Raw genomic sequence first — 71,026 nt, forward strand, 5'->3', positions numbered from 1 at the left:
CTCTGATCCGACCCTCAACTAAACTTCGCCTGTGGGTTGCGATTTCAAGGGACACTCTCACGAATAGTGGTTGCACCAGTTTTCCCTCAAAGGGTTGACTTTGATCTGAGCACAATCCGAACGATTGTCACTATGATCGTGTTTGCTGTACAGAACGATCTCGCCACCGGGAATAGTAATGCTTGGCACTCTTCCCCACGTCTGTATTGCAATACTGCGAGCACCAGCCATGGCTGGCAGCCTCAATGACGCAACAACAAAAAACTCTCCGTGATGCGTGGCTTCTGACGATGCAGAGCTCCCTATCAATTTGCCAGTCACGAGGGCAATCCCCGGAGCCGACCACTCGCAGTACTTCTTCTTCATTCATATGGCATTGTGAAATTGAACAGTTTTTATTTCAAATGATCGTCATGAATGAATGCAAAGGTTTCTTATCCAGTCCAATGATGTGGTTGATGCAGTGTGAATTTTAGCGATACCGCCAGGATGTGCATGGATGGAGCATTCATCGGTGATGTGCTTGATGGTTTGGACTTCTCCAGTCGCAGTTGGGTGTTTCGTTGAGCAGTGCTGATTTCTATTCTTGCATTCTTGCTTATATATGATATTTTCCACCTGTTGTATATATTCGGTAAAAAATGAAATGAATTTTTTGAAAAAACTGTTCCCGAAATTATGCTAATTTATGTAATCATGAAAATGTTGCGTATATGCTAATTAGGTAGGTGTAATTGTATTCAGTTATGCAAATGTATGTAATTATGCTAATGAATTCAAATATTATCATTAGCTTCTGCTTCGTTGTCTAGGGTTGTATTATCACTGGTCAACAAAAAACACGTTTTTTTCTGGCCTGGACTTTTGCAGCTGTTCTAGACTAATTTCAGGGTGCTGATTCCAAATCTGATCTCAGATTTGCTCTATCACATCTCATTTTATGCTATCGGCATACCCCATTTTCATTGATTTTACCCGAAATTAACTCTGTCACATATGATTGCAAGTTGTTGCGAGTCAATGACTGCTTTAGTGTTAAAATATGGTGCTGTATTTTTAGGATAGTGTGTTTATAATAAATTTATGTAGATATCCACATTTATTTAATATTTTTATTCTGCAGTTTTTATTGAAAATGCAATATTTGATATCTCAAAAACCTGATGTGATATACACAAACTGAAGCCAGGTTTGGAATCAGCACCCCAAAATTACCTTAAGACCATTGAATACCTTATGCCAGAAAAAGTGTTGACCAGTGAATTATCAATCAGGATAATACAATGATTCTCACTTTAACTTTTACTGATTATGTCTTAGTGTGTTATATCAGGTCTCAAAATTCAGATCTCTCCGCAGGATATAGTTCTTATAATTAATATTATTATGCATGGACTTAGGAAGGCACCACTCAGACTCTTCTGTGTTAAGCAACTTTAATCTCTAAAAAACACGTAACATTCTAATATGCGAACTCTTATGCAAGGAATGCCAACACAGTACTCCTGGAGATGTCCTCATTGAACCGTACATTTAACCCTCAATAATTATGTTTGTCAAACTGGGTAACAGAACAATTGGCTCATTCTTCAGAATAAGGTGATCATACACAGCGACAGGAAATTAATGTGACAATATTCATACGAACAGTAATAAAGAAACATGTGCCTAAGCAAAGGTAGACCTCAATGAATTCATTTTTTAGATTATGCAATTAACGTAATGCCTTGGAACAATGGTGTGCGGTAGTGTGCTTGCTTGTCTAACAAATGTGCATCAATTGGCTAAGGGCTTTAATACATTCGCCGGCAAGATTATGTGATGAAAAGAAAGCTTTTAACACAATTGTATCCCTGTTTGTGTGTATTCGTTTTGGGCAGCGTTCCCCACAATTCCATCACGGGTTGGAAGTGTTTAACATTTTTTGCATCAGACTTGCAGTCGCTGTCAAAAAGGGGCGCTGTGGCCTTTGAAGTCGTTAAGTCGTGACCTATTGTGCAAGGGTGTGCTTGCTGTGACCATGTATTCCGTCCTCTCATCACGGGTTGGAAGTAAAAAAAAATATATTATTTACAGTGAGGGAAAAACGTATTTGATCCCCTGCTGATTTTGTACGTTTGCCCACTGACAAAGAAATGATCAGTCTATAATTGTAATGGTAGGTTAATTTGGAGAGACAGAATAGCAACAAAATCCAGAAAAACGCATGTAAAAAATGTTATAAATTGATATAGATACAGTAATCCCTCGCCACTTCGTGGTTCAAGTTTCGCGGCCTCAGTGCATCGCGGATTTTTCAAAAATATTCATCGAAAAAAATTCAAAAATACCGTCATATTGGCAGCCGTATTGCGGAAAGCAGCGTTGTTTCATCGTGATGCGCGAGAGAAACGGTTTCCCAGGATGCCAGACAAAGAGAGAAACTCTCTCAGAGGCTTTGTACATACCCACGGGCACTCAGACAAGGCACGTGATTGGTTCCCGGCGCGAGATCGACGAATGAGAGCACGGGTGGATGTATCCCGTGAGCTGGTTGGCTGCGCATCATCGTTGTCATTGTCGTCGTCGTCATTACTGGAGTCAAGTCTCAAGATACTACTGTCATTGGTGAGTGTAGAACACCATAATACGTATCGTATGAGAGAGAGTGAATGTATAATATTAGGGTTTTATAATTAAATAGATTTAAGTAAAATATATATATAAAGTATAAATATACATATTTTAAACATTCTGGTACCCACACACACATATACGGAAATTCCTAGGGGGCCAATCCTACTTCGCGGATTTTCACCTATCGTGAGGGGTTCCGGTCCCCATTAACCGCGATAAACGAGGGATCACTGTATACCCAACCCACAGGTCTGCAAATACTGCCCCCTCTTACTCTGCAGGTTGAACCTAAGAATTGAGTGTTCAACTTCACATTCTTTCATTAAAGGCCTGTGACAAATGTGAATCTAATGGGGCTGCATTGTCTCAAGCTTACACATCTACCGGGTCTCTATTTGACTTTGTTTTGTCTAAGAAGTCCACCCACACCTCCACTTCCACAAACTCCTGGGAGTTGCCTCGCTCTGCCTCACAGTCAGAATTCTCCTCCTGCTTCACGTTGCCTCCATCGATGTGAAGGTCCCATTTTGGAGTTGAATCTTCATCTTCACATTTTACCTTCACATCTTCGCTATTCACCATCACATCTTCACATTTTACCTTCACTATCGCCTCTTCACATTTCACCTTGATACATTTTATAGTGTCCAAGCTGGAATGTACTTCTGGTTCTTTTTTCAGGAGGGATGGGCTCATTGCAGCACTTTGACTTTCACAAGTCGATTTCAGACTACACTCCTTGGGGATCTTCTGATGCCTGTGTGTTCTCTGGTGTCGATGAAGAACTGATGACTGTGCAAATGCCTTCTCACAGACAGTGCACTTGAAGGGTTTCTCTCCTGTGTGTGTTCTCTGGTGTTTTTTAAGAATCGGTGAATCTGCAAATGCCTTCCCACAGATAGTGCACCTGAAGGGTTTCTCTTCTGTGTGTGTTCTCTGGTGTTTTTTAAGATGTGAGGACTGTAAAAATTCCTTCTCACACACACTGCACTTGAAGGGGTTATCTCCTTTGTGTATTCTCTGGTGTCTTTTAAAATAAAATGAGCTTGAAAATGCCTTCCCACACACACTGCACTTGAAGGGTTTCTCTCCTGTGTGTGTTCTCTGGTGGATCTGAAGATCTGCTGCCCGTGCAAATGCCTTCTCACAGACAGTGCATTTGAAAGGTTTCCTTCTTGTGTGTGTTCTCTGGTGTTCTTTAAGAGTCGATGAATCTGAAAATCCCTTCCCACACACACTACACCTGAAGGGTTTCTCTCCTGTGTGAGTTCTCTGGTGCTGTGTCAAACTTCCAGTACGATCCGTGCTGTTTGGATACTGGTCGCATTGTTTCCTTCTTGTACCGAGCTGCGCTGAGTGCCTTTGCTCCATCAGACCAATTCTGCAGAGGAAGCGTCAGAGGAAACATCAGCTGCAGACAGAAAAACGTATTCCATACCATCTACGTCAGTATCGAGACAAAGAGGAATGAATACAATCTTTGATTTCAAGATTTTGTGACTGCAGGAATTACTCTTTGGTTTTTTCAGTAAAGTCACGTAGAAAGTATAAATAAATAAATAAATACATATTGCACAGCATTTCGATTGCAACATAAGCAACCGTCATCAGGTGAGAACTGTATGTAAATGCAAGCTCGGAGAGAGACATATACAGAGAGAGAGACAAACAGACACGGAGAGAGACAAACAGACAGAGACAACCAGAGAGAGACACACAGGAGAGACACACATAGAGACACACGCAGAGAGACAGAGAAGCAACGCCTCTGTGACGAGGTATTATATAGTGAGAGGGGGGGTTGGGGCAGATAAATTAGCATGTCAATGAGAGACAAGGAGGGGGAATGGGATCTGCAGCAGCGGGCATGTAGAGCCAAGGGGGGATGGGATCTGCGGCAGAGGGAGAGAAATTGGAAGCTTGAGAGATCAAACATCGTGAACTTAGAAATGTAATGCAATACAACACAGAGTCGGCTAACACAACAGTTAACACTTTACTTGGTTGATTACGTTCTTCCAAAGAATGCAAAATTTGAAGTTAAGTATGAGTTGTGTGGCTCAGATTTGCTTGAATCCTTCGATGAACAGATCTTACTTCAACTGCATATGTGCCGAGATATTTTCCTGACCGGTTTCCATTCTTATAAAAAGTTCCAGAGATAAACTATTTTTTTATTTAACCTCATTGTTCAATAGTTAATATACTTTACTGCAAATACAAACTTGACACTGTCACACACTGGCATGATAAAAAGGTGGTGGGGTTTCCAGAACCATGCCTGGCCACATTCATCTGCTCAGTTTTAATCTTGATTTAAAGCTTTCATAACAGCAGGAATCCATACTCTTTGGTTCTTTCGGTAAAGTCACGTAGGTATAAAATAAATAATGACGTTTCGGGCGCAACACAAGCATCCGTCATCAGGTGGGAAAGCATGGTCTGCTGCTGAGGCAGACTGTGTTGCACCCAAAACGTCGTGATTTATTTTATTTTATTAGAGTTTGTTCATAATACAGTGAAATAACTGGACCACCGCTCTCCACATAGATAAACTCTTACATGCACATACATTTCACATGGATCATTAACATATATAAACAAAACATCCACCATTCATGACGAATTGGAAGTGACCTTATCACAGTGCTAATGCCATGATAGGTGCAATTTAAGGCCATGTGAGTGACCTTAAATTGGTCTCATATGGACTAGACCTTGGCGATTGACACTCACAGCTTTGTAAGGAGCAAAAGTCCAGGCAGCTTCCAGTGTTACACAGTCTAATAAAAGAATGCTGCTCGACTAATGTTAAGTGAGACTTTGGCTGAAAAACCAAAGCTAGTTGTGAACACATCAACCCGGTATGGGAGCTCCTCCAACACTTGTAGAACTGCCTGATTATTCATGGAGAGTTGAGCAGGTGCAGTGTTGTATGACATGACATTCCTAGGCAGGTGATTCTTTTTGTGGAACATTTGAAAGGCCCCATTTCACGATGGAATTATCCCTAATTCCATCTCATTGAGTAGCCATTACCAAATCATCAGCAGATGTAACATGGTTGACCAGCAGGGAACGATCCTTTAACTATAACCAGGCATCGATTAGCGTATCATTGTAACGTAATAAATGCTACGGCTTTTATATGACCATTGGGAGCTTCTCAAACTACATAATTATTGAAGCTGCTATGTGTAGTGACATCGTTGGATGTCACTGTGTGAAGCTGGCCTGGGAGAGGCACGCCATGTATTGAAATCGCAGACACCACTGAAGGTGGATGCATTACCGGCCCTAACGGGACTCGGGGTGCACTGAGAGCAATGGATGGCACCACGCTCTGCGTGCAGTGCCAGCCCCTACAGGATAAAGTGCAAGGGTGCCGGCCATGGAACAGAGTTGCAAGGGGCCATGGCACTCTGGGTGACCCCGGAGGACGTGACCGGAGATGACGATTGCTTGTTTCGATCAAAACGTCTTGATATTTTTTTATTACCTTTATTTTCATTTTTTTTTTATTATAAAATTTTCTATCCATGTAAGCTTTAACTGCTGTTGACATTTATGTCAAAATTGAAGCTTCATTCGGTAAAACCCACGAGATGGCAAAACATCCAACACTGTCTATCCTGAAGCTCTCCAAGGGAAACGAATTAAAAGCTGTCATTATGAAACAAACAAGCCCTGAGATTGTATAACACAACCGAAGAACCGTTACAAAAAACACATTTACCGACTTCATTGTCAGAAATCAATTATTCTAACAAAGCCAGCATGACAAGACATTTACTCATGTTTGATCAATATACTTTCAATGTTTGTGCGTGAGTGGGGAGCGGTAGTGCAACGCTTAGCATGCTGAGCTATAATCCCAGTGAGCCGATTTATATTTCCACACAGCCAAGCCACAGCATTTGGTTGTCGCCTGCTGAAGCTGGTTGTAATTACTGGCGAAACGTCGTACTCAGATTGTAAATGTTGTGGCTTGGCTCTCCAACACACAACCGGTGTAGTGCTGCACTAGTGACGAATTGGCCACGTGCTGTTTATGTGACAACCCCTTCCTAATTGGCTGTCGGGTTTACCGACATTTCTATTTTGACGCGATCTAACCCAAACAAACCTGTATTAAGGATGTATATTTGGAGTTTGCGTGTCTCTCTCTCTCTCCCCGTGGTCGCGTGGATTTTCCTCCGGATCCTCAGGAGTTTTCCCTCCACATTAAAAGTCAACATCACCACGCGTTTAGAGTATTTGACCGACAGACATTTCCACACGTTGATAAGCCACTTTGTTCTGGGCTGGTCGCTTCTGAAAACAAGAGCGGTATAGCAGCTGAAGTGGGCTTGGCCTGGTAAGAGAAAAAAAACTGTCAAAATAAATTTAAAAAACAAAGTTTAAAAGTAGTGAGCCCGATGAAGACAAATTAAACTTAAGCAGAGAATTCAAGCAAATGCAATCAGGCTAGGCCCCGCGTTGTAATGTTCCAACCTGGACATCGATTCCATACTCGCTGCTACTCAATTTATATCCCTACGAGAGAGACGGAGCGAGGCTCTACCTGGGTAAACAACAACAACCACCACAACAACAACAACCACGATGTGAACTTCTCACCTCGGATCTCAGTAAGCGCGCGCACGGTGCAGCAGCTTACTGGTGTCTCGTGACGTCACGCGGCAGCAAGCGGTGACATGACGTCACGAGCGGGGTCCAGAACAATCCCCTCCCCCAACAAGCAGCGGTGTAATTGAATAAATTATGTTAATAAGCCGGGCCCATATGGGGTGATTGGGCTTGGCTGCTAAACCCGTTCCAATAAACTCGCGACGGTTTTCATGAATAAATTATGTTAATATACCGCCAATGACTGGGCGTTGCTTTTGCCAAAAAAGGATTTTTACTGGAACGGAAATCGACAGTGACCAACTAAACGTGACGTCACGCTCAAAAGCGCGGTAGAGGGGGGGGGGGTTGAATACCTTGGTGACATGACGTCACTAGCGGGGTCCAGCTCTCCCTGGCGTCTCACGCCGACAAGTTAATGAGTGGTGACGTCAGAGAGCGAGATCAGGGTTAGAGTTTAAGTTTATTTAGATTACATTTATATTGTTGCCTCTCTTGAACAGAGACCCCTTGGGTGCGTGAGCTCAACAACAACGTGAACATTATTGTGTGTGTACACTGTGTGCGTGTACACTGTGTGTGTACAAACTGTGTGTGTGTACATTGTGTGTGTACAAACTGTGTGTGTGTGTACATTGTGTGTGTACACTGTGTGTGTACAAACTGTGTGTGCGTGTACACTGTGTGTGTGTACACTGTGTGTGTACAAACTGTGTGTGTGTACACTGTGTGTACAAACTGTGTGTGTGTGTACACTGTGTGTACACTGTGTGTACAAACTGTGTGTGCGTGTACACTGTATGTGTGTACACTGTGTGTGTACAAACTGTGTGTGTGCGTGTACACTGTGTGTTGGCACAGTCGGGGGTACAGGTGGTGCATTGGCCAGTCAACGGAGTCAGTCGACCCATGGCACCTGGGTCTATCCCGTGCACATGGCCTGGCACAAACGCCATGGTGACGTCACCGCCACTTAGTAGCGAATGGCGGTTGTTGTTCTTGTTACTGTGGACAGTGCTGTGGGGGGAGGGCCAATTCCGATTAACCTTTCCCCTCGTGGCATTCGTAGCTACCACATCAGTTAAATGGGGGCTCTGGATGGGTGTGAGGGGCTGGTAACCCCTCCACCTTCAATAAATTACAACTAAACCAAGTCTAAGATTGCACTTGAAGGGTTTCTCTTCTGTGTGTGTTCTCTGGTGTTTATTAAGAGCAGATGAAACTGAAAATGCTTTGCCACACACCACTGCATTTGAAGGGCAATTTTCCAGTGTGTTCTCTGGTGGCTCTGAAGAACTGATAACCATGCACATTTCTTCTCACACACAGTGCACTTGAAGGGTTTCTCTCCTGTGTGAGTTCCCTGGTGCTGTGTCAAATTTCCAGTACGATCCGTGCTGCTTCCTTCTTGTACCGAGCTGCGCTGAGTGCCTTTCCTCCATCAGACCAATTCTGCAGAGGAAGCGCAATATACACAGTCACACATGACTTACACGGCTATACTTTTTCATATATTCATGATATAGTAAAAAAGTTTCCCCAATTCATCACAGGGGCTGTTAAGGCACACACTGATAGGGCTAATGGTCATACATATGCCTGGAAACCCTAGTATCATCAAAATTAATGTCAAACCAAAACTCCAAGCACACAATTTTGTCTGTCTGGCTACAAAAAGAATATTTATAAAAATTCAGCAAACATAGCAAAGGATGTTGAACATAATACTATTTGTATTAATGTTAAATCGCAACTTAGAGGCGTGAAGCCAAGTTCAGACTTGTTTGAATGCTTTGATGAACAGATGTAACTTCAGCTGGAAATGTGCTGTGTTAATTTCTTGACTTTATCCATTCTTAGAAAAAGTTCCCGAAGAAAACAGAAATAAACAATTGTTTTGATTTAACCTGCGTGTTCAATGGAGTTAATATATTTTACAACAGATACAAACTTGACACTGTCACACACTGGCATGGTAAAAATGTGATGGTGTGTCCAGAACCATGCCTGGCCGCCTTCATCTGCTCAGTATTAATGTTTCCTCACTTCACCATGTAATTAATTGAGGATAAATCAACATAGAAGTCCATAATAAGTTCAACTTTCACTTATTAATGATGTTTGCTGTCGACGACTATCAAACTCTAATTGTTGAATTCATAATGCAGTGATATAACTGCGCCACAGCTCCTCACATAGATAAAGTATTATTAACATGTGCTATAAAAAAAAATCAGCCACCATTCCAATCAGATGCTTACCCTGGTTTCCCGCCGTTAGTGGCTCCGCCCCCTACCTGCCTGCTAACCCGTCTGTGTTGTGTGTGTCTTAACCGCGGTGGCTGAGTAGCCTCGTCATGACCGTGTAATTTCACATTAGTTCACGGCGCTGCAGTGCCATTTAACCTCGGGGAAGCCTCGGTCAATTCCCTGGCCTCAGGAAACCGTGGAGAAGGTTCCCCACGAGGAGGGCTCCTGGGTGAAAACCTGTAGGCCAGGTGACTTTCCCGCGAGGCTCTAGGTGGGGGTACGTGCGTGTGTTCATGTGGGGGGTGGTGAGGGAAGAACAGCGTCAGCCAGGCCGCTCCGTGGTGTGGGCATCGCGGATGCGGCGCCGGCAGAGCGGCTTCGCCGCTGTGGCATCACAATATCATCCCTGGGGCCCGGCCCAGGGGTTGTGTTGGCCAACAAGCACCTTGTGGCCGGGTGACCCACGTATCCCCGTCTGGCCCAGCCTGAAATGGCTACGTGGCACCCTCCAGTGCGCCCGCCATCTGCAGAACGAAGGGTGAGGGGCGGGTGTGATGCCAGTATGGCAAGGAGGAGGATGGTGTCAGATGGACTTGATCTTGGTGATGGACACTCACAGCTCTGTATGCAGCAAAAGTCCAGGCAGCTTCCACAGTGTTACACAGTCTAATAAAAGAATGCTGCTCGACACATGAACCAGGTATGGGAACTTATCCGCCACTTGTAGAACTGCTTGACTATTAATGGAGAGTTGAGCAGGTGCAGTGTTGTATGACATGGATTCCCAAGCAGGTGATTTATTTTTGTGGAACATATGCAAGGCCCCATTTCATGATGGAATTATCCAGGCATCAGAACAAGATTCCCTAACTCCATCTCATTGAGTAGCCATTACCAGATCAGCAGATGCAATAGGGCTGACCAGCAGGGAATGATCCCTTAACTATAACCAGTCATCGATAAGCGTATTATTGTAACCGCGACGAATGCAATTTATTTATATGGACATTGTGAGCTTCTCAAACTACATAATTATTGAAGATGCTATGTAATGTGTAATAAACCCCGTTGAGACGACGTCGTGAATTGAGAATTCTTTATTCAGTTTCGTTCACAGCTTCCACCACATTCGTTCCTCCAGTTCCCTTGCTCCTTCACGCTGTTGGCTGACAGTGTGAGAGAGAGACTGCCGCGGCCTGCCACATGGCAGGCTCCGGACCACGGCACCAGCGTGGCTTCTCCGCTCCTTTTAATCCCTGGCCCACGTGATGTTCCGCAGCCAATCCTCAGCCACACCCCTGGAACTTTCCCGAAGCTACTATACGGCTCCAGGGCCACGCCCCTAACTCGACTCCCCATTGGTTGCGGGCTGAGGCCGGCAGAGGCCATCATTATTATCCAGGTGTAACCTCACATTACAAATGTAATGCATTCGGCCAGAGTGAATTTCTGTCACAAGCCGAGTTGAACAGGAAATGGTTCCAACTCCTGGTCACGCAGCTTTAGATGGGCCTGCCAAAAATCATAAAAATCCTCAACGAATGTGAGCAGAGGCAGAGACATCGAAATCAAGGAACCCAAAGCACCAAGCCTATTTAGGGTACCATAGGCCTTAATTACATCAAGAAACCAGAGATCTAGTTTCTAGTAAAAATCCGTACTCCCCTGCTGTACTCGATCGACAGAAAATACAGCCGCCCCTTAATTATCGTAGGTTACGTTCTTGGAAAATGCCGCGCGACCGCTAAAAACGCGATATTCAATACTTACGCCTTACACAAATAATGGCGTTAGGTAAACGTCAACTAAAATTTACATCACAATTGAAATACGTACTGCATTCCAAATCAACTAAAAACTAAACAATTGAAATAAACATTGGGAAACCGTGTTTCATGCTCTTGGTTACAGGTCTACCCAACACTTATGGTCACACATGCTGTCTGCTTCTACTCGACATTGTCCGAAAAGTCCTCCAAAACCTCCACATCTACAAATGGCTGTGATTCGTCTCGGGCTCCATTAGCGACCTGGAAATCAAACCCTAGAGCCTTCACAGGTCACCTTCACGAATGGTGACGTTTCCTAGCTGCCATTTTTATTGGGTCCTTGAATCACAAAAGATGGGCTTATGGAACTTCAAATTTCACACGTCAATCTCAGACTCTGCTCCTTGTAGACCTCCTTACGCATGTTTCAATTTAAAGACAATTCAAAAGGCCTTCCAATTGTACATTAAGTGGTTTTTAATGTGTGTTCCCTGGCAGTTGTGAAGATTTGATTACTGTGTAAATGCATTCCAAGACAGTGCAGTCGTTAGATTCCGTGGAGGCGAGTTCTGCTCTTGGTGACATCACAAGCCAGAGAGAGGGGGAGGCCCTGACGTAACCCACTCGTTAATTTGAGGTGACGTCTTCAGAGGGAGCGTCTACATATTTAGGTAAACATGTGGTAAACAAGGTGGGATATCAATGCAGACAGATATATCTAAAGTTTTATTTAAATAGAAGTTAAAATTCAATAAAACCTAGGCTAGAATACAAATCTGTAACAAAAATCCACGATGCCTTCAAATGTGCTCTACCTCCTTGCGAAAAAACAGATCGGCAGACATCTTTCATTCAACGTTCTCTACACGAAACAAAGGAATGTTTTACACAAACTATAAATACCACGGCCTTTTAGGAATGCATGTGTAATGGGTTCCGGAGACGCTTGTAGAGGTATCTTCTTTATTACAATACAACACTCCAACAGTCCTGATACTCTGTTACAGCCTAGGTACACAGCCTAGATACACTACTCTGGCTACGCTCTGGGGTCCTCCGGCTACAATTACCCTAGGGGAGGCTACCCGACTCAGCCAAGGTGCGGGTCTGGACTCTGACTTCCTTGGAACTCGCCCTTACAAAGGCGTAGAGCCGGGAGTCCCAGAGTCCCACCACTAGCCCGCACAGCGTCCCGGCCCTTACAAGGACAAGCGGGGCGAGGGGGTCCAGGGTCCTAAGCTGGCTGATCTTGGGTCTTGAGCTGCAACTGCCCCCGATCGGCCAGGGAGCTGCCCTTTCATGCCTCGTCCCCAACGAGGGGTGGGGTTGTGTGCGCCCCCAGATATCCCACAGAGCACGCACAGCCCCCCCCCCCGTTGGTGGCGTCAAGGGGCTTAACTGTTTTGGGTGCCTGGGATCCTAGCGCCTGGCACCGAGGGCTTATCTGCCTAGGATCCTAGAGCCCCCAGCAGCCCCTCCTCTCTTATGGCACTACACATGTGTTCAGTACAAGCCACCTGTGGACTGGTTTTGGTGTACAATGTCTCAACAGTCCGGCTTGCTTCAACTGATGTTCATCGGCAAGGGCCATTTCAAGTCTCAGTTCGACAAAATGTATACGTAATACAATATGATAATTAGTGTTCTTGTGGAGAATGTATCTCCTATACGTAACTTATAAGTGGCATACCTTAACTGATGAATGATCCGACTATGCTCCCGATTTCAAAGACAATGAGTTGCCCCAGTCAGATGCGTCCTGATTCACAAAAATACCCTTTGACTCGTATCACAAAAATAACAGCTCTCACGTGAGTTTTTGTAGAGGTTACCACCAAAACAGATACTTTGTCCTGACAGCACATATTCCATGTTTGATATTAATACACAAAATGTTGCATCTACGTGTAGTGGTGATACGCGCTGGGGTAGGGATCGTGTGTCAGCGCGTAGGGATTGGCTGTGTGTGTTGGTGACGCGCGCTGACGGTGGGGGATCAGGGGTCAGCGCGGGGTCATGGGTTGTGGTGGTGATTGGCTGTGTGCCGGTGACGCGCTTGAGAGGGAGTGATCGTGTGGCAGCGCGGCGTGATTGGTTGTGTAGTGGTAACACGCGCTGGGGAAAACGGATCGTAGGAACAGCGCGGCGTGATTGGTCAACTAAGGAGCGATGCTCACGTCGAGGTCCGCATACACTCCGTCTCCCGTGAGCGGGGACTATATAAGGGGATGCGCACAGGCGCACAGGGGAGAGAGTACCAGCGAAGACGGAAGACGGAGGAAGAGGCGGAACCCTGGGACCCGGGGCCGAACGTCCGTGAGAGAGCCGGCTCGTGGGACTCGGAGGTTGTGGCCCACGCCCAAGCCGGGGTGGGCCTGTAGGCTTCACGGACGTTACGGAGTGTAGCTGGAGGAATAGAAGCTACACGAATCAAGCGCAGTGTGTGTAGCTGGTGGAATAGAAGCTACACGAGTCAAGTGCAGTGTGTGTAGCCGGAGGAATAGAAGCTACACGAGTCCAGTGCAGTGTGTGTAGCCGGAGGAATAGAAGCTACACGAGTCAAGTGCAGTGTGTGTAGCCGGAGGAATAGATGCTACACGAGTCAAGTGAAGTGTGTGTAGTCCGAGGAATAGAGACCACTCATTGTATAGTGACAAGTCAAGATTTAATAAAAAGTGTGTTACCCGTCAAGGAGTTTCCTGCCGTCATTCAAATACTTCAACTGGCGTCAGAAGTGAAACAGTCTTCCAAGCATGGATACAAGGAAGACCCGTCGGACTCACGAGATTGACCGCGAGGATAACCTTGACGACTCGGGCCAGCTGGCATCGGGGGGTGAGGAAGAAATGCCGACGCCGCAGGATCCGCCGAGGGCGCCGGACGAGCGATTGGGGACCGAAGCAGTGCTCCGCGAGGCGCACTCCCGTCTGGCGGAGCTGCTGCTCGCCACCGCGTCCATCCTGGCGGCGATCAGCACGTCGGGAGAAGCGGGGACGTCGGCGGACATTCAACAGGGTCGCCCCGCGGATTCCCGCCAAAATGACTGGGGGATTCCCGCCCTTTCTACTGCGCGGCCATCTTTTGGCGGGAACGGCGAGCACCACGTGGCGGCGGTTCTCCAAGCGCGCCCGCTTACGTCATCAACGCGCGCTGCGGACCGCCATCAGACACCCGCCATTGGGGCCGCCATCTCGCACACCGACGGAGCGGCGGAGAGGAACCACGAGGCAGAGGACGCCTTCATCTTTCAACAGCGCCTTCCAACATTGTCAGCCTTCAAGGCGGATGGCGGGGACTGGGCCCAATTCCAGCGCAGATTTCTGGCGCATCAGGAAATGTCCGCCTGGTCCGACGCTACGGCGCTGCGGGCACTGCCTGCCATGTTGGACGACAACGCGCTCGCGGCCTTCACGTCAGCACGGAGGTCGGACCGCTCCACGCTTAAGGCCGCGTTGGGTCTCATGGCCAAGGTCTACGGACCTCCCTCGGCGTGTCACCATCATTTTTACGCAAGGCGGAAAGCGGACACGGAGACCGTGCTCGCCTACCGGACGGCGTTGCTGGCTCTCGCCGACGCCGCGTTCCCTCGTATGGACGAGGAGGGCCAGGACGCGATGGTCTTGGAGCAACTGCTCAAGTTGGCGCAGGACCTGGGGGTCCCCATCAACACGGCCGACGAGATCGATATTTCTTCCTTGCGGGTCGCAACAAGTATACAGGCGCACGAGGTCCTTCAACGTAAACAGGGGGTCGTCTGCAACGCTGCCGTGGCCTCAGCTCCGGGCCCGGTGGTCACCGAACCCCAAGTTGTCAGCCCACGAGAGGAGGCGTTCACCACGGGACGACCGGGGGACTGGAGGTCGGGGGGTCATTCGCCTCTGCGATCGGCCCGCAAGCTGGAGCAACCGAGATCTCCGACGACCCTCATCACGTGTTATAACTGCGGCCTCCGGGGCCACGTGGCGTCCGGTTGCCGCGCTCCACGTCAGCGCGCCATGGGACCTCGGCTGGACGACGACCAAGGCCCCAAGTCGTCCCTACTAACCCCGGCAAGTCGCGGCACCTCACATGCTCGGCCTACGTGCACGACACACATGGGCCGTCGCGTTGCGGCGGAGGAGAGCCGGTTAGGGTTCGGGAATTCGGTTCGGCGAGGGGGGTTCGGCCGGGACCAGGGGGACATTAAATGGTCGGAGTTGGGGCACAGAATAGTGGCTGCCTCGGCAGGATCATCCGTCGTTACGGGATTCATTGATGGGGTCGAGGTCAGGGTGTTAGTGGACACGGGGGCGTCGGCGACTATTATATCGGACCTCATTTACAACATTCTCCCGTCCAATGTCGACCGCTGCTCCCAGTGGACGTGCCATTTTACGCCGCTAATGGGGGATCGTTGGGCATTATCGGTCAGATTAGGGCGTCCATTTGCATTGGAGATATAAAATTGTCGGGACCCGTTTTCGTTTCTTCTTCCTTGGCGGTTCCTTGTCTATTGGGCACAGATTTTTTGGCTAAAATGCCCATTAAAATTATCATCGATCAGCGTTGCATTGAACTACCATCGGGTCGCCGTATTTCATTTTTGACGAACCCTACTGAAATTCGGACGGCGTGCGCTACGATACAAGCGTTAGCGACACAGACCGTGCACGTGCCCCCGGGTTCACAGATGTTAATTCCCCTCCGGTTGCGGAAACCGTGGGTGGGGGAGACCTCGGAACAAGGCATGCTGTTGGGTCCTTCAAATAGGGCTGTCGGAGGTCTCGATTTGTCGGTGGCTCACACTTTGGTTCGGGCTGACAAGGACCCGTTTGTGATGGTTTTAAACGCTGGGTCACGGCCGGCCGTTATTCAGCAGGGCACCGTGCTAGCTCACGCGGCACGGATCCCTGCGGAAGAGCGGCTGGTTGTGCAGGTTGATCCGAGCCCCACGCGGAACATTACAGCGAGGGAGGACCTTGTATGGGTCGATTCGCTGTGCGCGGACTCGAACGATTTGTCAACGGTACAGTTGGGTGCGCTGAGGGCGTTGCTGATAGAGTTTTCTGATGTGTTTAGTAAGCATAAGTATGACATTGGGTGCACGAACCTGTTACGCCACCATATTGAAACGGGCGATGCGGCACCGGTCAGGCAAAATCCCTTCCGACTGAGTCCTACTGAGAAGGAACACGTTCAGTCGGCCGTCAACGATATGCTGGAAGCCGACATTATTTCGCCTTCTTCCAGTCCTTGGGGAGCACCTATTGTGCTGGTTAAAAAGCAGGACGGGTCCTTACGATTTTGCGTAGATTTCCGTCGCCTGAATAAAATCTCTGTGGCTGACGCGTATCCGCTCCCCAGAATGGACGAGTCCCTCGATGCATTGTCTGGTGCGCGATATTTTTCGACTCTTGATTTATTATCGGGATTCTGGCAGTTGCCACTCGACGACGAGTCTAAACCTAAGACAGCGTTTCGGACTCCAGGGGGCCTGTTCCAGTTTAACCGGTTACCCATGGGACTTCATTCCGCTCCCGCGACGTTTCAGCGCCTTATGGAGTTGGTTTTGTCGGGCTTGCAATGGGATATGTGCTTGATTTACCTTGACGATGTCATTGTTTTCAGTAAGACGTTTGAGGAACACCTCCAGCGATTGAGAGGGGTGTTCTTGAGAATGCGATCGGCTAATTTAAAGTTTAAACCGGCCAAATGCCACCTTCTTCGTAAGTCCGTTAGATACTTGGGCCACATTGTCGACTCTTCGGGGATCTCTACCGATCCCGCGAAGACGGACTGTGTCAGTTCATGGCCGACGCCCACGTCAGTTTCGGACGTGCGCAGTTTCATCGGGTTTGCTTCTTATTACCGCCGATTCGTTGAGCATTTCGCCACCATTGCAAAACCCTTGCACGCTCTAACGGCAAAAGGAATCAAGTTCCAATGGGGACCGGAGGAGGAGGCTGCGTTCTGCTCCCTCCGGGACGCCTTGGTGGGTACCCCACCCTTGCGTTATCCTGACTTTGCGAGTCCCATCTTGCTAGACACGGATGCTAGCAACACGGGCATTGGGGGGGTGCTCTCGCAAGTCGTTGGAGGAGTCGAAAGGGTGGTCGCCTATGGTAGCAGGGTATTGTCACCGGCGGAGCAGCGCTACTGCGTCACCCGTCGCGAGCTGCTTGCTATTGTTTTTTTTGTACAACAGTTTAGACCGTATCTCTATGGCCGTCACTTTACGGTCCGGAGGGACCACGCGGCGCTTCAGTATTCATTGAGGGTCGCCCAACCCTCGGGCCAATTGTCACGGTGGTTGGAAGTCCTCCAGGACTATCAGTTCACGACTACATACCGTAAGGGGTTGCGCCACACAAACGCCGATGCCCTGTCGCGATTGTCGCCTTGTCACAAATGTGCGTGCTTATCGGGATCGGCGCGCTGTAAACCGACAGTTGGGGAAGATATGGGGGCGTTGGCTGCGACCGCGGGTGCACCAATCGGGGATGTTCCCGCTACCCGTGAGGGAGAGGACTCGCTACTCTCACTGTCGCTGATTGAGTGGGGCCGTCTCCAAATGGAAGACAGCTCCCTGCTAGCATTGCGCCGCAAGGTGGGGGGTCCCGAGGAGGGCCGGGAGCGAACTGGCTCCTGGGTACTTAAGCAAGGCCTATTAATGAGATGGGATAGTTTGTCCCGGCGGCACGCACTTGTGGTGCCTTCCGCTGTGAGGGGGAAGGTTGTCCTGGCCGCACATGAACGCCTCTTGCATTTGGGAGTAAACAAAACGCTTGCTCTGCTTCAGCGTGACTATTATTGGCCGGGGATGGGGAGTGACGTGGTAAATATTCTAAAGGGATGTGTTGATTGCGCCAGACGGAATCCACCGCCCATGGCATCTAATCCACCGCTGCAATCTATTCAGGTCTCGCGCACTAACGAGCTCGTTACGCTCGATATTTTGGGGCCTTTTCCAGTCACGCCTAGGGGTAATAGGTACCTGTTGGTGGGTGTCGCATATTTTACCCGGTGGCCTATGGCGTGGCCACTCGCCAACCAGTCGGCGGCGGCTGTGACGGACGCCTTTGTCCAGGGCTACGTCCTGGACAAGGGGGCTCCCGAACGCTTGCTGACCGACCAAGGGAAAATTTTTTCAAGTAAATTGCTGCAAGAGGTGTGCGACCTGTTGGGTACTAAGAAGGTGCGTACCTCCCCGTACCACCCACAGACGGACGGGATGGTGGAGAGACTCCACAGGACTTTGACTTCTATGCTGTGCCAGCAGGTGTGTGAGGCACATGTTGATTGGGACCTGCAGGTCCCGGGGGTCCTCGCCGCGTATAGAATGGCCCCCCATTCAGCAACGGGATTTTCCCCATTCTATCTGGTGTACGGTCGGGAAGCCGACCCGCCCATGGAAACGCAGCTGGGCCTGTCCGCACCGTGAACAAATTCGAAATTGGCAGGACATATTAAATTTAATATCCATAAGCTGACAGAGGCAAGGGAGGCCACACGGCTTAATTCGCGGGCTCGCCAAATTGCAAACGAGCGGTTGCGTGCACGGAAGGTGTCCGTGCACGACTGGAAACCTGGTGATAGGGCCTGGCTGCATGGCCCTCAGGCACCTTTGGCTACGTCGCCTAAATTGTTGAAGCCATGGCGGGGACCCGTGGAGGTCGTGCGGGTTGCACGCCCCCAGTGCGTTCAAATAAAATGGGGAAAGCGTCGTTGGTACGTCCACCCCTCCCGACTGAAACCGTTCTCGCCTCCATATGGCCTCCCTTTGTGTCGTGAGGGCCGAGCATGTGACGTGACCGACGACCCAAGGGGGGAAATGTCTCTGCCTGATCCTCACGTGTCTCCGCCTGATCCGCTCCCAGGTGTCTCGGAACTGACAGCTGCCGACCACCGGCGGCCGGATCTTCGCGGCGCGACCGGTCCTTCCAGACCCGATCCGCGCCGTCCAGAGCAGCCGGAGCCACCGGACGGTCGTCAGCGTCCCGTCCCATACGACGGACCGGCCAGGCGGACTCGCGCTAGGTCGCGCTACTTGTTATGATCTACCGATTGAGGAGTCGAGGCGGCCGGAGCGCCTCGTCACTGCATGTAGTCGCAGAGACACTGGACGCGTTCATTTTCTGGAATTCGCTTTTATTGTGTTGTTCGTCGGGCTGTACATAGCTTATCTAGGTGTTGTGCGTGTTGTTGTTGACTTTTATTGCGTTGGTTGTCGATTTGTACATATGTTGTTGTTGTGTTGTTGTTGTTGTTGCGCTACGGGGCGCACTGGGGGGTTGGGTTTTTCTTGTGTTGACGTTGTGTTGTGTTGTTGTTTAGCAGCCGGGCCGGCTGCGAGCTATGTGGGAGGGGGTGATGTAGTGGTGATACGCGCTGGGGTAGGGATCGTGTGTCAGCGCGTAGTGATTGGCTGTGTGTGTTGGTGACGCGCGCTGACGGTGGGGGATCAGGGGTCAGCGCGGGGTCATGGGTTGTGTGGTGGTGATTGGCTGTGTGCCGGTGACGTGCTTGAGAGGGAGTGATCGTGTGGCAGCGCGGCGTGATTGGTTGTGTAGTGGTAACACGCGCTGGGGAAAACGGATCGTAGGAACAGCGCGGCGTGATTGGTCAACTAAGGAGCGATGCTCACGTCGAGGTCCGCATACACTCCGTCTCCCGTGAGCGGGGACTATATAAGGGGATGCGCACAGGCGCACAGGGGAGAGAGTACCAGCGAAGACGGAAGACGGAGGAAGAGGCGGAACCCTGGGACCCGGGGCCGAACGTCCGTGAGAGAGCCGGCTCGTGGGACTCGGAGGTTGTGGCCCACGCCCAAGCCGGGGTGGGCCTGTAGGCTTCACGGACGTTACGGAGTGTAGCTGGAGGAATAGAAGCTACACGAGTCAAGTGCAGTGTGTGTAGCTGGAGGAATAGAAGCCACACGAGTCAAGTGCAGTGTGTGTAGCCGGAGGAATAGAAGCTACACGAGTCCAGTGCAGTGTGTGTAGCCGGAGGAATAGAAGCTACACGAGTAAAGTGAAGTGTGTGTAGCCGGAAGAATAGATGCTACACGAGTCAAGTGAAGTGTGTGTAGTCCGAGGAATAGAGACTACTCATTGTATAGTGACAAGTCAAGATTTAATAAAAAGTGTGTTACCCGTCAAGGAGTTTCCTGCCGTCATTCAAATACTTCATACGTACAAAATCAGACGGGTATTCTTTCAATTATGATTCAAAATAATCAAAGGGCACATTGGCAACATTTCATTACTATACTGAAATGTACTGCGTCACGTTGCAACGTATTTACAAGTTGATCTCTGCCGAGATGAGGCCTATATGTGCAGCACTCTCATAGAGGGAAGCCAAGTAGTAGTACATTCTCTATTTGTTGCAGAGGTTCAAGGTTCAAATCCGACTGGCATATCAATCATCTCCCCCGACTTACAAACTCATATCCACATGCAGGCCAGTGAACGGTCACCTTGTGGCACACAGGGGCAGATGCCCATTATGGGCACCCATCGAGTGTCTAAGATGAGATATGATACAAAACACTTGAGTCACTCCTGGTTAAAGATCGCCCCAACCCACAGGTTCACAAATACTGGCCACGCTTACACTGCAGTTTGAACCTAGAAATTGAGTGTTCAACTTCACATTATATTCATTAGAAAGGCCTGTGACAAAGGTGCATCCATTGGAGCTTAATTGTCTGAAGCTTGCACATCTACCTGGTCTCCATTTGACTTTGTATTGTCTAAGAAGTCCACCCACACCTCCACATCCACAAACTCCTGGGAGTTGCCTCGCTCTGCCTCACAGTCAAAATTTAGTTCCTGTTTCACACTGCCTCCATCTATGTGAAGGTCCGATTTTGGAGTTGAATCATCTTCAAATTTAACCTTCACTTCTACGCTCTTCACTGTTACTTCTTCACATTTCACTTTCGCCTCTTCATATTTTACCTTGATACCTTTCAAAGTGTCCAGGCTGGGATTGTCTTCTGGTTCTTGTTTCATGAACAATGGGGTCATTGCAGCACTTTGACTTTCACAAGCTGATTTCAGATTACACTTCTTGTGGATGTTCTGATGCTTGCGTGTTCTCTGGTGTTTTTTAAGATTTGATGAATGTGCAAACGCTTTCCCACAAACACTGCACTTGAAGAGTTTCTCTCCTGTGTGTGTTCTCTGATGTCTTCTAAGAGTAGATGAAACTGAAAATGCCTTCTCACACACACTGCACTTGAAGGGTTTATCTCCTGTGTGTTCTCTGGTGGGTCTGAAGATATGATGACAATGAAAATGCCTTCTCACACACAGTGCAGTTGAAAGGTTTCTTTCCAGTGTGTGTTCTCTGGTGTTGTTTAAGAGTAGATGAATACAAAAATGCCTTCCCACACACACTGCACTTGAAGGGTTTATCTACTGTGTGTGTTCTCTGGTGGGTCTGAAGATATGATGACAATGAAAATGCCTTCTCACACACAGTGCACTTGAAAGGTTTCTCTCCTATGTGTGTTCTCTGGTGTGATTTAAGAATGCATGACCGTGCAAACGCCTTCTCACACACAGTGCACTTGAAAGGTTTCTCTCCTGTGTGTGTTGTCTGGTGTGATTTAAGAATGGATGACCGTGAAAACGCCTTCTCACACACAGTGCACTTGAAAGGTTTCTTTCCTGTGTGTGTTCTCTGGTGTTGTTTAAGAGTAGATGAATCTAAAAATGCCTTCCCACACACACTGCACTTGAAGGGTTGATCTCCTGTGTGTGTTCTCTGGTGGGTCTGAAGATTTGATGACTTTGCAAACGCCTTCCCACACAGAGTGTACTTGAAAGGTTTCTCTCCTGTGTGTGTTCTCTGGTGTGATTTAAGAATGGATGACCGTGCAAACGCCTTCTCACACACAGTGCACTTGAAAGGTTTCTCTCCTGTGTGTGTTCTCTGGTGTGATTTAAGAAGGCATGACCGTGCAAACGCCTTCTCACACACAGTGCACTTGAAAGATTTCTCTCCTGTGTGTGTTCTCTGGTGGTTCTTAAGTTGTGATGACTGTGCAAACGCCTTCCCACACAGAGTGCACTTAAAAGGTTTCTCTCCTGTGTGTGTTCTCTGGTGTTGTTTAAGAGAAGATGAATCTGAAAATGCCTTCTCACACACACTGCACTTGCAGAGTTTCTCTCCTGTGTGTGTTCTCTGATATCTTCTAAGAGTAGATGAATCTGAAAATGCCTTCTCACACACACTGCACTTGAAGGGTTTATCTCCTGTGTGTATTCTCTGGTGGTTCTTAAGATGTGATGACTGTGCAAACGCCTTCCCACACAGAGTGCACTTAAAATGTTTCTCTCCTGTGTGTGTTCTCTGGTGTTGTTTAAGAGAAGATGAATTTGAAAATGCCTTCTCACACACACTGCACTTGAAGGGCATCTCTCCTGTGTGTGTTCTCTGGTGCTGTGTCAATTTTCCAGTACGATCCGTGATGTTTACATGCTGGTCGCATTGTTTCCTTCTTGTACTGAGCTGCGCTGAGTACCTTTGCTCCATCAGGCCAATTCTGCAGAGCGAGGGTCAGCTGCAGACAGAAAAGCATGTCCACACCATCTATGTGAGTATTGAGGCACAGAGGAATGCATATAAACACAGTCACACATGACTTACACATCTATACATATTCATATTTTCATGATATAGTGAAAGAGATTCCCCAATTCATCACAAGGGCTGTTAAGGCACACAATGAGAGGGCAAATGGTCATAAATATGCCTGGACACCCTAGTGTCTTTAAAATGAATGTTTACCAAAAACTCCAAACACACAATTTTGGTTGTCTCTCTACGACAGGAATATTTATTTAAGAAAAATTAGCTAACATAGCAAAGGCTGTTGAAAAGAATATTTGTATTATGTAGAAATGTATAAAATAATGTTCATTTGCAACTTAGAGGTGTGAAGCCAGACTCAGATGAGCTTGAATGCGAGGATGAACAGATCTAACTTCAGCTGCATATGTGGAGTGTTAATTTCCTGTCTGTTTACATTCTTATAAAATCTTGTTCTGTACGAAATGGGGCCTTGCATATGTTCTACAAAAAGATCACCTCCCTGGGATGATCTTGACTTAAAACTTTTGTGATAGCGGGAATTCATATTCTTTGGTTATTTCGGTAAAGTCATGTAGATAGAAAATAATAATACAAATAAAGTGAATAGAAGAAAAAAACGACTAATGTAGAGTGTAGCCTGGTTTTTAGCCTTGGTGAGCGTACTGGCAGTCTATAATGTAGACTGTAGCTTGGTTCTTAACCTCGGTGAGTGTATTGGCAGTCTATAATGTAGACTATTGCCTGTTTTTTTTAGGAGACCTTTGCAATGGACTAGACCTTGGCGATGGACACTCACAGCTTTGTATGTAAAAAAGTCCAGGCAGCTTCCACATAGTGTTACAGAGCCTAATGAAAGAATGCTGCTAGACCAATTTGAAGTGAGACTTTGGATGCCAAACCAAAGCTGGTCGTGAACACATTAACCAGGTATAGGAGCTCCTCCACCACGTGTAGAACGACCTGATTATTCATGGAGAGCTGAGTAGGTGCAGTGTTGAATGACATTAAATTCCCAGGGAGGTGTTCTTTGGGTCTTTCGGTAAAGTCACATCACTTAACCGAAAGACCCAAAGAATATGAATTCCTGCAGTTACGAAGGCTTTAGGTCAAGATTTTCCCAGGGAGGTGATATTTTTGTAGAACATATGCAAGGCCCCATTTCGTCATGGAATTCTCCAGGTACAAAACACGATTCTCCAACTCAATATCATTGAGTAGCCATGACCAGATCATCAACATGCGTAACATGGTTGACCAACAGGGGACAATCCCTTGACTATAACCAGGCATCGATTAGGGTATCATTGTTACTCTATGAAATGCATTTTATAGGGCCATTGCGAGCTTCTTAAAACACAATTATTTGAAAATGCTACGTAATGTAATGCATGGGGCCAGAGGGAATTTCGGCCAGATGCCAAATTGAACAGGAAAGGGATCCGACTCCTGGTCACGCAGCTTTAGATGGGCCATCCAAAAATCATAAAAATCCTCAACGAATGTGAGCAGAGGCAGAGATATCTAAAACCAAAAACAATCCAAAACCCCAAGCCTCTTTATGGTACTATAGGCCGTAATTACACCAAGAAAGCAGAAATCTAGTTTCTGCTGAAATCCGTACTCCTGTGCTATAGCTGATGGATAGAAAATACAGCAGCCCCTTGAATAGCGCGGAGGTTACATTCTTGGAAAGTGCCGTGCGAAAGCTAAAATGCCGATATTAAATATTTAATCCTTACCTAAATAATGGAGTTAGGTAAACGGCATATAAAATATACATCACAATTTAAATAAGTACTGTACTGTATTCCCAATAAACTAAATTACTGAAATAAACGTCGAGAAACCGTATACAAAACATTCCAAGATGAGTATCTAACCTATAAACGTCACTTTTTGTCTGTCCGTTTGTCCCTCTACGTACGCTCGCTTGCGAGGGATTTGGCGCTCGAGCCGTGGGGTTTAGGACGAAAAAAATTTGCAGGTGGGCACGCCCCCGGCCCCGCGGTAAACTTAGGCATTTCCGATTTTTCGTCTCTAAACTTTAAATCGGACCGATTATCGATTTAGTGCGATTTCTCTTTATTTATTTATCTAATGCTTTATTTATTTATTTACTATTGCCGACCGGCGCGGACCACGGCGGTTGCCCCTGGCAACGGCCAGCGACGCCTTCGCTGCGGGGTGGACGCCATTTTTAATTCCCGTTAAAAATATGCGCACGCATTAACACGCAACTCTGAGGTAAATTCATCAAAGTTTCACGTCCTCTTCACTCCCCCCCCACCCCAATGTGTGCAATTACTATTATAGGGTCTGCAGATAATAAAATGATAGCGATTAGACAGTATTATTGTAGCGCGGGGGGGGGGGGGGGTAACGGCCCCAGTACCCAGTCTCAGCCGAGTGGGCAATCTAGGCGAGGCCGGAGGCTCTGCACGGTACTAGGCCTCGACACCCCACCCGTGTCAAGCGACGACTTTGTGGTATAAACTCGATATACCCAGCGTTGCCCGGGGGGAAAATACATTTAAAATCTTCTGAAAACTTTAAAACATTACATACCAATGAAAATACAACTGTGTAATTACTTTTAAACCCGACGCGCCAAGAATCGATTCTCTGAATCGCGAAAAGGAATCGAAGGTTGTAGATTCCTTTATAATCGGACGATTCCCGTTTACTATAAGTTGGTTATAGTCGATATAAACTGCTACGAACGGGAAATATCCGGCGTTGACCGGGGCAAAAATGTAATTAAAAACTCCTGAAAACATAACATACAAATGAAAATAAAACTCTGTCATTCAAAATGTAAACCCCCAACATGCCAGGAATCGATTCTTTGAATCGCACAAAGGACTAATCGAAGGTTGTAGATTACTTTAGGATGGCACTGTTCCCGTTTAATATAAGTTGGTTATAGAGTTGATATAAACTGCTACGAATGGGAAATATCCGGCGTTGACTGGGGCAAAAATATAATGGTGAGGGTGTGATTGGTGAGGATGAGTAGTGAGGGTGAGGGTGAGTGGTGAGGGTGAGTGGCGGTTGTGAGTGGCGATTGTGAGTGGTGATTAGTGAGTGGTGAGGGTGAGTGGTGAGGGGTGAGAGATTGGTTAGTGGTGAGGGTGAGTGGTGAGGGTGAGTGGTAAGGTTGAGTGGTCATGTTGAGTGGTGAGGGTTAGTGGAGAGTGGTGAGGGTGAGTGGTGAGTGGTGATTGGTCAGTGGTGATTGGTGAGGATGAGTGGTGAGTAGTGCGGGTGAGTGATGAGGGTGAGTGGTGGTTGTGAGTGGTGAGGCTGAATGGTGAGCTGAATAGTGAGAGTGAGTGGTGAGGAAGAGTGGGGAATGATGAGGGTGAGTCGTGAGGGTGAGTGGTGAGGCTGAATGGTGAGGGTGAATGGTGAGAGTGAGTGGTGATGGAGAGTGGTGAGGGGTGAGTGGTGAGGGGTGAGTGGTGAGGGTGAGTGGTGACGAAGAGTGGTGAGGTTGAGTGGTGAGTAGTAAGGGTGAGTGGTGATGGTGAGGGTTAGTGGTGAGGGTGAGTGGTGAGTGGTGAGGGTGAGTGGTTGTTGTGAGGGTGAGTGGCAGTTGTGATTGGTGATGGGTGAGTGGTGAGTGGTGAGCGTGAGTGGTGAGGGTGAGTGGTGAGGGTGAGTGCTGAGTGGTGAGGGTGAGTGGTGAGAGAGTTGTTAGTTTTGAGGGTGAGTGGTGAGGTTGAGTGGTGAGGGTTAGTGGAGAGTGGTGATTGGTCAGTGGTGATTGGTCAGGATGAATGGTGAGTAGTGAGGGTGAGGTTGAGTGGTGAGGTTGAGTGGTGAGGGTGAGTGGTGAGGGTGAGTGGTGAAGGTGAGTGGTGGTTGTGACGGTGAGTGGTGAGAGTGAGTGGTGAGGGCGAGTGGTGAGGCTGAATGGTGAGAGTGAGTGGTGAGTGGTGAGGGTGAGTGGTGAGGGTGAGTGCTGAGTGGTGAGGGTGAGTGGTGAGAGAGTTGTTAGTTTTGAGGGTGAGTGGTGAGGGTGAGTGGTGAGGTTGAGTGGTGAGGGTTAGTGGAGAGTGGTGAGTGGTGATTGGTCAGTGGTGATTGGTCAGGATGAATGGTGAGTAGTGAGGGTGAGGTTGAGTGGTGAGGTTGAGTGGTAAGGGTGAGTGGTGAGGGTGAGTGGTGGTTGTGACGGTGAGTGGTGAGTGGTGAGGGTGAGTGGTGAGGGTGAGTGGTGAGGCTGAATGGTGAGGGTGAATGGTGAGAGTGAGTGGTGAGGGAGAGTGGTGAGGGTGAGTGGTGATGGTGAGGGGTGAGTGGTGAGGGTGAGTGGTGAGGGTGAGTGGTGAGGGGTGAGTGGTGAGTGTGAGTGGTGACGAAGAGTGGTGAGGTTGAGTGGTGAGTAGTAAGGGTGAGTGGTGATGGTGAGGGTTAGTGGTGAGGGTGAGTGGTAAGGGTGAGTGGTGAGGGTTAGTGGTGAGGGTGAGTGGTCAGGGTGAGTGGTGAGGGTGAGTGGTGAGGGTGAGTGGTGAGGGTGAGTGGTTGTTGTGAGGTTGAGCGGCAGTTGTGAGTGCTGATGGGTGAGTGGTGAGCGTGAGTGGTGAGGGTGAGTGGTGAGGGTGAGTGCTGAGTGGTGAGGGTGAGTGGTGAGAGAGTCGTTAGTTTTGAGGGTGAGTGGTGAGGTTGAGTGGTGAGGGTTAGTGGAGAGTGGTGAGTGGTCAGGATGAATGGTGAGTAGTGAGGGTGAGGTTGAGTGGTGAGGTTGAGTGGTGAGGATGAGTGGTGAGGGTGAGTGGTGGTTGTGACGGTGAGTGGTGAGGGTGAGTGGTGAGGCTGAATGGTGAGGGTGAATGGTGAGAGTGAGTGGTGAGGGAGAGTGGTGAGGGTGAGTGGTGATGGTGATGGGTGAGTGGTGAGGGTGAGTGGTGAGGGTGAGTGGTGAGGGTGAGTGGTGAGGGTGAGTGGTGAGGGGTGAGTGGTGAGGGTGAGTGGTGACGAAGAGTGGAGAGGTTGAGTGGTGAGTAGTAAGGGTGAGTGGTGATGGTGAGGGTTAGTGGTGAGGGTGAGTGGTAAGGGTGAGTGGTGAGGGTTAGTGGTGAGGGTGAGTGGTGAGGGTGAGTGGTGAGGGTGAGTGGTGAGGGTGAGTGGTGAGCGGTGAGGGTGAGTGGTTGTTGTGAGGGTGAGTGGCAGTTGTGAGTGGTGATGGGTGAGTGGTGAGCATGAGTGGTGAGGGTGAGTGGTGAGGGCTGAGTGGTGAGGGTGAGTGGTGAGAGATTCGTTAGTTTTGAAGGTGAGTGGTGAGGTTGAGTGGTGAGGGTTAGTGGAGAGTGGTGAGTGGTGATTGGTCAGTGGTGATTGGTCAGGATGAATGGTGAGTAGTGAGGGTGAGGTTGAGTGGTGAGGTTGAGTGGTGAGGGTGAGTGGTGAGGGTGAATGGTGAGAGTGAGTGGTGAGTGGTGAGGGAGAGTGGTGAGGGTGAGCGGTGATGGTGAGGGGTGAGTGGTGAGTGGTGAGGGTGAGTGGTGAGTGGTCATTGGTGAGGGGTCAGGGTTAGTGGTGAGGGTGAGTGGTGAGTGGTGACGGTGAGTGGTGAGGGAGAGTGGTGAGGAGAGGGGTTAGGGTGAGTGTTGAGGGTGAGTGATGAGGGTGAGTGGTGAGGTTGAGTGTTGAGTAGTAAGGGTGAGTGGTGATGGTGAGGGTTAGTGGTGAGGGTGAGTGGTGAGGGTTAGTGGTGAGGGTGACTGGTCAGGGTGAGTGGTGAGGGTGAGTGGCGAGGGTGAGTGGTGAGCGGTGAGGGTGAGTGGTTGTGGTGAGGGTGAGTGGTTGTGGTGAGGGTGAGTGGTGAGGGTGAGTGCTGAGTGGTGAGGGTGAGTGGTTAGGGGTGAGTGGTGGGGATGAGTGGTGAGGGTTAGTGGTGAGGGTGAGTGGTGAGGGTGAGTAGTTAGGGCTTTTGGTGATGGTGAGTGGTGAGGATGAGTGGTGAGGGTGAGGGTGAGCGGTGAGGGTGAGTGGTGAGGGTGAGGGAGATTGGTGAGGGAGATTGGTGAGTGGTGAGTTGTGATGGTGAATGGTGAGTAGTGAGTGGGAGTGGTGAGGATGAGTGGTGAGGGTGAGTTGTGAGTGGTGAAAGGTATTGTCAAAGCCCACCGTAGCTGTGTATATATGTGTAATGTAGTAACTCGGCGGGAGACGACTTCACGGGTAGCACACTCTTTATTTCACCAACTTCGGTTCACAGGCGACTAACACCCACTGTAGTTTCTCGGGTGACTAACACCCACTTGGTTACTCGGGTGACTAACACCCACTTGGTTACCCGGGTGACTAACACCCACTTAGCTACTCGGGTGACTAACACCCACTTGGTTACTCGGGTGACTAACACCCACTTGGTTACTCGGGTGACTAACACCCACTTAGCTACTCGGGTGACTAACACCCACTGGGTTACTCGGGTGACCAACACCCACTTAGCTACTCTGGCGACTAACGCCCACTGAGCTACTCTGGCGACTAACGCCCACTGAGCTACTCGGGTGACAAACACCCACTGAGCTACTCGGGTGACTAACACCCACTTAGCTACTCTGGCGACTAACGCCCACTGAGCTACTCTGGACACACCCTGCCGGGGTGTCCGTCTCGACTGTGGGTCCCCCAGTCCAGACCCACGTGGGCGTCGAACCACGGGTCCCACAGTCTCGCCTCCGAGCCACACAGGGCCCCGGTCCCTACAAGGACAGCGGGACTAGGGGTCTCGGGGCACTATGTCTTCAACTCCGTCTTCGATCTTCAACTGGTTAACAACCCCGAGTGCTCTCGCGCGTCCCCCTTTATACCCCACCTGCGGACGTCGCTGAGAGCACCCATCCTATTTGACCAATCACTGGGCGCTGGCTACGATCCTGTTTTCCCCACATCTCAACGTGCCTCACCACCCAAGCGGCGCCGCCCCGTCATCCGTCACTCCCGGCGCGCGCGTGTCCATACCACGCCCACAACGCGTGCCCAACCCCGCACCCCGTGCCGCCCCGTGATCCATCACTGTCACAGTCGGCGCGCGTCAACACCACCACTACATCACCCCCTACCACATAGCTCGCAGCCGACCCGGCTGCTATAAAAATATACAACACCCCCTCCCCCCAGTGTGCCCCGTAACACAACAACAAGAACAACAACCAACGTAACAACACAACACAACGCGAACACTGCCATCCGCAACCATCAACCAATGCCACTACACAACAACAGAACAATATATACAATCCGGCGAGTGACAATACCAAATGTGTATGCAGAAAAGAAAAAAAAAATTTCCATTTTATTTTTTTCTTCTCTTCCGACTCGTGCAGCGTCCCATTCTTTCCGAGCGTCCCTAGAATGGGACATTACCCCGGCAGAGGGGGAACACCGGGCGAGCTCGGTGTTGAAAAATGTCTTCATGAAAAGTGTTGTGCCCTAGCCCGAGTCCGCCTTGCCGGTCCGTCGTACGGCATCAAACGCGGTTGACCGTCCGGCGGTGCCGGCAGTTCAGGAAGGCACGGGCCAGGCATCGGGGACCCGCGCGTGCCGCGGGATTCCGGTTCCCGACGGTCAGCAGCCGTCAGGCCCGAGACACCTGGGGGAGGGTCAGGTAGAGACACGTGAGGATCAGCCTGCGACACATCCCTCCCCGAGTCGACGGTCACATCACACGCCCGGTCGTTACGGCACAGAACGGGGTCACACGGTGCCGCATAGGGCTTCAGTCGGGAGGGGTGCACGTACCAACGGCGTTTTCCCCATTTAATCTGTATACCCTGGGGTCGTGCAACCCGCACAATTTCCACCGGTCCCCTCCAAGGTCTCAACAATTTGGGGGACGTAGCCAACGGTGCATGTGGACAATGCAGCCAGGCCTTATCGCCAATCGTGCGTATGCACCCTCCGTCCATGCAATCTCTCGTTCGCGATTTGCCGAGACCGCAAATTCAATCTCGCCGCCTCCCGCGCTTCAGCCAATTTGGCGATATTAAATTTGATGTGGTCTGCCAATTTTGATTTTGCACGTGGCTGGGAAATCCCCAGTTGGACGTCCATGGCCGGATCGGCCTCCCGCCCATACATAAGAAAAAATGGGGAAAACCCCGTCGCCGCATGAGGGGCCATTCGATAGGCCGCGAGTACCCCTGGCACCTGTAAGTCCCAATCAACCTGATCGTCGCAGACCTGTTGGCACAGCATAGACGTAATCGTCCTGTTCAGACGCTCAACCATCCCGTCAGTCTGCGGGTGGTACGGGGAAGTCCGCACTTTCTTTGTACCCAACAGGTCGCACACCTCGCGCAACAAAACGCTCGAAAAATTCTTTCCTTGATCCGTCAGCAAGCGTTCGGGGGCGCCTTTGTCCAAAACATAACTCTGGACGAAGGCGTCCGCAACCGCTGCAGCCGACTGGTTGGCGAGTGGCCATGCCATGGGCCATCGGGTGAAGTACTCTACGCCAACCAGCAGGAACCTATTTCCCCTCGGCGTAGCAGGAAAGGGCCCCAAGATATCTAACGCAACCAATTCGTTTGTGCGCGAAACTTGAATGGATTGCAGCGGTGGATTAGCCGCCAATGGTGGCGGTTTTCTTCGGGCGCACCCTACGCATCCCTTAAGAATGTTCGCCACGTCGTTACCCATCCCCGGCCAATAATAGTCTCGCTGGATTAGGGCGAGCGTCTTGTGAAAACCCAGATGCATGAGTCGTTCATGAGCAGCCAGAACGACCCTATCCCGCATAGCAAAAGGCACAACAAGCACGTGACGCCGGGACATGTTGTCCCACTTCATCAAGAGGCCCTGTCTGCACACCCAGGAACCGACCCGCGCATCCCCTACCTCGGGAGCGTCAACTTTCCGACGTAGCGTAAGCAGGGAGCTGTCGGACATTTGGAGACGGCCCCACTCAATGAGGGGCAACGATAACAGCGAGTCCCTCCCCGTGGGAGCGTCGACACCCGGGGTGTCAGTGGCGGCGAGCGCAACTCCCGCGGCGTCGGCGACCGGGGGTTTACACCGCGCCGATCCCAGCAAACATGCGCAGTCCGTGCGCGATGGCAACCGCGACAAGGCGTCCGCATTTGAGTGTCGTAATCCCTTGCGGTAAATCGTCGTGAATTGGTAGTCCTGAAGGACCTCCAACCATCGGGACAATTGGCCCGATGGCTGCGCCACCCGCATAGCGTATTGGAGAGCCGCATGGTCCGTACGAACCGTAAAATGACGGCCGTAAAGATACGGCCTGAATTGCTGTGTAAAAAACACAATCGCTAACAATTCACGGCGAGTCACGCAATAGCGTTGTTCGGCGGGGGAAAGAACTCTACTACCGTAGGCGACCACCCGTTCAACCCCCCCGACCACCTGTGAGAGCACTCCCCCGATACCCGTGTTGCTGGCATCCGTGTCAAGCAAAAACGGTTGTGTGAAATCGGGGTAACACAAGGGGGGAGCCTGCACCAAGGCGTCACGAAGGGAGCAGAACGCAGCCTCCTCTTCCGCCCCCCAGTGAAACCGCACACCCTTAGCCGTTAAAGCGTGCAGGGGCCTGGCTATGGTGGCAAACTGCTTGACAAACCGACGGTAATAGGAGGCGAATCCAATAAAGCTGCGAACCTCCGTGACCGAGGTTGGCGTTGGCCATGAGCTGACGCAGTGCGTCTTAGCAGGGTCTGTCGAGATCCCTGAACGACTCACGATATGGCCCAAATACCTGACCGATTCCCGAAGCAGAAAACATTTAGCCGGTTTAAATTTAAGCTTAGCGGAACGCATACTGAGGAACACCGCTCTCAGTCGCTGGAGGTGCTCCTCAAAAGTCCGGCTGAAAACGATGATATCGTCGAGATAAATCAAACAGGAGTCCCATTGGAGGCCCGACAAAACCAATTCCATGAGCCTCTGGAACGTGGCGGGAGCGGAATGTAAGCCCATGGGCAAACGGTTGAATTCAAATAGGCCACCGGAAAGCGGTTTTAGGTTTAGATTCGTTATCGAGGGGCAATTGCCAAAATCCGGAAAGCAGATCGAGTGTGGAAAAAAACTGTGCTCCCGCCAAGGCATCCAGCGACTCATCCATTCTGGGGAGCGGATACGCATCCGCCATCGAGATTTTGTTTAAGCGGCGGAAATCGACACAGAACCGCAAAGACCCGTCCTGTTTTTTAACTAGGACAATAGGAGCACCCCACGGACTAGAAGAGGGCGAAATGATGTCGGCCGCCAACATATCATTAACCGCCGACTGCACATGCTCCTTCTCGGCTGGGCTGAGCCGGAAGGGATTCTGTCGAATAGGGGCCGCGTCCCCCGTATCTATGTGGTGGCGCAACAGGTCTGTGCAGCCGATATCGTACTTATGTCTGCTGAACACGTCAGCAAACTCGAGTAGCAAACCCCTCAATGCTCCCAATTGCACCTTGGACAAGTTAGCAGACCCGGCACACAACGAGTCCAACCACTCTGTCCCCTCATCACTTGGAGGATGCGACTCGACACTGAAATCGGCGTGAGCAACGAGCTGTTCCTCAACGGGTAGCGGCGCGGCGTGAGCCAGCACCGTTCCCTGCGTAATTATGGCCGGCCGCGACCCCGTATTCAGGACCATTACGAACGGCTCACTGTCCCCTCTCACCATGGTTTGAGCTACCGCCAAATCGAGGCCCCTTTTGGCCCTGTTAGACGGCCCCAACAGTACTCCCTGTGCCTCCGCACCCACCCCGAGTGGTTTCCTCAACCGAAGGGGTACCAACATTTGCGATCCCGGGGGCACCCGTACAGTCTGAGTTGCCAGCGCCTGCACCGTCGCACAAACCGTGCGTATTTTGATAGGGCTTGTCAAGAACGCAACCCGCCGTCCCGACGGAAGCTCAATGCAGGCCTGATCTATGAGAATTTTGATGGGCATTTTGGACAAAAAGTCCATACCTAGCAAACAAGGAACGGCCAGCGATGATGATACAAAAATAGGGCCCGCCAATTTGATGTCACCAATGCAAATAGTCGCCCGAATCTGGCCGATGATCCCCAGGGATCCCCCATTCGCCGCATAAAATGGCACGTCCACAGGCAGAAGGGGTCGACTTTGGACGGGAAGAATGTTACAAATAAGGTCCGAAATGATAGTGGCCGACGCACCCGTGTCCACAAGCACCCGGACCTCAACCCCGTCAATAAACCCCGTTACCACGGACGACCCGGCCGACGCAGCCACTATCCTGTGGGCCAATTCGGACCATTCGACTGCTTGCGGGCCGTGTACGGACCCCCCCCGCCGAAGTGAACCCCCAGCACCCAGCCGCGGACCCCCCACCGCCAAGCGGCGACCCGAACGTGCCGCGTATGTGGACCGGGCGTGTGAGGTGCCGCGACTTGCCGGGTTTAGTTGGGATGACTTGTGGGCCTGGTCGTCGTTCCGACGTGGTCCCGTGGCGCGCTGACGCGGGGCCTGGCACCCGGCTGCGACGTGACCCCGAAGGCCGCAGTTGTAGCAGACGACGAGGGATGTCGTAGGTTTCGGTTGCTCCAGCTTGCGGGATGAACGTGTGGGTGAACGACCTCCCGTTCTCCACTCCCCCGGACGCGATACAGCGAAGGCCTGCTCCCAATCCGCAGCTGGCTGAGGCTCGGCGATCGTGGCGGCCAGTGCCGCGTTCTCCGCCAATTTGCAGACGACCGTCGGCTTGCGCTTGAGGACCTCGTACGCGTGAATACTCGTGGCGATCGCCAGGGAGCAGATATCCATTTCGTCTGCCACATTGATGGGGACTCCCAACTCGTGGGCCAACGCCAGCAGCTGCTCCGTCACCATGGCGTCCTTCCCCTCCTTGTCCATGCGGGGAAAAGCTGCGTCCGCCAAGGCGAGCAGCGCCGTGCGATAGGCGAGCGTTGTTTCCCCAGCCACCTTCCGCCGATCGTAGAATTGGTGGCGGCAGGTCGAGGGCGGGCCGAACACCCTAGCCATCAGGTGTAGCGCGGCCTGGAGCGTTGAGCGAGACGACCGTGGGGCCGATGTGAAGGCTGCAAGCGCGTCGTCGTCGAGCATCGCTGGCAGAGCGCGCAGGGCAGTGGTGTCGGACCACCCCGACATTTCTTGATGTGCGAGGAACCTTCGGTGGAAGGCTCCCCAGTCGCCTCCGTCTGCCTTGAACGCCGACAGCGCGGGCAATCGTTGCTGGAGGACTCGGTCGTCGTCGTCGTCGGAACGATTTTCCCCCGCGCCACTGTGGTTGTACAAAATGTCGGCTCTGTCAGCAGTCGCACCCTGGAGAGCTCCGGCGCGCGCCGATGACGCGGGCCGCGCTGAGTGGAGATCTCCGGCCACGTGGTGTCCCCGCTTCCCGCCAAACAATGGCGGTCCCTCAAAAACGGCGCCAACCTCAAAACTTTTGGCGCGAAGCGCCTTCTGGCGGGAACCCTCCAGCCGCGCCGCCCTCCTCCAACCCCGCAGCCGTCCCTCCGCCCGCTGGAACGGAGATCTCCGCCAAAACTGCAGCGGCGGCGAGCAGCAACTCCGCCAGGCGGGAGTGCGCGTCCTGTAGGCTGGTGTCGGAGGCGAGCTGAGCATCGGCCATCGCCGCGAAGTGCTGCATCGGCGGCAACTCCTCGTCCTCTCCTCCCGAGGTTGGTGTCTCCGGTACGCCGTCGTCTTCCCGATCTCGCTCGTGGGTACGGGTAGTCTTCCTAGTATCCATTCTTCTTGAAGACAGGTTTACTTCTGACGCCAGTTGTAATGTAGTAACTCGGCGGGAGACGACTTCACGGGTAGCACACTCTTTATTTCACCAACTTCGGTTCACAGGCGACTAACACCCACTGTAGTATCTCGGGTGACTAACACCCACTTGGTTACTCGGGTGACTAACACCCACTTGGTTACCCGGGTGACTAACACCCACTTAGCTACTCGGGTGACTAACACCCACTTGGTTACTCGGGTGACTAACACCCACTTGGTTACTCGGGTGACTAACACCCACTTAGCTACTCGGGTGACTAACACCCACTGGGTTACTCGGGTGACCAACACCCACTTAGCTACTCTGGCGACTAACGCCCACTGAGCTACTCTGGCGACTAACGCCCACTGAGCTACTCGGGTGACAAACACCCACTGAGCTACTCGGGTGACTAACACCCACTTAGCTACTCTGGCGACTAACGCCCACTGAGCTACTCTGGACACACCCTGCCGGGGTGTCCGTCTCGACTGTGGGTCCCCCAGTCCCGACCCACGTGGGCGTCGAACCACGGGTCCCACAGTCTCGCCTCCGAGCCACACAGGGCCCCGGTCCCTACAAGGACAGCGGGACTAGGGGTCTCGGGGCACTATGTCTTCAACTCCGTCTTCGATCTTCAACTGGTTAACAACCCCGAGTGCTCTCGCGCGTCCCCCTTTATACCCCACCTGCGGACGTCGCTGAGAGCACCCATCCTATTTGACCAATCACTGGGCGCTGGCTACGATCCTGTTTTCCCACATCTCAGCGTGCCTCACCACCCACGCGGCGCCGCCCCGTCATCCGTCACTCCCGGCGCGCGCGTGTCCATACCACGCCCACAACGCGTGCCCAACCCCGCACCCCGTGCCGCCCCGTGATCCATCACTGTCACAGTCGGCGCGCGTCAACACCACCACTACATATGTAAGGTTATTAAGAAATATATTTTTCACCCGGGCAACGCCAGGTACTTCTGCTAGTCTTATATATAAAAGTCTTCGCGTGCTCGCGCTTGCGGGGGATTTGGCTCTCGGACGGTGGGCTGAACGTAGAAAAAAATTTGACAGGCGGCACGCCCTAAGCCCCGCGGTGGGAATAGGCTATTCCGTTTTCCAATCCGTAAACTTTAAAGTAGTTTAATTAACACATTTGTGCCGTTTCTATGATTAATTATTTACTTATTGCGCCACATCGACCGTACCAAGTGACGCTAATTGCGTTGGGGGGGGGGGGTGGACCCTGTCAAGTGGTGCGCGTTCACTCGAGCTCACGGGGACATTTTATTTTACGCGTTTAACAAGGAATAGATATACACATCACGCTGTCGATTTCTCTTCACAGTGTGATGTCCTCTTCCCCCCGCCACCCCCAATGCGTGCAGTTACTGATATAAAGTCCTTAGATATTAATTTAATGTTATTAAAGCGGTTACATAGTATTATTCTGGCGAGGGCGGGGGGATGGTGGGGGGGGGGGCGAGGGTAGTGGCCCAGCCCGCAGCCTGGCAATATCTCACCTCCTCTGGCTTGCCAATCTGGCGAGGCCACGGGCTCTGCACCGGACGAGGCGTTACTACGCCAATGTAAAGTACTATTTTATTCAATCTTTAGCTAAGAACTCAGGTTTATTGCTTTCTATTATTAAACAAATACATTTACAAATATTACAATGATAATGTTTGTGTACACATAACAACTTCGTCTTCATTCTTTACTATTATTAAACTAATAAGTTGCTTAATACTCTATTACTATTATAATGTTCGTGTGCAGAAACTACATGCGTGTGCCTAAAGTCGATGTCTGTGTGAGTCCATTTGCGTTTGTGTGCGTGTAAGTCGATGGGTTTCTACGTGTGTGGGTCCATGTCTGTGTGTAAGTCCATGTGTGTGTCTGTCTTTTTGAAACGGACAACGCCCCGTGTGTGTGTACGTACAATTGTTTGTGTGTGTGTGTCAGTCCATTTGTGTGCGTATCTGTCGCTGTGTGTGTTTTAGTCCACATGTGTGTGCAAGTCCATACGTGTGTGTTTCACTCGATGTGTATGATGTGTAAGTCAATGCGTGTGTGTGAGTCGATGTGTGTGCATGGCTCCATCTGAGTGTGTAAGTCAATGTGCGTTTGTGTGTCTATGTGTGTCAGTCGATGTGTGTGTGTGTTAATCCATGTGTGTGTATCTAAAGTAGATGTCTGTGTGTCACAGTCCATATGTCTATGGGTGTGTAGGGAAATGTGTGTGTCAGTCTTTGTAAGTGTGTGTAAGTCCATGTGTGTGTGTCTTAGTCGATAAGTGTGTGTAAGTACATGTGTGTTTACATCAATGTGTTTGTGAGTCCACGTATGTCTGTGTGTGAGTCGATGTGTGTGAGTCACTGTATGTGTGTACGTTGATGTGTTTGTAACTCCATGTGTGTGTATCTAAAGTGCATGTCTATGCGTGTGTGAGTCCATATGTGTGTGTGTGTAAGTCCGTGTCTTTGTGTGTGTGAGTCGATATGTCTGTGTGTCAGTCCATGGCCGTCTGTGTTAGTCGCTTTGTGTGCATGGCTCCATGTCAGTCAGTGTAAGTCCATTTCTTTGCGTGTCTGTAGGTCCATGTGTGTATGTGAGTGAATGTATGTGCTTTATTGACCTGCTTAAGGCCTATGATACCATCAGTAGGCCTGGCCTATGGGTTGTTCTTCATGCTTTCGGAGTCCCTCAAACTTTGCTCACGATCCTTAAGGACCTTCATCTTGGTGAGCGGCCCCGCGTCAAACTACGTGGCCGTCAGTCAGAGCCATTCCCTCTACACCTTGGGGTGTGACAGGAATGTCCTCTGGCTCCACATTATTTAACATATCTTTTTACCACGTAGTTGGTGAAGACTTCAATGGCTGTTCCCGAGGAATTACCATATGGTACAGATACAATGGGAGGTTGATCGATGCCCGGGTGCGGTCAAGGGATGCCTCCCTATTGCTCAACCATGTTATGTATGCCGATGCTCTGGTGATTGCTGCTCACTGCGGCTGAACCTGGAGCTTGCCACTAAGAGGTGGGGCCTTACCATTAGCCCCACCAAAACTAAGCACCTGCCTGCGTATTTTGTACCATCGAACAATCCACCCCCACAACTCACAATTGGTGATGCGGCAGTTGTGGAGAGATTGCCGAGATTCCAATACCTGCCCAGTGTGCTCATGACCGGCTCCGGTTTAACAGCAGAGGTCTCACTCCAAATCAGTGGAGCGGCATTATCTTTTCATCAGTTGCGTAATGCTGTGTGGAAGCTACCTGGTCTTTCGCTCCGCATGAAGCTCCAGGTCTTCTCGGCCACGGTAATTCCCTCCCTTCTCTACGCTTGCGAAACATGCACCCCCCTAATGGAACATCTTCGCCAGTTAGAAACATTTAGTCTGGCCTGCTAACGATCCTTTCCTGGATTTAAGCATATATGTGTGTGTGTGCGTCTAAGTTGATGTGTTTCTATGTGTGTGGGTCAATGTATGTGTGTAAGTCCTTGTGTGTATCTTCCTTTTTCGCCCGAGCAAAGCCGGGTACTTACCGCTAGTAAATGTATATAAATGAAGCAGACTTCCTGTGTTTTTTTGAGAACCAAATTGCGCCAACACTATGAAACCTACACACCCCATATTTTCCATGTGTACTCAAGGGTAAGTTATTATGTTTTCACGCAATTTTTAGCTTACCTGTTCACCTTCAACACCTGTAACACCTGCACACTCCAACACCCCGCTGCTGCTATATTTTTTCTCATTTACCACATTATCCTTACATATTATCAGGCCTGCATTTTTGCCACAAAATTCATTCACTTCCGACTCCTTACTGTCCTCTCTGCACACGCACGGCTCACCTCTAATATACTGCAATATTTCATCATGGGACCTTTGCCAGTACCAAAATATGAGAACAGGTTTTCCCCGTTTTTCTGGCAACAAAACAGGTGTTAAGATGTTAAAACACCAAACTGAAACCTTTTACAAGGAATCATGTGTGCATTAACCACAATACTTGTGGTCAGAATGCAAACAAGAACACTGATAGAAAATGCATGGTCTGCTGCTGAGGCAGACTGTTTTAAAAGGTTTGAAATGGGTGTAGCCCAAGGGTCATAAAGAAGTGGCCGGGGCTAGTGATGTTACTGTAATAAATTAGCATATTAATGTGAAATCGAAGAGTGGTGCAATCCAAAGCGGCCTCCCTACAAGACAGAGAAGGAGCGAGGCTCTACCTGGGTAAACAACAACTACCACCACGACAACGATGTGAACTTCTCACTTCGGATCTCAGTGAGCACGCATGAAAATAAATCACGCTTGCTAACACAGAGCGCACGCCTGGGATACACTGCCGAGTTCATAGATGACCTCGCCACCGAGAAAGTTCAGCAGTATCTGACAAGCACAACGGGGTGTCAACCAGATGCGAACTGCCCATATCCCCCATCTAACACCCTTGCCGAGTACGCGCACGTGTGTGTGTGAGAGATTTGCTTGCAAGCGTGCGGAATTCCGACGGCTGGGACGGGATAGCACCATTGCAAGTCTTCTTCCAGAGGAGGTGAGGGGAGGGGGACGAGGGAGCCTCCGGGACCCCGTGAGACAACCCCAGGATGGGTGGCAGGGATACAGACCGGCATAGGAGATATCGCAGGCCATGCGACTCAAGTACGCGAGGAGGTAACCCAAGTACACCTGAATGTGACCAAGCTGCAGTCCACAGCGGAGATAGTCCAGTCCGAGGTGGGAGGGCTACGCTCCATGGTCTGGGGGTTAACCAGGCGAGTATCTCAATAAGAGGCAGAACTCGAACAAATGCGCACTGGGAGGGGAAGGGGGAAAGGGCAAAGGGCCTCTTATGGTGCCACCGCCCTTCCCCGTGCGTGCTATCTATGTGACCAATGGGGGCATCTTGTGAGAGACAGTCCCCAGATCGCCCGCGCGAGAGAAGCACCAGGGTTAACAACCAAGGCCTCCCTAAAGATGGGACCACAGAGGGGTGCAATCGACGTGGTCCCAACACAAATAAACTGTCGTGATAATGGTGAGCGAGTGACCCCCACGCAGACGCTGACAACAACACCCCAGAATGCGGCGACTGTGGGTGACTGGCTGCGGGAGCTGGTGGCAGGAATAATGGGGGCCACGTCACTCGTGGAAGGGCAGGTGAACAGGCGGCGTACCCGGATTCTGCTGGACACGGGGGGCGGTAACGTCACTCGTGAGTGCAACACACTGCAGCGTGGTCGGGGTTGAAGTGGGCCGCCTACAGGCCCCGGATCGTGCGCTGCACACTGCAAGTGGAAGTGGGATGGGACTGCTGGGGAGGGTCACCCTTAAGGGTCGCCTCGGACACCAGGTGTGTAACCAGGAGTTATACGTGTCGAGCGTGTTATGCCACGAGTGTATTGCAGGTACCGACCTCCTGGAAAAGTTGGGGCTCAGCGTGCAGCCCCACCGGCGATGCGCCACCGTGGAGGGCAGCAGATTCCTTTCTTGGGACAAGAGCCGGGTTTGCTCTCGCTTCGAGTCCGTGGCTGCTATCCTGGCGTCGGCCGTCACCGTCGGCATTGGTGTTCCACTGGGTTTTCCGTTTTTCTCCCAAACCTAAACTCAAAAAATATTTAGTGGTGGTCAAACAATCCAATGCAGGACCCTCCTGAAACATAATTTTTAACTGCTAAATAAGAAATTAAATTGGAAAACCCTCAAACACAGTACAATATTTTTATTTTACCAGGTGAGGTCATCTGAGCTGCATAGCTCTTTTTCAGAATCGACCTGGACACAAATGATAGCTCAACTTTGTGGGTTATAATATGGAAATGTATTGCAGCAAAATTCTCAAAATGCATTTTTCTAAATGTGGAGAAAAATCAATGCCACTACAGGGAGAGAAAGAAAAAAGAAAAAATGTAAACTGCAATTATAGATGCGTCAGGGTTGGAATCGAACTCACGCACGCAGAGGACGCTCACGGAGTACTCACACAAATGAGTACACTCGCTCACTCAGATTATTTTTTCTCCGGGTTCTTCGATTTTCCCCCTCCACATTTAGTAACATGCATTTAGATTATTTGGCTGTTACAATCTTCCACGTGAAAAGCCATTTCGTTGAGATATCATCTATGGCCAGGTGACTTCTGACAAAAGATCTATCAGCTCTGTGAGCATTGGTTAGTAATATAAAAATAGTTTACACCATTGGAATCTCATTTGCCATTAAGAAATATAATTGTTTTTTTTTACCCTTTTATCTGGCAACAAAACTGACACCTTTTTTTACGAGGAGTCATGTTTGCATAGACCACAATACCTGAAGTCATAATGCAAACAAAAACCTAACTCTGATAATGTATGCACTGTCCTTGAAGTTGATTGGTCCACACCCAAGACAGCTTTCCTTAGAGCCTAGTCTCACATGGTGTTGGACCAGATGACGCCAAAAGGCGCACAACTCAAAGACAATGCACCATCAGAGAGAGAGACTAGGCTCTAAGGAAAGCTGTCTCGGGTGTGGACCAATCAACTTCAAGGACAGTGCACACATTATCAGAGTTATGTTTTTTGTTTGCATTATGACTGCAGGTATTGTGGTCTATGCAAACATGACTCCTCGTAAAAAAGGTGTCAGTTTTGTTGCCAGATAAAAGGGTAAAAAAACAATGATCATAAAAATAGTTGTTCATCGGTCTCAAGGGTGCATCAGCAAAACCAACTCGGCAGAACGCTCCCGAATTAGAGTGCTGAGACTCATTGTGGTCATGTACTCGAGTGTAAACCATGGTGGCTGGGAGATGTTAACTGCCTCTCCTGGTTTACAGGAGGTGGTGGGTTCGATCCCGAACCCTCCTGTATATTTGCAGTTTGCGTGTCTCTCTCTCCTCGTGGTCGCGTGGATTTTCCTCCGGATCCTCAGGGTTTTCCCCTCCACATTAAGAGTCAACATCACCACGCGTTTAGAGTATTTGACCGACAGACATTTCCACACGTTGATAAGCCACTTTGTTGTGGGAAGGTCGCTTCTGAAAACAAGAGCGGTATAGCAGCTGAAGTGGGCTTGGCCTGGTAGGATAAAACAAAAAAAACTGTAACAATATTTAAAATAAACAAATTTTCAAAGTAGTGAGCCAGATGAAGACAAATTAAACTTAAGCAGAGAATTAAAGCAAATGCAATCAGGCGAGGGCAGGAGGCAAGGCCCCGCATGGGTAGGCCCCGCGTTGTAATGTTCCAACCTGGACATCGATTCCATCCTCGCTGCTACTCAATTGATATCCCTACGAGAGAGAAGGAGCGAGGCTCTACCTGGGTAAACAACAACAACCACCTCAACAACAACCAAGATGTGAACTTCTCACCTCGGATCTGTGAGCGCGCGCGCGGATCGGCAGCTTCCTGGTGTCTCGTGACGTCACGCGGTGGCAGGTGACATGACGTCACTAGCGGGGTACACCTCCACCTCACGCCGATGAGGTATTGCAGTGGTGACGTCAGAGAGCGGCGTTAGAGTTTAAGTTCATTAAGATTCCTATTCCATGGATCCCTCTATTGAACATTGACCCTTTGGGTGCGCGAGCTTAACAACGTGAACATTGTGTGTAGAAACTGTGTATACAGTGTGTGTGTACAAACTGTGTATACAGTGCGTGTGGGGCCGTCCATAAATGACGTCACGCAACTGGGGAGGGGACGGTCAGACATTTGTGACGATGTGTGACGATGGGGGGGATAAATGTGACGTCACATAAAAATGCGCAACTTAAATAAATATAGACAACATGTTCTACATATTTTAACACGTAGGCTTTCGCGACCAATATTATTCATAATATAAGTTTTTGGGTCAGATCGCGTTATTTAAGCCAATTTGTACATGGCGAACTTTGAAACAAGAGCACTTGCCTCGAATACATTAAACCAGGGGCGGTTTCTTCATTAGGGCGATTGGGCGACGCACCACCAATGTCATTCAACCACAGAGTCACGCTAGCCGTCACTGTGCCTCTGGATATAGTCCAATCAGCGTCATGTCACGTTCTGTGGAGTACCGCCTCTTTTTGGGCGATTTCACTCCGGCTGAGAATCGCCCCGAGTGGCCCCATAGACTTACATTCAAAGATGTTTTTTTTCGAACGGCAGGCGCTCCAATGCATTCTCTATGGCTTCCGGGAGGGCTTGCACTAACGTGCTTACGTCATCATACGTGCTAACGTCATCATACGTAAGCACGTTTCATCCAACAATATAATGTATCGCCACCTAGTGGAATCTTTAATAAAATAAACTTGAGTGGTTTGTTTTAATAGTGAGTATAGAAACAAACAAGATGTATTGTAAGAGTCACTTTATTTTTCATTAATATTAAATAAGTGAAGTTGCCTTTACATGCTTAAGCTGTTAATTTATCCATTGCATGGGTGGACCTTATCCTTATCAATCATCCAGACATTTGCCCCCCCTGAGAGATTTTGCAGGAGCCGCCACTGATTAAAACCATCCTTTTGGTTTAGATATGTTGATGACACTTTGGTTGTCTGGCCACATGGTAAAGACGCACTTAATGATTTTCTAAATCATCTCAATGCACAACACCCGGCTATCCAGTTCACCATGGAAATGCAGGTAAATAACAGACTCCCGTTCCTAGATATTTTGCTGGGACATGGTCTTAATGGCAAAATAACACACAGCGCTTACCGAAAGCAAACGCACACTGATGCCTATCTGAATGCAGATTCACATCATCACCCAGCTCAGAAATCCTCTCTTGTCAAAACACTCATACATCGGGCTAAAACAGTGTTAGATGGTGAGAGTCTAGTGAGAAAGATGAAACATGTTAAAGAAGCACTTAGACAGAATGGATACAATAATGTTCAAATTAACAGAGCACTGAAGGCCAAATCACGAACGCAAAGTAACACTGCTGAAAGCGATAAGATTGTTCAAACAATCAAAATACCATACATCTCAGGAGTAACTGACAAATAAGCCCAGGTTTTGCAAAAACAAAACATTAAAGTGAGATTTGGTACAATTAACAAAATAAAAAAAACTGGTATCTGACACTAAAAACGAATTGCCTAAATTATCAACAGAAGGTGTATATCGGATTAATTGTTTATGTGACAGATGCTATATTGGACAGACGGGACGTAACATCAGCATAAGATTAAAAGAACACCAAAGAAACATTAAATTATCTCAAACACAACTGTCGGCAGTGACAGAGCATGCTTGTCAACAAGGACACTCAATTGATTTTGATAACGTTGAAGTGTTGTGTAAAATTAATTATTACTGGCCAAGACTAATTAGAGAATTCATTGAAATTGAGAGAAACAGAAATAACTTCCATCGCTCTGACAGCTACAGGCTTAGTGCGGCCTGGAAGCGTATTATTATATAAATACAATTACAATTCCTTATAAGGGAAAAAAATACCAATGAATAACAATTGAATGATTACCAATCTATATAATTACAATACCCTCCCCCTCTTTGCCTCGAATCATTGCACCAGATCGAATTGAATTAAATGATGACGTCACCGTGATGCTGCTCTATTTACGACCGGAAGCAACAGGAGAGCTTCACCATTCTTGCCCGATGAAGCTGATTGTAATTATCAGCGAAACGTCGTATTCAAATAAAAAAATGCTGTTGATTCTATCTTCAGCACACCGGTGGGGTAAAAAAGTGAATTATTTTGTCCTTTGAAAAACGTGACACATTTTTTACCGTTTGGCCGTGTCGGGTGGTGGAGGGTTACGACACATTTATAAATAAGGCGATCTGACCCCAAAACCTATATTACGTTCTACTTAATTAAATATACTTTTTAATAAATGTTTTCTCCTACATCAGAGTGTAGTGCCACATTAAATACGCACTGCAATGACAATAGTTTAAATCGATTTGAAGCATGTTTTTTGGGGGGGGAGGGTGGGTAGAGCTTTGTGACGTCATATTTGAGGGGGGGTCTGACTTTTTGTGACGTCGTGTGACGAAGGGGGGGTCAAAATCGTGCAAGATCGCGTGACGTCATTTATGGACGGCCCCTGTATGCAAACTGTGTACACACACACCGTGTGTGTGTACAGTTGGCACAGTAGGGGGCACAGGTGGTGCATCGGCCAGTCATCTCAGTTGAACCATGGCACCTGAGTCTGCCCTGTGACCTCCTGCCGGCGGGAGTTCGACACTTCACGTGGCCTTAACGTGCACATAGCCTGGCACAAGCGCCATGGTGACTTCACCACCACGTATTGGCGAATGGCAGTCATTGTTTTTGTTAGTGTGTTTGTGTATACAGTGTATGTGCAGACTGTGTGTATGCTGTATATACATTGTGTGTACACAATACGTCTACACTGCGTATGTGTAGTGTTTGGGTGGTCCGAATCAGTCGGCGGCATTATCTTTTCATCAGCTCTACAATGCTGTGTGGAAGCTACCTGGCCTGTCGCTCTGCATGAAGCTCCGGGTCTTCTCGGCAACAGTCATGCCCTCCAATCTATAGGAATGTGAAACGTGCACCCCTCTAAATGGAACATCTGCGCTGGTTAGAAACACTGGCTGGCATACCTACACTCAGATTGAGGGAAGCCAAGTGGTAGCGCATTCTCGATTTATTGCAGAGGTTCAAGGTTCAAATCTGACAGGCACCCCTGGCTACTCCAGTAACATCAACGAAAATATGCACAGTCTGCTTAAAGAGTGGATGTAAAACATACTATCGTGTCATTCAAAACACATAGGCTGGTGCTCTTCGAGTGTTTGTGATGAGATATGATACAAAACTCCGAATTGCTGAGGCAATTAGGCAAGTTTAACGCGTAGGCTTTCGCGACCAATATCATCCATAAGATTTTTTTTGGGTTAGATCGCATAAATATAAATGCGCTCTCTCTAGTCGTCTAGCCGAGCCTAAACACAACCCTGACCGTGTAACACCGATGGTGCTGACCGAGACAGCCAACTATCCAGCCGTGCAATGTCTAGCGAAGATGAAAGCAACGACGATACGATCCCACTCCCAGAACCAGCAGCAATGAGCTCCCGCTGTCAGCTGCTTTATTGCTACCCAGGGCGGCCTGGCTCCGCCCTGGTCGCGCCTTTCTTCTCGAACCCTCTAGCAGATTCCAGGGGCTTCCAGATAGGGTCTTCCATGACCCTTGTCCCAGTTCCTCAGCCCTGCCGACACACTCGTGTATGTGCTCACCGTCGTGTGCACTGTTTGTCCACCGCAGTTGCCGTTGCAACTGCAACCGGTGGACAGGAAGAGCAACCCCAACACCGAGAAACACCACCAACACGAAAAAACAATTTACCCCAAAAAAGAAAACCTTGGTTGCAACACTTCCCGCGACAATACAGCACAACCGCAGCATCTCCCGCGAACCATAACCACGTAGCGCAACTTCGGCGCCCCCCGCGGACCGCCAACAAAAAGAACCCGCGGCACCCCCCCACAAACCGCCAACAAGCAGCACAACTGCGGCATGGGCAAGAACCCCATCAGGGACAGCATAACGGTGACACCACCCCCACCCACGAGAGCCGATGACACAAGCCAAACAATATATACAACCCCCCCGAATCCCACCTTACAAGGGAGAGTCGGCCTTTACCAGAACATAGCTCACGTGAGCCGGTCCTCGACACTGGTCACCCCCACCTTGGCAGGGTTTTGCATTCCTTGGGATTCCGAGGAATGGGAACAAAAAAACAATGGCCGAAGGGCACGGCCCGTCCCTGAAATCCGCAGTAGCATCTAATCAGATCCAGCCCCTGACACTTTGCACATGGCAGTCACGGAAAGCATCAGAGACTTGGATCCGGTGCAGCTTGGGAAAATGTTGCCGGCAGGTCGGAATGCTACGGTGGCGTTGCCGGCACCCTACTGACACCCCGGCATTCTATGGCGATGTGGCTCGGCTGACCACACCTGAAACACTTGGCCGTGGGACCCCAAGGCGGAGGGGGCTTCGCCGGTTGCCAACCCACCCACGGGGGCCTTCTCCCGTGCGTCCCCAGGCCGCACACCACAGCCACCATGTCCTCCTCCCGCCACGGCCAAGCCTCCACTTTGGGCCAATGCTGGCGGGCCTCGTGGCCCTGAATTTCCCGGGCCACCTTATAAACACAACCCTGACCATGTAACACCAATGGTGCTGACCGAGACAACCAACAACTATCCGGCCGTGCAATATCTTGCCAAGACGGTATTGACGAAGGCGGCGAAGATGACAGCCACGACGAGATGAGCCCACTCCCAAAACTGACAGCCCTGAGCTCCCACTCTCAACTGCTTTTATGCTACCCAGTGTGGATTGGCTCTGCCCTGGCCGCGCCTCTCTTCTCGAAACCACTAGCAGGTTCCAGGAGCTTCCAGATGGGGTCTTCCATGACCCTTGCCCCAGTTTTTCTGCCTGCTTACTAACCCGTGTATATGCTCACTGGCGTGTGTATTATTTGTCCACCGCAGTTGCCGTTGCTGGACAACAATCGGCGTTATTACACTACACTAGTACAGCACACCGGTGTGTTGGAGAACAAATCGCGTAGTGGCGGGTTTCACCAAACATTGAAATTAACGCGTTCTTATTATGGGCAATTAAGCTCCACATGAATGCAAATATCATAATATAGTGAATGCTTGGGCGCTTATTGGCTCTTTACTCCTGGTTAGAGATCTACCCAACCCATATGTCCACAAATACTGGCTGCTCTTACTCTGCAGGTTGAACCTAGGAATTGAGTGTGCAACTTCACATTATTTTAATTAAAGGCATGTGACAAAGGTGAATCTATTGGAGCTTCATTGTCTCAAGCTTACACATCTACCGGGTCTCCATTTGACTTTGTATTGTTTAAGAAGTCCAGCCACACCTCCACTCCCACAAACTACTGGGAGTTGCCTCGCTCTGCCTCACAGTCAGAATTCTCCTCCTGCTACACGTTGCCTCCATCGGTGTGAAGGTCCGATTTTGTAGTTGAATCTTCATTTTCACATTTTACCGTCACTTCTTCGCTCTTCACTGCCGCATCTTCACATTTCACCTACGCCTCTTCAAATTTCACCTTGATACATTTTAAAGTGTCCAAGCTGGGATTTTCTTGTAGTTCTTATCATTAAGGATGGGCGCCTGGCAGCACTTTTGACTTTCACAAGTCTCTGCTCCTTGGGGATCTTCTGATGCCTGTGTAATGGGTTCATATTAGGCGCACACACTTCTTGGGATGCAACACTCATTTCTTAATGAACACCACAGTGACTCAACAGTTACTCTTACTTTACACATAGGGTGTGACCACCGACCTACCCTAGCTAAGACACACTTCTCTCTTAGCTACTCTAGCGTGACCCAGCCAGGTGGCTGCTGGCGGTCCGCTCACTGTAGGCCTTCTCTTCTTGGCATCTTCACGAGGCGTCTTCATTCTCAGCACGGGCAGCCTCGAACCCCCTGAGGAGGCTGCTTATATGGGCCTCGGCGTGCCCGGCCTCACCCCGGCCACGCCACCCTTCGAGCACCCTCTCGAAGCCCCCCTGCTGTCCACGTGCCCCCCGAGGTGCCCCTTGGCCCCCAGCCCCCCACTCGGATTCGGTCACGTGTCCAGCACCGGCCCTGACGTCATTCCCGCCTCCAGCCGGGATGACGTCATGTGTGTGTGTAGACCCACGTGATAGTAACGCAGTGACGTCACACGTGTGCGTCTGTACACAGCAGCGACACCAAAATCATTACACCTGTGTTCTCTGGTGATTTTTAAGAGCAGGTGAACCTGAAAATTCCTTCCCACACACACTGCACATGAAGGGTTTCTCCGTGTGTTCTTTGGTGGATCTGAAGAACTGATGACCGTGCAAATGTCTTTTCACAGACAGTACTTTCTTTGGTGTTCTTTTAGTCTGTGACAAAGGTGCATTTATTGGAGCTTCATTGTCTCAAGCTTACACATCTACCGGGTCTGCATTTGACTTTGTATTGTCTAAGAAGTCCACCCACACCTCCACTTCCACAAACTCCTGGGAGTTGCCTCGCTCTGCCTCAGAGTCAGAATTCTCCTCCTGCTTCACGTTGCCTCCATCGATGTGAAAGCCCGATTTTGGAGTTGAATCTTCATATTCACATTTTACCATCGCTTCTTCGCTCTTCACCATCACTTCTTCACATTTTACCTCTTCAAAATCCACCTTGATACATTTCATTGCGTCCAAGCTGGAATTAAATTCAGGTTCTTTTTTCAGCAGGGATGAGCTCATTGCAGCACTTGGACTTGCACAAGCCGATTTCAGACTCCGCTCCTTGGGGATCTTCTGATGCCTGTGTGTTCTGTGGTGTCTTTGAAGATGTGATGACCATGCAAATGCCTTCCCACACACAGTGCACTTAAAGGGTTTCTCTCCTGTGTGTGTTCTCTGGTGGTCGTGAAGAATTGATGACTCTGTAAATGCCTTCTCACACATAGTGCACTTGAAGGGTTTCTCCCCTGTGTGCGTTCTCTGGTGTCTTTGAAGATTTGATGACATTGCAAATGCCTTCTCACACATAGTGCACTTGAAGGGGTTCTCTGCTGTGTGCGTTCTCTGGTGTTTTTTAAGATGCGATGATTGTGCAAATGCCTTCTCACACATAGTGCACTTGAAGGGGTTCTCTGCTGTGTGCATTCTCTGGTGGTCGTGAAGATTTGATGTTGCAAATGCGCTTCCACACACAGTACACATGAAGGGGTTCTCCCCTGTATGCGTTCTCTGGTGTGTTTTTAGATGTGATGACTCTGTAACTGCCTTCTCACACACAGTGCATTTGAAGGGTTTCTCTCCTGTGTGCGTCCTCTGGTGACTCTGAAGATTTGATGACTTTGCAAATGCCTTATCACACATAGTGCACTTGAAGGGTTTCTCTCCTGTGTGCGTTCTCTGGTGGTTGTGAAGATCTGATGACCATGCAAATGCACTTCCACACGCAGTGCACTTGAAGGGTTTCTCTCCAGTGTGTGTTCTCTGGTGTTTTTTAAGATGTGATGACTCTGTAAATGCCTTCTCACACATAGTGCACTTGAAGGGTTTCTCTCCTGTGTGCGTTCTCTGGTGACTCTGAAGATTTGATGACTTTGCAAATGCCTCATCACACAGTGCACTTGAAGGGTTTCTCTCCTGTGTGTGTTCTCTGGTGGTTGTGAAGATCTGATGACCATGCAAATGCACTTCCACACGCAGTGCACTTGAAGGGTTTCTCTCCAGTGTGTGTTCTCTGGTGTTTTTTAAGATGTGATGACTCTGTAAATGCCTTCTCACACATAGTGCACTTGAAGGGTTTCTCTCCTGTGTGCGTTCTCTGGTGTCTTTTAAGATGCGATGATCGTGAAAATGCCTTCTCACACACAGTGCACTTGAAGGGTTTCTCTCCTGTGTGCGTTCTCTGGTGACTCTGAAGATTTGATGACTTTGCAAATGCCTTCTCACACATAGTGCACTTGAAGGGGTTCCCTCCTGTGTGCGTTCTCTGGTGTTTTTTAAGATGCGATGATTGTGCAAATGCCTTCTCACACACAGTGCACTTGAAGGGTTTCTCTCCTGTGTGCATTCTCTGGTGGTAGTGAAGAGTTGATGACTCTGTAAATGCCTTCTCACACATAGTGCACTTGAAGGGTTTCTCTCCGGTGTGTATTCTCTGGTGTCTTTGAAGAATTGATGACTTTGCAAATGCCTTCTCACACATAGTGCACTTGAAGGGTTTCTCTCCTGTGTGCGTTCTCTGGTGTTTTTTAAGATGTGATGACTCTGTAAATGCCTTCTCACACATAGTGCACTTGAAGGGTTTATCTCCTGTGTGCGTTCTCTGGTGTATTTTAAGATGTGATGACTCTGTAAATGCCTTCTCACACACAGTGCACTTGAAAGGTTTCTCCCCTGTGTGCGTTCTCTGGTGACTCTGAAGATTTGATGACTTTGCAAATGCCTTATCACACATAGTGCACTTGAAGGGTTTCTCTCCTGTGTGCGTTCTCTGGTGGTTGTGAAGATCTGATGACCATGCAAATGCACTTCCACACGCAGTGCACTTGAAGGGTTTCTCTCCAGTGTGTGTTCTCTGGTGTTTTTTAAGATGTGATGACTCTGTAAATGCCTTCTCACACATAGTGCACTTGAAGGGTTTCTCTCCTGTGTGTTTTCTCTGGTGTCTTTTAAGATGCGATGATCGTGCAAATGCCTTCTCACACACAGTGCACTTGAAGGGTTTCTCTCCTGTGTGCGTTCTCTGGTGACTCTGAAGATTTGATGACTTTGCAAATGCCTTCTCACACATAGTGCACTTGAAGGGGTTCCCTCCTGTGTGCGTCCTCTGGTGTTTTTTAAGATGCGATGATTGTGCAAATGCCTTCTCACACACAGTGCACTTGAAGGGTTTCTCTCCTGTGTGCGTTCTCTGGTGGTAGTGAAGAGTTGATGACTCTGTAAATGCCTTCTCACACATAGTGCACTTGAAGGGTTTCTCTCCGGTGTGTATTCTCTGGTGTCTTTGAAGAATTGATGACTTTGCAAATGCCTTCTCACACATAGTGCACTTGAAGGGTTTATCTCCTGTGTGCGTTCTCTGGTGGTTGTGAAGATCTGATGACCATGCAAATGCACTTCCACACGCAGTGCACTTGAATGGTTTCTCTCCAGTGTGTGTTCTCTGGTGTTTTTTAAGATGTGATGACTCTGTAAATGCCTTCTCACGCATAGTGCACTTGAAGGGTTTCTCTCCTGTGTGCGTTCTCTGGTGACTCTGAAGATTTGATGACTTTGCAAATGCCTTCTCACACATAGTGCACTTGAAGGGTTTCTTTCCTGTGTGTGTTCTCTGGTGTATTTTAAGATGTGATGACTCTGCAAATGCCTTCTCACACATAGTGCACTTGAAGGGGTTCCCTCCTGTGTGCGTCCTCTGGTGTTTTTTAAGATGCGATGATTGTGCAAATGCCTTCTCACACACAGTGCACTTGAAGGGTTTCTCTCCTGTATGAGTTCTCTGGTGCTGTGTCAAACATCCAGTACGATCCGTGCTGTTTGCATGCTGGTCGCATTGTTTCCTTCTTGTACCGAGCTGCGCCGAGTCCCTTTGCTCCATCAGACCAATTCTGCAGAGGAAGAGTCAGAGGAAGCATCAGCTGCAGTCAGAAAAACATATCCACACCATCTACGTCAGTATCAAGGCACAGAGGAATGCATATATACACAGTCACACATGACTAACATATCTATACTTATTCCTATATTCATGATAGAGTGAAAATAATTCCCCAATTCATCACACGGGCTGTTACGGCACACAATGAGAGGGCCAATGGTCATAAATATGCCTGGATGCTCTAGTATCTTCAAAATGAATGTTTACCAAAAACTCCAAGCACACAATTTTGGCTGTCTAGCTATGAAAGGAATATTTAAGAAAAATTCAGCTATAATAGCAAAGTGTGTTGAAAATAATACTATTTGTATTATGCAGAAATACATCAATTAATGTACATGTTCAATCGAAACTTTGAGGTGGAAGCCAGGCTCAGATCTGCTCAGTATTAATGCTTCCTCACACTTCACCATGTAATTAATTCAAGATGAATCAACATAGCAGGGGCCCACAACAAGTTCAGCTTTCACTTACACTATGTAACACGATTTTTGTCCCTGGATGGCTAGTGTTATTTTTTTTATTGGTTATGCCCACAAACTTTCCTTTTGTGACCAGGACTTTACGTTAAGGAATGACACAAATCCACACATTTTCTCATTGAAAATAGGTACATTTAAAAATATCACTGTCCTGGTCACAAAAGCAAAGTTTGTGGGGAATAATAGCCATTTTCTGTACTTTTGAGGCATAAGCAATTAGAAAATAACACTTACTACGCAATGACAATTTTTTTTGTTTCGCAGTGTTATCAATCATGTTTGCTGTCGGCGATAATCAAACTAATTGTAGAGTTCATAATGCAGTGAAATAACTGCGCTACAGCTCCCCAAAAAGATAAACTCTTAACTACACATGCATTTCACATGGGTAATAAAACAGGTCGACGCCATGCGACTGTGTCTCCGTCTCTTTATTCTTCGTTATGGACAGCTCGCGTTCCGCTCCCCTCAGTCACTCCGTGGCACGTCGCTGACTAACGTCCCGCTCCCGCGCGGCTCTCGCGCTTCCCTGCTCCCGCGCACCGCTGGCCAACGGCGCGCTGGGAGCTGTCTCCGCGTTGCCACGTGGCCGATGGCTCGAGGAGACTCCCGACGTGGTCCAGCTTCCAGCTCCCACCAACTGACCCCAAGCCCCTTCCGGCTCCCCCTAATATCCCCTTTCAACGTCACCCAGACTCCGCCCTAAGCCACACCCCATAAGAACCTTCCAGATAATACCGCTCCCTTAATGCCCCCCGGCTCTGCCCCCAGATCCTGCCCCCAATACATCGTGGCGCCTGATTGGCTTAGGGCTGGGGCGGCGAAACCTCACATACGCTCGTATTACACATGGATCATTAACATCTGACCTATAAACGTCATTATTTCTGTCTGTGTGTCTGTCTGTGTACAAAACTTGCGAAGGATTTGGTTTTAAAAAAAGAACCCAGGTACCACTCCATAAGCCCTGTAAGTAAGCCAGTGCTATTCCATTTTCGCATCCGTCAGTAGTTGAATAAAAAATGTAGTGCTAAAGTCACATACATAAAAAAATTTTTACTAACTTATTTACTCTATATAAAAGTTTGTGTGTGCGTGGGTATGTCCATGTGGGTGTGTGAGTCCATATATGTGTGTGCGTTGTGTGTGTGCGAGTTCGTGTGTGTGTGCGATGAGTCAGATGCCTTCTATGACCTCCTGTCACAGGTGCTAGCTCAAGTGGCCCCACGGGATAGAGTCATCTTGTTGGGTGACTTCCATGCCCGAGTTGGTCATAATGCTGGCACCTGGACTGGAGTGATTGCAAGGCATGGGCCAGATCAGCTCAATAACAACGGTAGGAGGCTGCTCAATTTTTGTGCAGCCCATGGGCTTGTAATTACCAACACGCTGTTCCGGCATCGGCACATCAACACAACATCATGGATGCATGCCGGGTCCAAGCAAGAACATCTTCTGGACTACATAGTGACGGAACAGCGGATGCGGGGGGCCCATGTCCTTGACACCAGGACCGACCGTGGAGCTGATCTGCCCATCGACGTCTCAAGATGGCGGCGGCGTGTGCAACGGTGTGAGTTGTGCTGCGTGAGTGTGTGTGAGCTGTGCATGAGAATGAGCTGCGTGTGAGCTGTGTGTGAGTGTGTGTGAGTGAGCTGTGTGTGCGAGTTGTGCTGCGTGAGTGAGCTGTGTGAGTGAGTGTGAGCTGTGCATGAAAATGAGCTGCGTGTGAGCTGTGTGTGAGTGAGCTGTGTGTGTGAGTGAGCTGTGTGTGTGTGTGAGCTGCGTGTGTGAGTGTGCTGTGTGTGTGAGTGAGCTGTGTGTGAGTGTGCTGTGTGTGTGAGTGAGCTGTGTGAGTGAGTGTGAGCTGTGTGTGAGTGAGTGAGTGAGTTGTGTGTGTGAGTGAGCTGTGTGTGAGTGTGCTGTGTGTGTGAGTGAGCTGTGTGAGTGAGTGTGAGCTGTGTGTGAGTGAGTGAGTTGTGTGTGTGAGATTGTGTGAGTGAGCTGTGTGAGAGTGCTGTGTGTGAGTGTGAGCTGTGTGTGAGTTGTGCTGTGTGAGTGAGTGTGAGCTGTGTGTGAGTGTGTGAGTGAGCTGTGTGTGTGAGTTGTGCTGCGTGAGTGTGAGCTGTGCATGAGAATGAGCTGCGTGTGAGCTGTGTGTGAGTGTGTGTGAGTGAGTTGTGTGTGTGAGTGAGCTGTGTGAGTGTGCTTGTGAGTGTGAGTGAGCTGTGTGTGTGAGTGTGTGCATGAGAATGAGCTGCGTGTGAGCTGTGTGAGTGTGTGTGTATGAGTGAGCTGTGTGTGTGAGTGTGAGCTGTGTGTGTGAGTGAGCTGTGTGTGTGTTTAAATTGTGTTTAAATTGAGATTGGCGGGTGCAGGGGGGTTTAATCGAGACGCCGTGCCCTGTGCGTTGTGCTGTGAGGAAGGCCCATTTGCGGACACGTCGCCTCTATATATATATTGCCAAACGTTTCAATTTAAAGCTTTCGTGACTGCAGGGATTAATCTTCTTGGTTCTTTCGGTAAAGTCACGTAGAAGGGAAATAATAAAATAATAAAAATAAAACATAATAAAATAATTCTCACGACGTTTCAGTCACAACGCAAGCAGCCGTCCTCGGGTGAAGACCAGGTCTGTCGGGGAGACAGCGTCTGAATGAAACATGGATAAATTTGAGACTGACGCCATCCAGACTGCCACTCTACGTCTAACCTTATGGAAGAGGTATGTAGATGACATTTTTGTCATCTGGCCACATGGCCGGCCTGCTCTAGACCAATTCCTCGACCACATCAATTCCATACACCCAGCCATCAGATTCACCATGGAAGTCGAAAAGGATGGCAAGCTACCCTTTTTGGATGTCCTAAATAAAAGGAGACCTGATGGTTCAATGAGTCCCTCTGTCTACAGGAAAGCCACCCATACGGATGCTTACCTAAAACCTGATTCCCACCACCATCCATCCCAGCAGAATTCCCTCATCAAGACTATACCATAGAGCCCAATGCATCTCCTACCAGGAACACATTGCCAGTGAACTCAAACACGTACGCCATGCTCTTAAGGCTAATGGTTACTCCGACTACACAATCCGCAAAGCCATCACTCCAACCATCAAGAAGGATCCTGTTGAGGAGCCTTTCAAAACCATCACCTTACCCTACATTGCTGGGGTCACAAAAAAGATCTCCAAAATCCTGATTAAACACAAGATCCAGGTCCAATTCAACACAGTACATAAAATCCGTGATCTGGTCCCGTCTGTAAAAGATGTGGTTCCAGACATACAGTACCCTGGCGTCTACAAACTAAGTTGCCTCTGTGGTAGCAGTTACAATGGAGAAACCAAACGACATGTCTCGGACCACATCCGTGAACATAAAGCAGACCTGAAACACGGTAGGACAAACACCTCAGCCGTGGCAGATCACTGTTACAATTCAGTGGGCTCACATGACATTGACTTCTCCAAGACAGAGGTTCTCTGCAAGCCATCTGGCTACCATGAGAGATTCGTTCATGAGGCGATCCACATATACAAACAGAGACAATTTCAACTGAGAAGATGGATTCTGGCTCAGCAATCATTGGAAGGACGTAATAAACCATTTCAGATCTTAACTGATTGTGTTCACGTTTATGGTGACTTTCAGACCGCAGTCCATTCACTGGCATTGACTATATATCTTGTATTCTCCGCAGGGAATGGATTCTTTCTCCGCTGCAAATCTCCTACTACCACTCTCCCATTGACATATTTCGTTGCTTCCTCTTAGTATCTTTCACTCGACGGTCAATGGTATAGTGTATAGCAGATTGTATAATAATAAATAGTATACAATTGTAATGTTTAATACAAAATATAAGGCAATATATAGTATCGTAATTGTATAGTGAATATACAGCAGTGTGATATACAGTAGGGTGGATAGAATAATACATAGTGTAATATTACACTATGTATTATTCTAAGGTATAGGGTGGTGTATAGTAATACAGTATATAATTTAATGTTGGGTTTGTCTATGGCAGCATAGAGTACGGGGTAGACCCGTGTGATGTAAGGGAAACAAGTTTAGCTGGAAGCATATTATATTTTTTGCGACATAGAATTGTAATGTATTACTTATTGTTAGTAGCTCATCTTATTGGAGAGTATATTTAGTATATTGATGAAACTATGTAGTTTATACTTTAGTTTTTTACGTGGTTGTTTAGTTACTGCAGCTACATACCATTAACATTCCTTCCCTTTATTAAAGCTACCCTTATCCCCTCTCCCTTTGATGCTGCTAATCCTGCATAATGCACGGGCATAATATGACTTTGAAACCCCCCGGCCACCTCCTACCCATTTTACAAGTAGTACTAATCACATATCTGCATTTCCCATAAATATGCTAAATTCCTCTTGAAATGCTAATTATTTTGTCAAGGCGCTCTCCCCTCTTCCAACCCAGCTTAAATATACGCTCCAAGCGTGGTGGTGTTTCATTCAGATGCTGTCTCCCCGACAGACCTGGTCTTCACCTGAGGACGGCTGCTTGCGTTGTGGCCGAAACGTCGTGAGAATTATTTTATGTTTCATTTTTATTATTTTATTATTTCCCTTCTACGTGACTTTACCGAAAGAACCAAGAAGATTGCCAAACGTGTTTGAGTTTTTGTCTTGTGCACCACTGCCTAAGCAGCAGCATCACGCAACAGGCTGTTATGCGGCGTGTGTGGCTTAACGATGCGTGAGGGAGCGAGGCCTTGCCTGGATTGGGCCGAGGCCTCCCCCTTCACCCCAGTGGCGCAGCGTGGGGAAGGATAAACTCAACTTAAAGGGATACAGCTAAAGGATAAAGCCTACGTGTTCGACAAACTAAACTTGTTCTTTGTTCTAATGTTCTAATGTTCACGCTGTCAACTCGCCGACATCTTCGAGATTTTAACGGAGGTTGCTTGATTGAGGATTCGAAATAACCACCTCACCACGATCACTGTGGGGTATCGTGAGTAACCGCAGCAACAACTACTGCAGCTGCAGCTGTGCCATGGGTGGGGCGGAGGCAGCGGCTGCAATCCGTCAAGGCTGACTCGTGGCGGTGTTTACTGCGTGGAGAGAGACATCACCATCCACATTGAGGTTGCGGCCTAGCTCGCGCCCCCCACGCACCCCCCTGCTTGCCTGGATATCCCTGCCGGCGAAGGTGCGATGCATGGAGAGAGACACCACCCACACGGAAGTTGTGGCCTAGCTCGCCCCCTCACGCTCCTCCAAACACTCTAGCACACTGGGGAGAAGCCGTGTATGCGTGACGAGTGCGGCAAGACATTTCTCAACGCTCGGCCTACAAGTATATATATGTTTTTCCTTTCGCTTGTGTATTAAACTGTGTGCAACCCTGATATTTTAAAGATGGCAATTCTCCTGCTGTGTATCCTACTGCTGTCCCTCCCAGCTATATCTGGTGCCACACTCAACTCTACAAACGGCTATCCACCTAACTTCTCGTCCATACTTGTTGCTCAATTATCCACTACACCTGCTAATGAAACAGCTTATAGACATATTCTTGGTTCATTTGGTAAAGTCTCGTAGAAGGGAAATAATAAAATAATATAAATATAAAACAATAAAAATAATAAATATTTTATTTTATTATTTCCCTTCTATGTGACTTACCGAAAGAACCAAGAACATGAATCCCTGCACTTACCAAAGCTTTAAATCAAAAGCTTATAGACACTTCTAACCCTATCTTTGTCCCATTACTTTACCAGTACTCCTTCCAAACTTCATTCTGCTCTTAAAACACATCACCAACTGCGAGCTGCTGCTATTCGTCCAAGGTTCGCCGCTCATCATCCATTCACAGAAAATACCTGTGCAGACTATTAATTCTACTTTTCTTGTTTCTGGGTGATATTGAGCTTCATCCTGGCACAAATGTAAAGAACTCGTATAATTCTGTACATTTTTCTGGCAGAAAAGGTGTCGGTGTTATACATGTCAACATCAGAGGGCCTGTGATTAATTTAAATCAACTAAAACTTGAAGTGGCAAATCTGGACCGGGACATTTTTTGCCTAACAAAAACATTCCTCACTCCTGCCGTTAATGATTTGCAGATTACGATTGGCAACTACAACCTTTAACGGCGTGACCGAGGATCTAAAGGAGGTGGAATTGCCATCTATGTTCGTAATGCTATTGCATGTTCACCAGCTCACTCCTTGTTTAAAAAATTTTGCTTTGAAGGTCTAGCTCTCAGAATAACTCTCCCAAATAATCAACAGATATTGGTAGTGTGCTGCTATAGACCGCCTAGTGGGAAGGATGTTGAAGCTGCGTCTGCACCGAGAGAGCTTCTTGGGGGCCTCCCTAAAGGTGAAATAGTTTTAGTGGGTGATCTAAATTGGAATTGGCTAAACCCGCCGGCCGTGGCCACAAATTTTGCAGATGAATTTAGCCTGTTTCAATTAATAAATGTCTCCACAAGACCCAACCTAAAAAATCCGGGACAGTCATCTCTGCTAGATGTCCTATTGACAAATGCCCCTCACAATTTTGCACTGACTAGTGTTCTGGCTAATAGCCTTAGTGATCACTCCTTCATATTTGGGGTGAGATCATCAGCCAGACCCAAAGCCCCCCCTAAATTGGTTGAGAAGCACTCCGAGAGAAACTTTAGCATTCATGCATTTACTAATGTGCTTCACTCGGATATTGACAAGGTCAGTGATATCCCCAACCTGACTACGGCTTGGGAAACCTTCAGAAATACGTTTCTCCAAATTATTAACAAACATGTTCCGTTTGTATAGATTTAAAACTAAAGGCAACTGCCCACCATGGTTTGATCCTGTGATTACTAAGCTATGAAAACTAGGGACAAGGCTTGAGCATGTGCTCAGAAAATTAATTTGGTCAATGACTGGCTAGAATGCAGGATTTTAAGGAATAGATGCGTAAAAAAAATACGGCATGCAAAAAATGCCTACTTTTCCTCCACTCTCCTGGAATCAAGTGGAAATGCCAGGATCTTCTGGAAAACAAAAAAAATTATCGAAAAGGCATCCAAAACAGATAATCTGCCCGTTGAGCTTAACCTTAATGGGTAATATTTTTCAGAGCCCAAAAAAATTGTTGACAATTTTAATATTAATTTTTCTGAAGTTGGTAACCTTTTTGATAATGTACTGGGAGTCACCCATGCTCATGCAAATTCCTATACACCTGTCCAAACATTAAACGAATTTAGTTTCCAGCCAATCCACGAAAGTAATGTTCTGAAACAACTGTCCTACCTCAAAGGGTCCTCCCCTCTAATGGAGCAGATAGTATTCCCGTCTTTGCTCTGCTAACTGTTGGTCACCTAATATATAAACCTATAGCCCATATTTTCAACTGGTCCATACAACATTCCTATGTTCATCCACTTCACAAAGGGAGCCCTAAAGATGATCCAAATAACTACCGACCTATCTCAATTTTGTCCCCGTTGACGAAAATTTTTGAAAAATTATTGAACTACCAAATGAGCAGTTTCCTGTCCGACAACAATCTATTACATCTAACACAATCTGGGTTCCGAAAAAAAAATGATTACTAAGTTAGTAATCATTGGAAAGATGTTATCAACCACGCAAAAAAGACTTAATCACAAATTTTTTGGACCATCTTATCTGACAGGCACTATTTTACTGTACTTTACCAAGTGTTAACATCCCCAGTTATTTTAACAGTACTCTCTTCATTGTTCAGCCAGCATTGGTATAAACATGGGCATTTTCGTTCTTTTGTCTATCATGTGTATCAGACCCCCCCTCCCCCTCTCTCTCCATTGTTGGCGTGTGCAGTAATTGGCCGCTTGCGCACAAGCGCTTCCACGTCCGTCGCCCACCCTTTTGGCCTCCCCCCCGCCCCCCCTCCCTCCTGATACGTTCCATTCATTGGCTACCATAGTCTGATGAGCTCCCCCTAAGTTTGTACCCATCATCATTTTCGTTCTTTTGTCTATCATGTGTATTAGACCTCCCCTCCTCCTCTCTGCCCATTGTGTTGGCGGGTGCAGTGGCTGGCCGCTTGCGCACAATCGCTCCATTGTGTTGGCGTGTGCAGTAATTGGCCGCTTGCGCACAAGCGCTTCCACGTCCATCGCCCACCCTTTTGGCCTCGCCCCCCCTCCCTCCCGATACGTTCCTTTCATTGGCTACCATAGTCTGATGAGCTCCCCCCTCCCTCTCCCTCCCCCCTCAACTCGCTTTTAAGGGATTACATCTTGAATCATTGCCTCACTTGATACAGCTAATCTGGCTGTGACGGTCCCACCTGATGACGGAGACTTGTGTTGCCTCCGAAACGTCGTGATTTTTGTTTTTATTTTATTTTACTTTCTACGTGACTTTACCGAAAAAACCTAAGAAGATGATTCCTTGCAGTCACGAAAGCTTCAAATCTAGATTTTTTCTTGACTTGTCCAAAGCCTTTGATACAGTCGACCACAAGACCCTGCTTAGTAAACTAAGTTGCCTCGGTTTCTCCAAACACGCAGTAGAATGGTTAAAAATGTACCTCTTTTCTCGCACCCAAACTGTATTCACGGATGGTTGAACGTCAGTGTTAAGATAACAAAAGGGATTCCACAGGGTTCCATCCTTCGGCCCCCTCTTGTTCTCTCTTTATGTCAATGACTTGGGCACTGATCTAGATCATTCCAGGGGATAATCTTTTTGCAGATGACACGATACTGATTACTGCTGGCCGTTCTCCGGATGACGTGATTGCCAAGCTCCAGGGTGATTTCAACAAACTACAACATCACCTAGTTGCTGTTAAACTAAAAAAGATATATACACGTCAGTATCGATGCACAGCGGAATGCATATTTACATAGTAACACATGACTTATAAGTCGACACTTATTCATATATTCATGATATAGTGAAAAAGTTTACCAAATTCATCACACGGGCTGTTATGGCACACAATGAGAGGGTGAATGGTTTCAAAATGAATGTTAACCCAAAACTCCGAGCACACAATTTCGGCTGTCTAGCTACAAAAGGAATATTTATGAAAGCTAAATTCAGCTGACATAGCAAAAAAATGCAAAAATTAATGTTCAATCGCAACTTAGAGGTGTGAAGCCAGCCAGGCTCACGATGTCCTTGCACGCTGGAATTAACGGATCTGACTTCAGCTGCATGTGTGTACTGTGTTAACTTCTTGACTGTTTCCAGTCGTATAAAGAGTTCCAGAGGAAGACAAAAATAAACTACCGTTTTGATATAACCTCCGTGTTCAACAGAGTTAATAGACTTTACTGCAAACACAAATTTTACACTGTCCCACACTGGCATGGTTAACAGGTGGTGGTGTGTCCAGACCCATGCCTGGTCACCTTCACCTGCTCAGTATTAATGCTTCCTCACTCTACCAAGTAATTCATTGAGGATCAATCAACACAGCCGAGGCTGCGTGTCTCTCTCTATCTCTCCCCGTGGTCGCGTGGATTTCCCTCCGGATCCCCTGGTTTCACCTCCACATGCAGAGAGTGAACACCGCCACGCTGTTGACGAGCCTCACCTTGTTGTTGTTGTGGGCAGGTCGCTTCTGAAATCAAGAGCGGTATAGCAGCTCAAGCGGGCTTGGCCTGGTAAAAAGTAAAAAACGTGTTAATATTTAAACAAAGTTACAAAGTGGCGAGCCGGGTGAAGACAAATTAAACTTAAGCGAGAGAATTGAAGCGAATGCGATCAGGCGAGGGCAGGAGGCAAGGCCCCGCGTTCTAAAGTTCCAACCTGGATATCGCTTCCATGCTCGCTGCTACTCAAATGACATCCGTACGAGAGAGAGAGAGCGAGGCTCTACCTCTGTAAACAACAACAACCACCACAACAACCACCACCACCACAACCACCATAACCGCGATGAGAATTTCTCACCTCGGATTTCAGTTCCCGCGCGGAGCAGCAACTTTCCGTTACCTTGTGACGTCACGCGGCAGTAGCAGGTGACATGACGTTACTTGCGTGGTACAAGACACTCCCCTCCCACAATTAGCGGCTCTGTAACTTAAATAAATTATGTTAATGAGCCTGGCCTAAACGCGGAGGGATGGGGCGTGGGTGCCGAACCGGTCACAACGAACTCGAGACGGCTATCACGAATACATTATGTTAATGAGCCGCCAGTCACTGGGTGTGGCTTTGCCCAAATAAGGATAGTACTTGAACAGATAACGAAAGTGACCCAGGCAGAGGTGACGTCACGCTCAAGGGCGCGTTGGACGGGGTGGGGTGAATACCTTGGTGACATGACGTCACTAGCTAGGTACACCTCCCCCTGGCGTGTCACGCCGATCAGGTAATGATGAGTGGTGACGTCACAGAGCGGGTTTGAAGTTTAAGTTGATTTAGATTAATTTTCCATTGCTCCCTCCCTTGAACAGAGACCCATTGGGTGTGTGAGCTCAGCAACAACAATGTGGACATTATTGTGTGTGTGTACACACATGGACAGTGTGTACATTGTGTGTGTGTGTACCCTGTGCGTGTGTACATTGTGTGTACCAGAGGTGGGACAAAGTCATTGTTATGCAAGTCCAAGTCGAGTCGCAAGTCATCAAATTCATGACTCGAGTCTGACTCGAGTCCAAGTCACATGACTCGAGTCCACATCTCATAGGTGGGACAAAGTCATTGTTATGCAAGTCCAAGTCGAGTCGCAAGTCATCAAATTCATGACTCGAGTCTGACTCGAGTCCAAGTCACATGACTCGAGTCCACACCTCTGGTGTGTACACACTGTCTGTGTGTACACTGTGTGTGTACACATCAGACTGACTGAGATGGCTGTGACCCCCACAGTGTGTACACACACATAGTGTACACACACAGTGTGCTCAACAGTGTACAAACACACAGTGTACACACACACACTGTGTGTGTGTGTGTACACTGTGTGTGTACACTGTGTGTGTCTGTACACTGTGTGTGTACACTGTGTGTGTGTGTACACACTGTGTGTGTATACTGTGTGTGTACACTGTGTGTGTGTGTGTACACTGTGTGTGTACACTGTGTGTGTGTGTACACTGTGTGTGTGTGTTCACACTGTGTGTGTATACTGTGTGTGTACACTGTGGGGGGCACAGTCATCTCAGTCAGTCGACCAATGGCATCTTTTCACCAATTTATTATTTTCCAACTTTTATTTATTTATAATTTTATATATTATTGTTCGTTTTCTATCTGCGTGACTTTACCAAAAGAAGCAATAATATGATAGCGCATTCTCTGTTTTTTGCAGAGGTTCAAGGTTCAAATCCGACAGGCACACCTGGCAACCCCAGTAACATTCGCAAAAATATGCGCAGTCTGCTTAACGGCAGATGTAAAACATAGCGTTGTGTCATTCACAACGCACAGGTCATTGCATGTTGGTGTTGTTGTATATGTTGGGTATGAAAATTTTGATGTGTTGTATGCGTGCGTGGGTGAAATTATTATGTTGTATATGTGGGTTATGAATATTCAGTGAAAATAATAATAATCAATTGAAATTCGGCCAAATGTGTAATTATCCGGAAATATATTAATTTATGTAATTATGCACATTTAATTATGCCAATTCGAGAGGTAATCGTAGTAATTATGCGAGTGGGAGTAATTATGATAATGCCAGTCGTTATGATAACCAGACCCCGCCTCGGTGACGGGGGTGGGTTATCGATCAGAATAAGGCAATTAATCTTATGCGGTTATGCAGGTGTGGTGTAAGTATGCAAGATTAACTTAGATTAACTCGGCATCGTTGTCTAGGTTCGTCTCATTCTCGCTTCTATTTTTTTTTAGGTCCCCGGTTCGCCCCGTTATCGCTTTAACATTTACTGAGTATGTGTTAGTGTGTTTATTAAGGTCACCAAGTTCAGATCTCAACGCAGAAGCAGATCTTATGCATAGATTTCAGGAAGGAATCACACAACCACTTCTGTATTAATCAATTTATTACTAATTCAACCTCAACTATGATATAGTATGCGAACTCTCAATCCCGGAACGTCAACACGGCATCAATACAGTATCATCAATGATTGTCTGATTTCACTTGACAACGGCACATGGATCCCGCATAACGCGATGGTTGTTAGTGAGAGAGAGGGAGTCGTTAAAACATGCAAATACTATGCTAAGAAAAACCTTAACGTTAATGAATGATTATACTTGAAAGATTATACGGCGATAAAAACACAATCAAGACAGTTATTATTCTTAAAGGCACCAATCTCAACAGATACATCGGCAGGTTATCTGACAACAGAATGGCTCGGAGTAAGGGCCTGCGACGGTGCTCCTTTACCGAAGATCGTTATCTTATCAAGTTTACTAATTGGGGACCAGATCACCTGATAAGGATCTGGTGGGCCACCACTCCCCACGTGAGCGTGGCTCGGCGGAAGGAGGTGCCAAGAATCAATTCGTATTGATGGATCTGTTGGGAATTTATGCGATTAAGAGTACAGCCCACTAAATATTAAAGATAAAATTACGAATACTCTTATAAACGACGGATGGCCATCACTCGGTCTCGAGTGTTTCTTCACAGCCACGGATGGCTTATGGGTTCGAGTGTGTTTGAGTGGTAAGAGTGGTCTTGAATAGTCAGCGTTCGGAGTCGGTTCTTTATGTCAAACAGACGCCTGGTGGTCGTGTGGTGAGGGGGCGGTGCGCGTCATACGTATTAGTCGCTCCTCTGTCACCGTGGTGAATTGGTTGGATGCCTGTTGATACGCTGTCGTAGTTCGGAACCCGGTCGGTAGGTGGCGTCCACAGCTCGCTCGCAGCGCGCAGTGCTGGGTCATCGCCTCGTCGCCAAACCGCGACCTTCAGCTGCAGCAGAGACCTCCGACTCGGCAGAGGTTGGCCCACGCAGGCCGAGTTGAGCTGTCAAGCGGGTCTTGCCCGCCTGCAGAGGAGATGGGGAGCCGCTTGAGTCGAGCCCCGAGAGCCGGCTGAACTCGGCTGAGTCCCAGAAGCTGAAGAGTCGAGCCGACCCGTTGGTCGCAGCTCGCTCCTGAGTCGACCCGCTCGGTCAACTCCTGAGCCGACCCACTGGTCGAGCTCGGCTGGTGAGTTGACCCTTCTGGTCGAACTGGTTTCCAATGCTCAGAGTCCTTCTTTTTATGCCGAAAAATCCCTTTGGGTCCTGCCCACAAGGCGGGGTTTTCTTTTGATTTACTGTGTCAGGATCTGTCCGTGTGTAGGTGTGTTCATGTGTGTGTCCGTAAGTCCGTGTGTCCTTGTGTGCATCACCCACGGCATATTCCGTTGTCATATTCCCTCCATAAAATCCACGAGCAAACAGTCAGGTGTTACAAATTGCCTCGAGGTCGTCTCTCTGTCTGGGTGCGATTTATCTCTTGGTTGGCCTTCTTCATGAACCAAAACACAGACGTTACAAACCGTCTCACAGGCATCTTTGTCCGTGTTGCACCACCTGGAGGGAGGGGCACACTCCCCCCGACCCTCGCTGACGCATGAAGAAATGATTAAAAGTTTTAACATTTGTCCCTTACCATTTCCCAGTTATGATTCTGTATTTAACCTAAGGTCTGTCATTTCCCATCGTGGTGCTTGACTCAAGTGGAGGTGTTTCCCCGAGCGTATACACACTCATATCCCGCGCTGCGGGGATACAAAGACGGCCGGGATCTCCCTTCTCTCCGACCCTGGGTTTAACATCGCTCTTTTATTATGTATTTTATTTCGACCTGGTGGTGATTTATCCCGTTATGCTTCGGGTCGAGCCTACCCTGTTGTTAAATTCCGACTTTAACGTGACTTTAATAGCAATACAGAATAATTGAGCTTTTTGACTTAACTAGGCGAACATGAACTTCTGGTGGCCCCCGCAGCCTCGCTGTTCAGCTGAGCCTGCAGCCTTGAGAGTGACGCAACACCCTTATTTTCGTCTCACTGTGGTCATCCAACCTTCTTCTCTGGGAGGGTGATTAATTCCAGGACAAGGCCCCCTCACGTTCAGACGTGCAGTGGTTGTTAATCAGCCCCCTCTCCTGTGTACACAACCTTGAGCTGAGTTTATCTTGGCTCTTTCAGCTGCAGAGAACAAGGCGTATTTCTCCTCCCTGTGTGCACGTGTTCCAATTAGCTCGAAATTCCTAACACACAATCAGTGATGACCCCCCCGGCCTTCTGTGGCCGTGATCCAGACAAAGGCGCCTCTGCTTCGAGTCGACACTGCCCTTATCTCTCCTTGAAGCAAGGCTGCAATTCTGCCATCCTAGCCCTCCTCCCGTTCATTACTACAACACCTGGTGTTTTGCAGTTTGCTGCGCTTTGGTGTGTTTTCATTCATTATATATCAATGATGGAAGAAGGCTTAGGATACAACATTCCGCCCTTTTAAAAATGGCCAGTGGTCAAATGGCCACGGGTTATTTTTAAAAAAAATATGTATACCCTTCTTCCATCATGAACCATCGATTGTCCTCAAGTTTTGCTGCTATTTCCTTACAACGCGCGCGTACGTCACAACTTAACATGGTTATATGTGACAAAAAAAAATATATTCTAAAGGAAGGTAAAACGATAAGGGAGGGAGAAAGTATTCTATTGACTACGTGTTATAGGAGATATCGTTAAAAAGATAGTTTCTACGGTTATTCTTGGGTGGCATCATCAGGCCTTGGCTCCCTTCTAGCTTGGCAAGGTACGTTAGCAGGAGCGTGAGCAGGAGGGCTGCCATTTCCTGGAAAACATGTTACATATTATCGTAGTGTGATATGCCCATTAGTTTAGTTCCCCAGAGATTGGTGTTTATTCTGAGTTAATTTTTTATGTCCTAAGGTTAAGTGTACTATGCACTTAAGCTTTCTGGAATTCGTACTCTTTAGTATTTATTTATTTTTTTGGAAGGTCGTGTAGATAGGAAACATATAATAATAGAAAAAAAAAATATTATTGTTTGTTGGTTAATTATCTTTGTTAAGTTTCTACTTTTCGGTAAGGAAAACGTTAAGAAAACGCGAAGTTTCAACCGTTATTTATTCTGCCCTTATCTGTATATCTCCAGATGTCTCGGGAGGCTAGTCCATACATCTTTTGTCCATTTGGATGTCCATGACCTCTTTGTGACCGAACTCTCAACATTTTAACCGCCCTCCGTGTTTCATGGATTCCTGGTGTTCTTGTGAGGAGAAGTGAGTTGTTTTCATTAATTAATTAAAAAAAAGGTATATATATATAGATTGAAAAAATTATTATATATTTTTTGAATTGTTCTTAATTAAAAAAAATAGACACAATAATCCGGCCGTTTGAATAATTATCAGGGGTCGATTTGGCCACTGGCGAATTTCCAAACCAAGTAAATGCCCCTTTTTTGTGTTATGAATCTATAAGCCGCCCTCACTCTCGGCGGTTATTTCTTACGACGCGCGCATATGTATCACAATCGTAACATGGTTACATTTGAAATAAGCAAAAAAAATAAAACACAACGTTAAACATCGGTACTAATCCATAACGCATTCCTTCCAAAGCGCGCGCATGTATCACAATCTTAACAAGGTTACATTTGAAATAAGCAAAAGAAATAAAACACAACTTTAACATCGATATCACCAGTTACATGGTTCTCATCCCTCATAACTCCGACGGATATTAAATTTTTTTGTTTTTGCTAAATCCTGGGAAACGCTAGGTAGCGGTTTCGAACGCATTTTTGCGTTAATTCCCTCCTGTTACATCCTTGCAATCTTTTTACCAAGTTCTGAGTGTCTGGTTTACCACTTATCACTTTGATCATTCGATCACGGTTTTCCGGTTCGTTTTTGTAATTTCCCCTCTCACTCTCTCGCGTCGTGGGAGTGTGTGGTGTAAAATTGTGCTGCACATAATCAGAATTCGCGCACACAACCAACTTCTCTACTCCGTCATCACTGGCATTCGCTCTCTCTGCGATTACATGCACATTTGCCGAGTCAGTGTGTCGATTTAATTCTGTCCCTCGTAATGTTGCCCTCTTTGTTTTTACGAGTGTGTTGGATTCCAACACCATTCCCGATACGTCATGGACATTCGTCTCCATTTTAGCACTCCGACCCACATAAATTTTGGTTTCCCTTGGATATTTTCCATTCAAAGGCTCATGCCTGCGCTCCTCAGGGCGTGTCCCTGCTGTCGGTTTTTGTACTGTCCGATCACGCTTCAATGCAACCCTGTCCTTGTATTCGATCCGCGCGTCATTTACGGGAGTACTGTCCACGTTTTTGCCCGCCCTGTCATTTGCAGCCTGCCTGTATTCCTCATTGAGCTTCGGGTTTAATACCTCGGCGGGTGGGGCGCGTGTTGGCCGCTCGCTCGCGCTCACTGTGGGTTGTTTATCATGTCTTTGGACCGCATTCTGTGTTATTCCTCTATTCCCTCCTGGTATAGCCGGTGGAGGAATTGGTCGGAATTGGATCGATTGTGTTTGACCTCCCATCCTGCGATTCCTCTGAATGTTCGCATCCATACCTCCGCGGTCTGTGTAACACCTTCCCGCTAGGTGGTTATCTTGCCATCTCTCTGCGTAATTTGAACCTGGCGTGTGTCGTGGGATGGGGTGTTGATATGGTTCTGCTCTGAACCTCTCCCTCCTACGATTCTCCTGCATGTTCGCACCCATACCTCCGCAGTCTGTGTACCTTCCCGCTGGATGGTTATCTCGCCATCTTAGTGTGCAACTTTGGCCTCGTGTGTGTCGTGGCATGGGGTGTTGGTATGGTTCTGTTCTGAACCTCCCCCTCCTGCGATTCCTCTGAATGTTCGGCTTTATGCCGCTCTCATTCTCGTGCCAACCTCTCTCTGGGTTATTTTGCCCTGTGTGCGTGTTTGTTTGCTCCGTCCTGCATTGTGGGACTGCTCGGTGATTTTTATTCCTCTCTGAGAGGCTGGGTTCCTTATCCCTCTCCCTGTGTTCTGGATCCGAATTCTGATTATTAGCTCTGTATAACCATGCCATGTACGCCTTGCTCTCTATGCGGCGTAAGGATGCGGTTTCTGGATTCACAACCATTCTCACCCTTTCGGTAATCTCTGGGCTCAAGGATTCAAAAAACATAATTTTGAACATTTTATCTCCTTCGTGGTATTGATTCACATCGCCTGCGTAATACACTCTTTTAAATTGTACGAGGTAGTCACGTGGATCTTGGTCCATGCCCTGGGTCATCGATTTTACAGCATAAAACCCCTCAGTGAGTGTCGAATATTCTCCAAACTTCCGAATCACTGCCAGGCTCAGTTGTTTGAAATCATTTCTAACCTTGTGTGGTAGTGACTTTACCCATGGGATAGAATCTTTATTTAAGCTTCGTTTCAACAAACTCGCTTTTTCATCCCGTCTCATCAACCCTCTAATCATTGCCTCCTCTTCCACTGTTGCGATATGTGTGTGGATATCCATAGTCTTATTGTGGGGGTCAAAATCGGGAATTCTGACTAGAGCCTTGTCCATCAATTTAAGGGTTTTACTGTTGAATAAGTATTCCGAAAGTTGATCGCCGTCAGCGTCATCATCAAACAAGTTATCATCAGGCAATCTGTCACTTTTATCTGTTCTGTGTGGGGCGTGATTAAGCGGTGTGCATTTTCTGTGTGCGCGCCCAATGCCGTGTCGCTCGTGTTGCCATTTCCCTTCAGTTTTTGCCTCTGCCCTTAGCGGAGCACGTCCTGTCGACTTTACTTTAACATTTTGCTTCCCTCTATCTGTG

General features: G+C 48.3%; 4 protein-coding genes and 1 long non-coding RNA gene across 8 annotated transcripts in view; all 5 read right to left on the minus strand.

The window, feature by feature from the left end:
* Positions 1 to 1,419: 1,419 nt before the first annotated feature.
* Positions 1,420 to 7,354, minus strand: LOC144738178 (uncharacterized). 2 transcript variants are annotated; one of them, XM_078621172.1, is made up of 2 exons: positions 7,237 to 7,354; positions 1,420 to 3,997 (listed from the first exon to the last, which is right to left on the minus strand). In XM_078621172.1, the coding sequence occupies exon 2, from the start codon at positions 3,985 to 3,987 to the stop codon at positions 2,989 to 2,991; it is 999 nt and encodes a 332-aa protein (XP_078477298.1). In that variant the 5' UTR covers positions 3,988 to 3,997; positions 7,237 to 7,354; the 3' UTR covers positions 1,420 to 2,988. The 2 variants fall into 2 exon arrangements, with proteins under 2 accessions (XP_078477298.1, XP_078477299.1); XM_078621173.1 differs by lacking the exon at positions 7,237 to 7,354 and adding an exon at positions 6,743 to 7,228.
* A 3,222-nt stretch (positions 7,355 to 10,576) lies between these two features.
* Positions 10,577 to 43,045, minus strand: LOC144738162 (uncharacterized). Of its 3 annotated transcripts, none has more exons than XM_078621136.1 (3): positions 42,948 to 43,045; positions 41,007 to 41,191; positions 10,577 to 22,814 (listed from the first exon to the last, which is right to left on the minus strand). In XM_078621136.1, exon 3 carries the CDS (start codon positions 22,784 to 22,786, stop codon positions 21,494 to 21,496), a length of 1,293 nt encoding a protein of 430 aa, XP_078477262.1. In that variant the 5' UTR covers positions 22,787 to 22,814; positions 41,007 to 41,191; positions 42,948 to 43,045; the 3' UTR covers positions 10,577 to 21,493. The 3 variants fall into 3 exon arrangements, with proteins under 3 accessions (XP_078477262.1, XP_078477265.1, XP_078477264.1); XM_078621139.1 differs by having other exon boundaries at positions 10,577 to 22,843; XM_078621138.1 differs by lacking the exon at positions 42,948 to 43,045 and having other exon boundaries at positions 41,007 to 42,023.
* A 6,145-nt stretch (positions 43,046 to 49,190) lies between these two features.
* Positions 49,191 to 50,714, minus strand: LOC144738170 (uncharacterized). The gene has a single exon (XM_078621156.1). The coding sequence runs from the start codon at positions 50,645 to 50,647 to the stop codon at positions 49,547 to 49,549; it is 1,101 nt and encodes a 366-aa protein (XP_078477282.1). The 5' UTR covers positions 50,648 to 50,714; the 3' UTR covers positions 49,191 to 49,546.
* A 9-nt stretch (positions 50,715 to 50,723) lies between these two features.
* Positions 50,724 to 52,718, minus strand: LOC144738228 (uncharacterized). The gene is made up of 2 exons (XM_078621223.1): positions 51,482 to 52,718; positions 50,724 to 50,782 (listed from the first exon to the last, which is right to left on the minus strand). Exons 1-2 carry the CDS (start codon positions 52,710 to 52,712, stop codon positions 50,724 to 50,726), a joined length of 1,290 nt encoding a protein of 429 aa, XP_078477349.1. The 5' UTR covers positions 52,713 to 52,718.
* A 15,452-nt stretch (positions 52,719 to 68,170) lies between these two features.
* The window catches only part of LOC144738209 (uncharacterized), a 3,553-nt gene continuing 697 nt past the window's right edge, over positions 68,171 to 71,026 (minus strand). The window contains exons 1-2 of the long non-coding RNA XR_013589178.1: positions 69,942 to 71,026; positions 68,171 to 69,788 (exon numbers count right to left, since the gene is read on the minus strand). The exon at positions 69,942 to 71,026 is cut by the window's right edge and continues 697 nt beyond it. This is a non-coding gene — a long non-coding RNA (uncharacterized LOC144738209). The remainder of the gene's footprint in view (positions 69,789 to 69,941) is intronic.

The sequence above is a fragment of the Lampetra planeri genome, chromosome 78 (genome assembly GCF_965212315.1).
Source record: "Lampetra planeri chromosome 78, kcLamPlan1.2.h2, whole genome shotgun sequence".
NCBI classification, from domain to species: domain Eukaryota; kingdom Metazoa; phylum Chordata; class Hyperoartia; order Petromyzontiformes; family Petromyzontidae; genus Lampetra; species Lampetra planeri.

What these genes read in the sequence shown, in the direction of transcription:
- LOC144738228 (XM_078621223.1), bottom strand. Translation starts at nt 52,712, where the DNA reads ATGGAGCAAAGGGACTCGGCGCAGCTCGGTACAAGAAGGAAACAATGC. An exon ending in ACCTTTCAAGTGCACTGTGT is followed by an intron (nt 50,783 to 51,481) that starts GTGAGAAGGCAT and finishes CATGGTCATCAG; the next exon opens with ATCTTCACAACCACCAGAGA.
- LOC144738162 (XM_078621136.1), bottom strand. Translation starts at nt 22,786, where the DNA reads ATGGAGCAAAGGTACTCAGCGCAGCTCAGTACAAGAAGGAAACAATGC.
- LOC144738170 (XM_078621156.1), bottom strand. Translation starts at nt 50,647, where the DNA reads ATGTGTGAGAAGGCATTTACAGAGTCATCACATCTTAAAAAACACCAG.
- LOC144738178 (XM_078621172.1), bottom strand. Translation starts at nt 3,987, where the DNA reads ATGGAGCAAAGGCACTCAGCGCAGCTCGGTACAAGAAGGAAACAATGC.